Genomic DNA, 62237 nt, shown 5'->3' with positions numbered 1-62237 from the left:
CAAGTGGCTAGGCATTAACTATGCTAAATAAATTGGGCTTTTGGCTTGCTAAGTAAACACATGCAATTATATCAGTACTATTAACACTGTTAATTGATATAGGTTCTATACGCTATACTATTTCACAAAACAGAACCGCTGTTAGCCTGCAGAGCACATATTTGACAGGCCTTGTTGCATGTGCTGGCCACACATGCAGCAACATCTGGTCAGGCCTTGTTGTATGCGTTGGCCACGCATGCAGCAACGTCTAGTGGCTACTCTTTCACTGAATCTGCTGAGGATAAAACGGGGGTGACTCGGGGTGGGGGCGGGGAGAGGATCCGGAGCACACTTTATTAATAGCAGGGGACGCCCTGAAGGTGCTGTATCTGTCTCCTTTCTCTGCTCTGACCCAGCTGATAATTATCCTCTTGCTCGGCGGTGGTGTTATTGGCATAGTAGGGTGGGTAACAGAGTAGATAACAAAATCATGATTGTCAGGATTTTGATGGGCTTTGCTGCATGAATATGTTTGACTGAAAAAAAAAATCGAAAGTTAAGACTGATAGAAGCTTATTACAAATAGCTGTAAGATGTTTTACTCATTCATGCTTTTATATATTTATTTTAATTTGTATTTTGTGTGTATTAAAATGTGTGCAGATTGTAATAGATAAAGCGTTGAAACAAGCCTCTTCTCGTAAACAAACAAGGGGAGATGTAGGTCAGTGAAAACACACTGACCTTGGAAGTGGGATACAATCATAGTCGTTGGGAGAAAGCCACGGAATGAGAAGGGAACTTTAAATACAAGACATTGTTAATGGAATTTATGGCTGGTTTCAACAGAGGCCTGCAAAATTAGTCACTGGCTTTGTAGATAAGAAAGTTATTGAAGTTATTATGTTTGTAGTAATAGAGAATATCATAATAGAAAATTAGTAGAAAATAGTGAAATTTAGGGGGTTTTCTTAGATATATATATATAAGGTGTCATTAGTAATCTTATTAGCTTGTGTAGGGCATAGCTAGGTGGTTGCTACCCTTAGCTAAAAAATTGTGATACAAGGCATCATACTAGGTATAATCATTAACATTCCGTGCTTGGTCACCTGTCTATAAAAGTGATACAGAGAATAATACATCAGAACGCACACGCCATACGACGTCAGTTCCGACTGCCCATCTCACACGGTTGGGCTGTAGTGCCAGCCTGTCCAGCATGTCAAGCAGCAAAGCCGAACCAGGCCTTATACTACCCAGGCGTTAACCCCGGAGGTATGCTCCGAACCAGGTACGACAACTAGATATCACAGACTATGCGCTATTTGGCTGTTTCAAATACATTCATGTTGCGATCGACACTTGCTCCTGAGCTCTCTTCGTGTGTCCATTCACAACGTCCATAACACAAAATCCATCCTGCACCAGAGCTGGGCTTTTGCCTGCCTAGGGGTGCCTCGGGAGATAAAGACTGACAATGGGCCGAATTATCGATCACGGGTATTTTGCCACTTCCTGCAGACGTGGGGAGTTTGTCATACGTTTGGCATTCCTCTGAACAGCACCGGGCAAACAATTGTAGAACACGCACACAAAACCCTGAAAGCATAGCTAACGTGCTTAAGAGAGGGGGGAAAGAGCGGTGCGCCGGGGGTCTTGGTCAGTGAAGCGCTTGTGGTACTGAATCATATGTCCTTCGCTGACCCCCAATCCGTTTCCCCTATCCAAAACCATTTTTCCTCGCATCAGCCGCTGTTTGGGGGCAAGGCACTCCCAAAGGTCTGGTTCCGCCTTCCCAGGCTGGGAAGGTCCCGTTGATTTGCTAACATGGGGACGAGGGTGTGCTTGTATCTCCACAGGTGCGGGGACCCGATGGATCCCAGCCTGGTTGGTACAGCTATGGCTGGAGGATCAGCAGGGTAACCGAGCGGTGTGGCACTCTCCAGCTCATCCTAGTGGGATTAATCCTGATTGTGAGTCTTCCAGTGCCAGTGATAACGACTAATTTCTGGGAGCGGTTCACGAACTCAGCACGCGACGAAGGACTGACACAAATGAAGTTGGCATTAGATTATGCCCTTGCGAGGCCTGGCATCGGTTACAGCGACTTGGAGGGAGTCCTAGGTCTCCTAAGCTACTGCTGTTTGGACTTCAGCAAAAATGCTTCCTTGGCCTCGGAGAAGACAAGTGCGCATGCTGCCCAGTTAGTATTCAACGTCAGGGCTCTAAAAGACTGGGGGTAGTTTTCGGACCTCTTCAGTTTACCTAGATGGCTAAGAAATATTGTGTCCATAGGTCTGACGATCCTAGTAGTTGCTTTGATAAGGCTTTGTTTGTTTCTGTTATTGTTACCTTTCTTGCATGCTATGATTGAGGGGTTACTAGGCAACTATTCGTGATCAACTATGTTATAGCGGCATCCGCCTCAGGGTACCAGCCATTAGACTAGAATTATTTAGCATAGAGGAGGGGAATTGTGGGGAAACGTTAGAAGTGATGCACGTACGCTGGAGGGGCGGTCCGTGGTGACTCACACACTGGACGCGGATGAATCCATGAGTGCAGGGGTTAGGTGTGTCCATGTACGTGGTGGGCACGGATAAATCCATGAGTGTAGGGGTAGGTGTGTGGCGGGCACGGATGGGTCCATGGGAGCAGGGGGGCGGGTGCGTTCGCGTGTGTAGCGGGTGTACGGGTATTTAACCTGTGTTGCGCAGCATTAAATTGAAGTCTTGGCTTGACGGTATCCGTGTGATGCCCTGCTTTCCCCGGAGCGGGGCTTCGCTGCGTGCAGGGTAGGTAAGCCGGCAAGAGAAGACTGCAAGACACCTTCAGGTGCTGCCCTGTCTCTCAGCACTGCCTCATGACAGCTTGCAGCCAGCTCCATGGAGAGGGATGCAAGATTTGCTTCTTGCTTCCTCCACTCATTATGACATCACAAAATGTCTCGGAACAGCCCTGCTATGACATCATCCTGGTCTCTCAGCATCCTAAGATCCATCCCATCTGGTGCAACGGACTCTTCAGGACTGACCTTACCTAAGTAACCTCTGACTCCATCTCCATCCACTGCTGTGTTCTGGCTGGGCTCTGCCTTTTAGGCACACGCAACTCAGAGACCTTGCTGGAGAAGACAAAGGCTGAGAGTACCTCAAACCTATCTAGTCCTCCTCTTACTAAACCCAGCAGTGGCCACACATTCTCTTCCTTTCTTCTTGACCTTTTCCTCAAGTGGGAACAGCTGATTGTTGTGCCCCTGAACTCCCTTGCAAGTCTCAACTCTGCAGCTTTCCTAAAACCAACCCTATTTCTGAATCCCTTCTCTGTTTCAAGTCTCTGCAGCCATCTCCTGTATGCTTCCTTTTTGCCATGGAGCTTTCCCATGAGTTTCCTGCTTCCTCAAGCTTCTCTCCTGAATACCTCTTCTTCTTTTCCTGACTCTTGGTGCAGAAGGTCTTGGACTTGAAAAGCGCTGTCCTTGAAGACCAGAGTCAGCCTTAGTCGTCACGATCATTAGATACCAGGGTCTCACCTCCCCAGGAGAATGAGGAAGGACAATAGAAAAGTGCAGATGCCCGACCTCAGAGGAGGAGGCTTTGGCCTAGTGGTGTGGTTTGTAGTGGGGGAGCCCATGTGAGCAGCACAGAAGGGCAGCAGAGCTCAGTAGAGCTGGTCCAGAAAGCAAAGCACATCCTGCGCTACATCAAGAGAAGCGTGGCCAGCAGGTCGAGGAAGTATTGCATCCAGTTCTGGAGCCCCCAACATAAAGACAAGGACCAGTTGGAGAGGGTCCAGAGGAGGCCATGAAGATGATAAGAGGGCTGGAGCACCTCTCCTATGAGGAAACACTGGGAGAGCTGGGGCTGTTCAGCCTGGAGAAGAGGAGGCTCCCAGGAGACCACTCTAGTGGCCTTCCACTTCCTCAAGGGGGCCTACAGCAAAGACAGGGAGAGACTGCTCAGTAGGGCTTGTTGTGACAGGATGAGAAGTAACGGATTTAAAATAGAGGGAGGTAGATTTAGGTTAGACATTAGGCAAAGTTTTTTTTTTACACTAAGGGCGGTAGAACATTGGAACAGGTTGCTCAGAGAGGTGGTGGATGCCCCATCCCTGGAAACATTCAAGGCCAGGCTGGATGAGGCTCTGAGCAACCTGATCTAGTCGGGGATGTCCTATCTCCTTGAAAGGGAGTTGGACTAGATGACCCTTGAGGGTCCCTTCTACCCCTTCTCCTCAGGGCTGCTCTCAATCCATTCTCCGCCCAGCCTGTATTTGTGCCTGGGATTGCCACGACCCAGGTGCAGGACCTTTCACTTGGCCTGGTTGAACTTCATGAGGTTGGCACGGGCCCACCTCTCCAGCCTGTCAAGGTCCCTCTGGATGGCATCCCTCCCATCCAGTGTGTCAACAGTACCACACAGCTTGGTGTCATCGGCGAACTTGCTGAGGGTGCAATCCGCCCCACTGTCCATGTCGCCGATAAAGATGTTGAAGAGGGCCGGGCCCAACATGGACCCCTGAGGGACACCACTCGTCACCTGTCTCCACATGGACATTGAGCCATTGACCACCACTCTCTGTGTGTGGCTGACCAGCCAATTCCTTATCCACCGAGTGGTCCATCCATCAAACCCATAACTCTCCACTTTAGAGAGCAGGATGTCATGCGGGACAGTGTCAAAAGCATTGCACAAATCCAGGTAGATTATATCCATTGCTTGTCCCTTGTCCACCAAAGGTGTCACCCCGTCATAGAAGGCCACCAACTTGGTCAAGCACGATCTGCCTTTGGAGAAGCCGTGTTGGCTGTCACCAACCACCTCCTTGCTCTCCATGTGCCTTAGCATGGTTTCCAGGAGAATCTACTCCATGACCTTGCCAGGCACAGAGGTGAGGCTGACAGGCCTGGAGTTGCCCTGCATCTATCTCCTGTATGCTTCCTTTTTGCCATGGAGCTTTCCCAGGAATTTCCTGCTTCCTCCAGCTTCTCTCCTGAATATCTCTTCTGCTTTTCCTGACTGTTGGTGCAGAGGGTCTTGGACTTGAAAAGCGCTGTCCTTGAAGACCAGCTCTACTGAGCTCTGCTGCCCTTCTGTGCTGCTCACATGGGCTCCCCCACTAAAATCACAAGACTAGGCCAAAGTCTCCTCCTCTGAGGTCGGCCATCTGCACTTTTCTATTTTCCTTCCTCTTTCTCCTTGGGAGGTGAGACCCTGATCGTGACAACTAAGGCTAACTCTGGCTTTCACATCCATAGCCCTACCTTCCTTCTTTGTGAGTAACAGGTGCAAATGAGTTTCATCATTGTCGGCCCATCTGACACCCGATCTACAGACACCCGTTTCCCAAACTGTCTCAAGACACTCCAGAAACCTCCAGAATTTTTTGCATGCTGTTTTGCTCCCCTTTCAGGTACTCCCAGGGTCATTGGTCATTAAATTATCCATGAGGACTTGAACGGGTTCTTTGTCTCCCACAGAAGTGTCCTCCTCAGCCTGAGGACATTGGTGCATGTCTGCCCTGGAGGTGAAGCGGACAATAGCAAGGAAGAGAGGATTTTGAAAGTGGTTTTGGGTGTGGACATCCTGTGATACAGGAACATCGTGAAGCCTGTTGGATTAATCCATGATGGTATCATCAATGGGAAGGATAAACGATGGGGAAGAGAAGAACCAGGAGGGTTTGAGAGTGACGGAACACTTGCAGAGACCTCCGTGGGAGATGTTTTGTGTTCATGTGCTCTTGTATATCTACTGGATGGAGACGTTAAGGCCTTGAGTCTCTGCAGTGGTGGGATTCAGACACTGGCCAAAGGCACTGAATTGGTCTGAGATGGCCTGGCTGGTGCCCGTCACACCGCTGCTCTGAATGGGGCTGGGCTTCCTGCACAGGGCCGCTGCTGTCTGTGCCAGCTGCATGCAGCTGTGCTGCAGAGCCCTGGCGTCTCGCGTAGCACTACAAGCCCATGCTTGGCCATCAAACCCACATTCAACTGCCCTGATTGAGGTCAGGCAGAGGAAGGACGTATGTGGGACAAGTGCCATTCTACCCAAAGGACAGGTGGAAAATACAGCTGATGGTGAAGAGAAAGGCAAACTGAGCTCTCCCTGTGCTACTCCACGTGCTCAGCTGAACACCTCTGCCCTCTGTCTGAACATCATGACTTGGGAAAGGTTCGCTTGTCCTGCATGTGGGCTTCTGCTATCCTTTCACCTCCTCAAAGGGATTCCCCACCAGCCCCCAAGAGACACCTTCAGGTGCTGGCCTGTCTCTCAGCACTGCCTCATGACAGCTTGCAGCCAGCTCCACGGAGAGGGATGCAGGATTTGCTTCTTGCTTCCTCCACTCATTATGACATCACAAAATGTCTCGGAACAGCCCTGCTATGACATCATCCTGGTCTCTCAGCATCCTAAGATCCATCCCATCTGGTGCAACGGACTCTTCAGGACTGACCTTACCTAAGTAACCTCTGACTCCATCTCCATCCACTGCTGTGTTCTGGCTGGGCTCTGCCTTTTAGGCACACGCAACTCAGAGACCTTGCTGGAGAAGACAAAGGCTGAGAGTACCTCCAACCTATCTATTCCTCCTCTTGCTAAACCCAGCAGTGGCCACACATTCTTTTCATTTCTTCTTGACCTTTTCCTCAAGTAGGAACAGCTGATTGTTGTGCCCCTGAGCTTCTTTAGCCCCCAACATAAAAAGGACATGGACCAGTTGGAGAGGGTCCAGAGGAGGCCACAAAGATGATAAAAGGGCTGGAGCACCTCTCCTATGAGGACAGGCTGAGAGAGTTGTGGCTGTCCAGCCTGGAGAAGAGGAGGCTCCAGGGAGACCTGATAGCGGTCTTCCAGTACCTCAAGGGGGCCTACAAGAAGATGGGGAGAGGCTGTTCAGTAGGGCCTGTTGCCATAGGACAAGAGGTAATGGTTTTAAAATAGAGGGGGGTAGATTTAGATTGGAAATTAGGAAAAAAATTTTTACAATGCTAGTTATAGAACACTGGAACAGGTTGCCCAGAATGGTGGTAGAAGCCCCATCCCTGGAAACGTTCAAGGCCAGGCTGGATGAGGCTCTGAGCAACCTGACCTAGTCAGGGATGTCCCTGCTCCTTGTAGGGGGGTTGGACTAGATGACCTTTGAAGGTCCCTTCCAACCCTAACCATTCTATGATTCTATGATTCTTCCCTGAAAATTGTTGCACTAGTCTCCAATAGGCAGAGTAGAAGGAATAGCTTTGGTTCTGACCCTCTTGAAGGGACCTCTCGTGCTTATTTAAAAGAAATGAACAATGAATACTGTGGCCAGGATTAGAGAGGCCCTGCCTCCAGCCAGGTGGAGAAGAGGGACAACAGAGTTTATTGGACTGTGTGGATCCGATGGCCTGGCACATCAGACCCACAAGAGTACAAAGCTCTAGTGGATACTGGTGCACAATGTACCTTGATGCCATCAAGATATAATGGGGCAGAACCCATTTGTATTTCTGGAGTGACAGGAGGATCCCAAGAGCTGTCTGTATTGGAGGCTGAAGTGAGCCTGACAGGGAATGAGTGGCAAAAGCACCCCATAGTGACTGGCCCAGATGCTCCATGCATTCTTGGTATAGATTACCTCAGAAGGGGGTATTTCAAGGACCCAAAAGGTGGGCTTTTGGTGTAGGTGCTTTGGAGATGGAGGAAATTATACAGTTGTCCACCTTGCCTGGTCTGTCAGAGGATCCTTCTGTTGTGGGGTTGCTGAAGGTTGAAGAACAACAGGTGCCAATTGCTACCACAACTGTGCACCGGTGGCAGTATCGCACCAACCGAGACTCCCTGATCCCCATCCATAAGCTGATTCATTGGCTGGAGAGCCAGGGAGTGATCAGCAAGTCCCGCTCACCTTTTAACAGTCCCATACGGCCAGTGAGAAAATCAAGTGGAGAGTGGAGGTTAACAGTGGACTATCGTGGCCTGAATGAGGTAACACCACCACTGAGTGCTGCTGTGCCAGACATATTAGAACTTCAGTATGAGCTGGAATCCAAGGCAGCCAAGTGGTGCGCCACCATTGATATTGCCGACGCGTGTTTTTCAATCCCATTGGCAGCAGAATGCAGGCCACAGTTTGCTTTCACTTGGAGGGGGGTCCAGTACACTTGGAATCGACTGCCCCAGGGGTGGAAACACAGCCCCACTGTCTGCCATGGGCTGATCCTGACTGCACTGGAAAAGGGTGGAGCTCCAGAGCACCTGCAGTACATTGATGACATCATCGTATGGGGCAACACAGCAGCAGAAGTTTTTCAAAAAGGGGAGAAAATAATTAAAATCCTCCTGAAAGCTGGGTTTTCCATAAAATGATGTAAGGTGAAAGGACCTGCAAGAGAGATACAGTTTTTGGGGATAAAATGGCAAGATGGGCGTCGTCAGATTCCAATAGATATAGTCAACAAAATAACAGCTATGGCTGCACCGACTGACAAAAAGGAAACGCAAGCTTTCCTGGGCGTTGTGGGTTTCTGGAGGATGCATATTCCAAATTACAGTATGATTGTAAACCCTCTCTATGAAGTGACTCGAAAGAAGAATGATTTTAAATGGGGCCCTGAACAACAGCAGGCTTTTGAACAAATTAAACAAGAAATTGTTCACGTGGTGGCTCTTGGGCCAGTCTGGACAGGGCAAGAGGTAAGAAATGTGCTCTACACCACAGCTGGGGAGAATGGCCCTACCTGGAGTCTCTGGCAGAAAGTGCCAGGGGAAACCCGTGGTCGACCCCTTGGGTTTTGGAGCCGGGGATATAAAGGATCTGAGGCCTGCTATACTCCAACCGAAAAAGAAACCCTGTCAGCATACGAAGGAGTTTGAGCTGCTTCAGAAGTGATTGGTACTGAAGCACAGCTCCTCCTGGCACCCCAACTGCCAGAGCTGGGCTGGATGTTCAAAGGAAGGGTCCCCTCTGCGCATCATGCAACGGATGCGACATGGAGCAAGCGGGTTGCACTGCTTACACAGTGGAGCCGAATAGGAAACCCCAATCACCCAGGCATATTAGAAGTAATTACAGACTGGCCAGAAGGCAAAGATTTTGGAAAGCCACCAGAGGAAGAGGTAACGTGCTGAAGAGGCCCCACCATATAACAACCTCCCAGAAAATGAGCAGCAGTGTGCCCTATTTACTGATGGGTCCTGTCGTACTGTAGGAAAGCATCGGAAGTGGAAAGCTGCTGTGTGGAGTCCTACACGACGAGTGGCAGAAGCTGCTGAAGGCCAAGGTGAATCGAGTTTGCGGAGGTGAAGGCCATCCAGCTGGCTTTAAACATTGCTGAATGGGAAAAATGGCCTGTGCTCTATCTCTACACCGACTCATGGATGGTGGCAAACGCTCTGTGGGGATGGTTAAAGCAATGGAAGCAGAGCAACTGGCAGCGCAGGGGCAAACCTATCTGGGCTGCCACTTTGTGGCAAGATATTGCTGCCCGGTTAGAGCATCTGGTTGTAAAAATACGTCACGTAGATGCCCATGTACCCAAGAGTCGGGCCACTGAAGAACATCAAAACAACCAGCAAGTGGATCAAGCTGCTAAAATTGAAGTGGCTCAGGTGGATCTGGACAGGCAGCATGAGGGTGAACTATTTTTAGCTCAGTGGGCCCATGATACCTCAGGCCATCAGGGAAGAGATGCAACATACAAATGGGCTCGTGATTGAGGGGTGGATTTAACCATGGACACTATTGCACAGGTTATCCTTGAATGTGAAATATGTGCTGCAATCAAGCAAGCCAAGCGGTTAAAGCCTCTGTGGTATGGAGGACGATGGCTGAAGTATAAATATGGAGAGGCCTGGCAAATTGATTACATCACACTCCCACAAACTCGCCAAGGCAAGTGCTATGTACTTACAATGGCTGGAAACATATCCTGTACCCCATGCCACTGCCCGAAACACCATCCTGGGCCTTGAGAAACAAGTCTTATGGCGACATGGCACTCCAGAAAGAATTGAATCAGACAATGGTACCCACTTCCGAAACAACCTTCTAGACACCTGGGCCAAAGAGCATGGCATCGAGTGGGTATACCACATCCCCTATCACGCACCAGCCTCTGGAAAAATTGAAAGGTATAATGGGCTGCTGAAAACTACAATGAAAGCAATGGGTGGTGGAACCTTCAAAAATTGGGATAAACATTTAGCAAAAGCCACTTGGCTAGTCAACACTCGGGGGTCCACCAATCGAGCTGGCCCTGCCCAATCTGAACTTCTACATACTGTGGAAGGGGATAAAGTCCCTGTGGTGCATGTAAGGAATATACTGGGGAAGACAGTCTGGGTCACTTCTCCCTTGGGCAAAGGCAAACCCATGCATGGGATTGCTTTTGCTCAAGGACCTGGGTGTACTTGGTGGGTAATGCAGGAGGATGGGAAAGTCCGATGTGTACCTCAAGGAGATCTAATTTTAGGTGAAAAGAGCCAATAATTTGAAGTGCTTGATGTCAGTTACTATACAGTACTGTATGTCATTATCTAGCTATTAAATGTCCCTCCTTGCTTTTTCCTGCTCCATGCCCTGAGAGACTTATGTTGTGTCAAAAGTATTATAGTAAAATCATCTAGACCAACAAAGAATGAACTTTAATAAAACAGGAACAATTGCAGCAGTGATGCAACCAGAACTGGCTCTTGCTACTAGCACCTACCAACAGATCTTCAGCCTGCAGACTATGAACTTGCTAAATCACTTGTACCAGATAGACTACCTGAGGAAACACTGTGTTGTCTGTCCTACACTGAGAGACGGTTATGACAGATGGAGCCCTAAGTTATGGACTGGATAAACTCAACAGACCTTTTGAAGACTGGGCCATGGACCAAGAGAGTTACATCTGTGTGTCTGCATACAAGTAGATCAAAGGAAGAAAAAGTTGATGATGAATCGGAAAGTGTAGGATCTGGGCATGGTGTAGATGGTATGGAATAAGGGGTGGATAATGGTTCTGGCTAGGATAGAGTTAATATTTACCTGAGCTGGGTGGAGAACTGAAGCTGGTAGCCCCTATGGCTGGGATAGTTAACTAATTAACTAACAGCTGGGGTTAATTTACCCAAATTGGCCAAAGGGCTATTCCATCCCATCTGACATCTGCTCAGTATAAAAGTGAGGAGGGTGTTGAAGGGAGTCTCCCTGCTATTTGGAAGAGACTGGATGTGGAGATCTGTTGTGAGCTATTGTACTGTATTTGTGTTCCATCACTGTTTTGTTTTCTTCTGTCATTACTGCTAAATTTACTTTTTGTTCAGTCTCAACGCACGTGTTTGTTTTTTTTTTTCTTCTGGTTTTCTTTTGTTTACCAAATCTCGTCCTATTCTCTCGGAAAGTGGGGGGAGTGAGAGAGAGACTGCGTAGTCTGGTCCCTGTCGGGGCTGAACTACGACACCCTGGCAGAGTGGCAGTGAAAATGTATTGGCAGTGTGCAGCACAGCAGTGAGAAACCCACTGCCCCAGACAGCTGCTGCCATGTGGACACCAGCTCTGCTGCCCAGGAGGGTCCTGTAGTGCAGGGGTTTGCAGATGGCAACATAGTGGTCATAGGCCATGATGGTGAGAAGAAAATACTCTGCAGATATAAAACAGAAAAAAAAGAATAGCTGGGCTACACATCCTTGGAAAGAGATTTTCCTGCTGTCCCAGAGGGAATTGACTGTGGATTTGGGGACAGTGGTGGAGATGGAGCCCAGGTCAAGGAGGGAGAGGTTGAGGAGGAAGAAGTACATGGGGGTGTGGAGGCGGTGGTCGCAGGCTATGGCAGTGATGATGAGGCCGTTGGCCAGGAGGGCAGCCAGGGAGATGCCCAGGAAGAGCCAGAAGTGCAAGAGTTGCAGCTCCCGTGTGTCTGCGAATGCCAGGAGGAGGAACTCAGTGATGGAGCTGCTGTTGGACATTTCCTTCTTCTGGGCACTGGGGCCTGTCCAAGGAGGAAAAGGCAATGAAAGGTTAGGACAGACAAATCTGAGCAATACCTCTTCCATTTCTCACAAAACTCCCACTCCTCTAGCCTTTTCCCTTCCAGAAAACCATCATGCAGCTCCCTAGCTGAGCTCTGTTTTATTGGCGGGTGAGGGTGCAGATGATTAAAATGTAGATGGTCTCCACACTCCCCTCTCCAGGGAAGAGCTGTCAGCTCCTGGATGCCCTAAAGATGGGGTGTCCTTAACAGAGAGCCAGTTTCATCCACACCTTATGGACTGCATTGCCCAGAGACCCACAGGCCAGAAGAGGGCTTGGCCACCTTGCTCCCATGGACACATCTGCACGGCAAGGCCTGCAGAGTCACTGGCTGAGCTGCTGCTGAGTCCCCACCCCCAGAGAGCCCGAAAACAAGAGCAGCAGCAGCAGGGGCAGGTGGAAAAAGAAGGAGAAATGCCCCAGTGCTTCTGCCCAGGGAGGCAAGGCCAGGGAGGGACTGAGGGGCACTGGAGAGGCTCTCCTGTGCTGTAGCTCTGGCTGAAGATTCTAAAACTCACAGAGCCCATCCCACCCACCGTGTGCTCACCTCAAGGCACCTCCTGGCAGGAGGACACTGCCCTGGCCCATCTTTCTGTTGGCCAGCCCTAAGGAGCAGGTCAGAAAAACACTGAAGAGATGACTGATCTTTCTGTAGGCAAAGGAATGGATGAAGGAGCTTTATCAAGTTCCTCGCAGACCTGCTGATCTGTCAGTGTAATGCTATAGGAGCCTCCTTCTCTTGTCCAAACCCAACAGCTGCATTGCTGTTCCCTCACAGTCACAGCAGGAAACCGAGAGCACAGACCCTGGAAAGCACCTTTCCTTTCAGGTAGCCCCTGCCTGCTTGTGCTTCTTGACAAGCTGCCTCTGCCCATGTCCTGGGAGTGACCTGGAGCTGTGAGAAGCTCTGAGCCATGCAGCACCCTCTGGACAGCAGAAGGACCCTACCCTGATGGGGGTCTGTCCTCCCACCCACAGCTTCTTTACCCAGCGCCGTGGGGAGTTCACAAAAGGAGGCTGAGTGCTGAGCTTGGCAGAGGCAGGGTCCCTGCCCCAGCACACAGCCCCTGGGGCGCAGGGACCCTGCTCTGAAGGACAGCCCTGGGCACCCTTGGCTGCACACACACATTCACACCCTGCAGCCGTCCCTGGGAGAAGGCAGCCATCGTGCCCTCTCCTTCTGGCAGTGCAGCAGGGAATCCCTGCTCTGGAGCATCTCCTCCTCCTCCTCTACACTGCAGAGAGATCTCTGTGGGCCATGGCAGCTGGACGAGACCCCTCCAGGAACCTCCTGTTCGTTGCCCTGCAGCCAGAGACTTACCGTGCAGAGGGCTGTGAAGGTTTCTTCTCCAGTGAGCTCTCAGCCCAGGCTGCCTTTAACCTCTCTCTGCCCTGCCTGTCCCCACTCAGTGCCTGCAGCAGTGCCCTCAACCCTGCTGCGCTTTGCAGAGCAGCTGCTCCTGGGCAGAGCTGTCTCTCTGCCGTTCTGCCTCCTTGCCGTGAGCTCCTTGTGTCCCAGGGGCCTGGAGCAGCTCAGCAGCAGAGGCATTGTAATGACCTCTCTGGTGGGTTTGGGGACAAGTTCATGAACCTCGGACATGGTGGGGAATCATAGAATCATAGAATGGTTAGAGTTGGAAGGGACCTTCAAAGGTCATCTAGTCCAACCCCCCTGCAAGGAGCAGGGACATCCCCGATTAGATCAGGTTCCTCAGAGCGTCATCCAATCTGGCCTTGAACGTTTCCAGGGATGGGGCATCAACCACCTCTCTGGGCAACCTCTTCCAGTGTTCTATAACCCTCAGTGTAAAAATTTTTTTCCTAATGTCCAATCTAAATCTAACTCCCTCTATTTTAAAACCATTTCCTCTCATCCTACTGCAGCAGGCCCTACTAAACAGCCTCTCCCCATCTTTCTTGTAGGCCCCCTGGAGGTACTGGAAGACCGCTATAAGATCTCCCCAGAGCCTCCTCTTCTCCAGGCTAAACAGCCCCAACTCTCTCAGCCTGTCCTCGTAGGAAAGGTGCTCCACCCTTCTTATAATCTTTGTGGCCCTCCTCTGGACCTTCTCCAACTGGTCCATGTCCTTCTTGTGTTGGGGGCTCCAGAGCTGGACACAGTACTCCAGGTGGGATCTCACCAGGGTGGAGTAGAGGGGAAGAATCACCTCCCTCGACCTGCTGGCCATGCTTCTCTTGATGCAGCCCAGGATGCGGTTGGCCTTCTGGGCTGCAAGGGCGCGTTGCCTGCTCATGTTGAGCTTCTTGTCCACCAGCACTCCCAAGTCCTTCTCCTCAGGGCTGCTCTCAATCCATTCCCCGCCCAGCCTGGATTTGTGCCTGGGATTGCCACGACCCAGGTGCAGGACCTTGCACTTGGCCTGGTTGAACTTCATGAGGTTGGCACGGACCCACCTCTCCAGCCTGTCAAGTTCTCTCTGGATGGCATCCCTCCCTTCCAGCATGTCGACGGCACCACACAACTTGGTGTCATTGGTGAACTTGCTGAGGGTGCACTCTATCCCACTGTCCATGTCGCCGACAAAGATGTTGAACAGGGCCAGGCCCAACATGGACCCCTGAGGGACACCACTCTTCACCGGTCTCCATTTGGACGTTGAGCCGTTAACCACCACTCTCTGAGTGCGGCCATCCAGCCAACTCCTTATGCACCGAGTGGTCCGTCCATCAAACCCATGTCTCTCTAGTTTAGAGAGAAGGACAGTGTGGGACAGTGTCAAAAGCTTTGCACAAGTCCAGGTAGATGATGTCTGTTGCTCATCCCTTGTCCACCGATGCTGTCACCCTGTCATAGAAGGCCACCAAATTGGTCAGGCACAATCTGCCCTTGGTGAAGCCATGTTGGCTGTCACCAACCACCTCCTTGCTCTCCATGTGCCTTAGCATGGTTTCCAGGAGAATCTGCTCCATGACCTTGCCAGGCACAGCGATGAGGCTGACCAGCCTGTAGTTGCCCGGGTCTTCCTTGTTCCCCTTTTCAAAAATGAGGTTATGTTACCCCTCTTTCAGTCATTGGGGACCTCACCAGACTGCCATGACTTTTCAAATACAAAGGCCAGTTTCCCTTTATATCATATAATTATTGGCATCCTATCTTCTTGATATTTTTTGATCCACATACCTCATGTACAAATGGAGCCAGACTGCACTGTAGAGAGACACAATAAAGAAGCCAGTACAAAATTATTTCTTCAAACACCCATCTCTATACAACTTCTCTGGAGCAAGGTACAGCTGCAGCATGCAGGAGGGGTTCAGGAGCCAAGAGCCCAAATGCCCTGTGGGGACCTACGGCTTTTCCATTGCTCTCCAGTTTCCCTTTCCACTTGCACCTTGTTCAGAATCAGATCCCTCCCAAGTACCCAGGTGCTGCTTTAAGCTTCAAGGAGTCAGAAGCCTCGCCTCGTCTGTCAGCAACAGGATTATTTCTTCAGCCAGCTCCTTCACTGCATTTGTATCTATCTATCTCTGACAAACATCTCTAGTGAGGTTATCCCTTGTGGGTGGTGAACCTCACTGGAAACACCTTGGACAGATGAGAAGGGTGGGTTCTTATTTATTAAATTTTATCATCCTCTCGTTCCCTTTGTTTGCAATGAAGGAAACCCTGCTGTGCCTGTGTGCAGCCAGGTCTCTAGGAATGCAGGTGGGAGTTGGTGCAGAGGAGCTCTCACCTCCAGCTGCAGACCTGGGTGGAGAAGTCTGATGTCAGGAAAAGTGATGCAAGTCCCAGAGCATCAGATGAGAGAAATGGGGCTGGAGTGGTGAGGAATCAGATTGTCCGTGCAGTGCCTGACCTCCAGGAGGAGCTGGTCTTACCCATCCTGAGAACATTAGGACACCTCCCGCATCCAAATCAACTGGAGAATGCTGCAATCACTCCTGACCACTGAAAAAGTAATAACATTGAAAGAAAAATGAGAAACTTAAAAAAAAATACTTTTGTATTAAATGTTCATTGAAAGCTTCCCCTTTACCTACACTCTGGAGACCTCTCCAATTATCTCTCCAAGAGTTGAAGATTGTAGGAAATAACTGGAAGAGACATGGCCTTTTGCATTTTAACGAGCCCCATGGTGTATTTGATGCTGAAACCATGAACCTCAGACACTGAGAGGAGCCTGGACAAACCCCTGAAGAAGCCAATGTCAGAAGCAACCCCTGCAGTCTCAGGGAGTATTAATGGGTCCCACTGAGGATCGTTACCAACAAAGCCTCCCTGGGGGCTGGTTAGAGGAGAAAATGGGAGGCAGAGATGAGAGGCAGGCAAAGGCCATGTAAAGGTGGCTCTGAGGCTGAGTGAACGTCCATGTGTTGCATGAAGACAAAGGGCCATGGCCTGACCCCCAGCCCCTGGGAAGGGAGATCCTGTGGGTCACACATTGCTCAGGGCTTTTCCTGGGGCAGTGTGATGTGGGAATGTGTGGTGCCATGTGCAGGATTATGGTGCGATGCTTATGGGTCTCTCCTTGGTGGAGTGAGGAGGCCTTCATGTCCTGGTCCCATCAGGGTATGGTGTCTCCTGGTAGGCCTTGGTGGTCCACATAACAGCCATAGTGGGGATAAAGACCTTGTCTCTGTTGGGGGCTCTAAGCCTTGCCACAGCCCTTGACCATCTCCACCACAGGGTGTTCTACAGAGTTTCACACCTACAGCTCTTTCCCTGCACGCTGTCAAAATCTTCCTTGCTTCCCCACCTCGCTCTCACCTGAGGATCTTACTGCACTTACTGGTATCTTTCCATCCTCTCTAGCTGTTCCTTGAAACAGAAAGCGATGGGATGGTCCAGGATCTCTGTTGGTGACCTGTACAGCACAGAACTACCCTTGGAGAGACATTATTTCCTTGTCATGCTTTTACTACTGTGAAGCAAAGCTCCAGCATCTCTGAAACCACCCTTCAAGCACTCTCAGGCTACTCCTAGACTGCCCTGAGCCTCTCCACTGCTGAGCCAAAGATGCCCAGGTCCCTCAGCCTCTATACACAGAATGTGGGGTTGAGGCTCTGAACCCCTTCTTGGCAGACCACCTCTGGGCACTCTCCAGCTCCTCCCAACTCCTCCACATGTGGAACTGCAGACAGGGACACACCTGTGTATGGAGCCACACCAGTGCTGAGGTGAAGGGGAAGGTAACTCAAGTTGTCTGATTTGACACATTCTTCCTAATGCAGCCCCAGCTGGCCTTGTTCATGGGGAGCATGCACCACTGGCTTGTATGGCATCCCTCAGTGCCTTCTCCTCAGAGTCACTTCTCAGCATGTCAGCTTACAGTTGGCCCAATAAATGGGGTTATTCTCCCCTCCGATGCAGGACTGGCTACTTCTTCTGGTAAACTTCAAGAGGTATCTCTTCGCCAATTCCCCAAGGTACTCAAGGTTCCCCAAGCTCCATTTGGTCGGCTGTTAATGTCTGTGTGCTGATGGCTCACCCTGACTGAGGTGTGTCTGACACAATAACAGCAGGAGGAGTTTCGGGATACTATAGAAAATAAAAGGATACACTAGTTTAATTTCTGGCCTAGGTAAGAATTATTGTGACAACCGTCTCTGCAACAGCAAATGAGGATACAAAGCAAGCAAATCAAGCACCAGTGGAAATAGACTTGATGAAGATTGGTGTGCCAGGCTGTGTTAGTGGAAAAAGGTTTACCCATATAGAGAGACAGACAATATGACTCCCTCCAGGAGCTGGTCTTCCACCCTTCATATAACCAGGAGCTGGCCTAAGTTCTTCTGCCTTCTCCTGCAGACCCCTCAGCTCTCAGCTGACCACGATGCAAAAATCATAGAATCATAGAATGGTTAGAGTTGGAAGGGACTTTCAAAGGTCATCTAGTCCAACCCCCCTGCAAGGAGCAGGGACATTCCAACTAGATCTGGTTTCTCAGAGCCTGATCCAACCTGGCCTTGAACGTTTCCAGGGATGGGGCCTCCACCACCTTTCCGGGCAACCTGTTCCAGTGTTCTATAACTCACATCGTAAAAAAATTTCTCCTAATTTCCAATCTAAATCTACCCCCCTCTATTTTAAAACCATTACCCCTCATCCTATTGCAACAGGCCCTACTAAACAGCCTCTCCCCATCTTCCTTGTAGGCCCCCTTGAGGTACTGGAAGACCGCTATCAGGTCTCCCCGGAGCCTCCTCTTCTCCAGGCTGAACAGCTCCAACTCTCTCAGCCTGTCCTCATAAGAGAGGTGCTCCAGCCCTTTTATCATCTTTGTAGCCCTCCTCTGGACCTTCTCCAACTGGTCCATGTCCTCCTTGTGCTGGGGGCTCCAGAACTGGACACAGTACTCCAGGTGGGATCTCACCAGGGTGGAGTAGAGGGGGAGAATCACCTCCCTCGACCTGCTGGCCACGCTCCTCTTGATGCAGCCCAGGATGCGGTTGGCCTTCTGGGCCACAAGGACGAATTGCCTGCTCATGTTGAGCTTCTCATCCACCAGCACTCCCAAGTCCTTCTCCTCAGGGCTGGTCTTGATTGATTCTCCGCCCAGCCTGGATTTGTGCCTGGGATTGCCACGACCCAGGTGCAGGACCTTGCACTTGGCCTGGTTGAACTTCATGAGGTTGGCACGGACCCACCTCTCCAGCCTGTCAAGGTCCCTCTGGATGGCATCCCTCCCTTCCAGCGTGTTGACGGCACCACACAACTTGGTGTCATCGGCGAATTTGCTGAGGGTACACTCTATCCCACTGGCCATGTCACCGACAAAGATGTTGAAGAGGGCCGGGCCCAACACGGACACCTGAGGGATGCCACTCGTGACCGGTCTCCACATGGACATTGACCACTACTCTCTGAGTGCAGCCATCCAGCCAATTCGTTATCCACTGAGTGGTTCATCTAGGTTAGAGAGAAAGATGTCATGCAGGACAGTGTCAAATGCCTTGAACAAGTCCAGGTAGATGATGTCTGTTGTTCGCCACTTGTCCACCAATGCTGTCTCTGCATCATAGAAAGCCACCAAATCTGTCAGGCACGATCTGACCCTGGTGAAGCCATATTGGCTGTCACCAAACACCTCCTTGCTCTCCATGTGCCTTAGCATGGTTTCCAGGAGAATCTGCTCCATGACCTTGCCAGGAACAGAGGTGAGGCTGACCAGCCTGTAGTTACCCTGCATCCATCTCCTGTAGGATTCCTTTTTTTCCATGGAGCTTTCCCATGAGTTTCGGGCTTCTATTTTTGTTCCTCATTCTAACCGGGAGGTGACAACCAATGTTTTAACGATCATGACAACTAAGGCTGACTCTGGCTTTCACATCCCTCACCAGATCTTCCCTCTTGGTGAGTAACAGATGCAAATGAGTTTCACCATTGTTGGCCCATCTGACACCCCATCTACAGAGACCTGTTTCCCAAAGTGTCCCAAGACCCTCCAGCAACCTCCACAATATTTGGCATGCTGATTTGCTCCCCTTCCAGGTACTCTCAGGGTCACTCGGAGTGAAAATCTCATGAGGACTTGAATGGCTTCTTTGTCTCCCATAACAGTGTGCTTCTCAGCCTGAGGACATTGGTGCATGTTTGGCCTGGAGGTGAAGCCCATCCCAGCAAAGAAAGAGAGGATTTTGAAAGCGGTTTTGGGTGAGGACATCCTGTGATACAGGAACATCGTGAAACCTGTTGGATGAATCCATGATGGTATCATCAATGGGAAGGTTAACCGATGGGGAGAGAAGAACCAGGAGGGTTTGAGAGTGACGGAACACTTGCAGAGACCTCCGTGGGAGATGTTTTGTGTTCATGTGCTGTCATCCGTCTAGTGGATGGAGAAGGGACAGACCTTGTGTCTCTGCAGCGGTGGGATTCAGTCACTGGGCAAAGGCACTGAATTGGTCTGAGATGGCCTGGCTGGTGCCCGTCACACCGCTGCTCTGAATGGGGCTGGGCTTCCTGCACAGGGCCGCTGCTGTCTGTGCCAGCTGCATGCAGCTGTGCTGCAGAGCCCTGGCGTCTCGCGTAGCACTACAAGCCCATGCTTGGCCATCAAACCCACATTCAACTGCCCTGATTGAGGTCAGGCAGAGGAAGGACGTATGTGGGACAAGTGCCATTCTACCCAAAGGACAGGTGGAAAATACAGCTGATGGTGAAGAGAAAGGCAAACTGAGCTCTCCCTCTTCTATTCCACGTGCTCAGCTGAACACCTCTGCCCTCTGGCCTGAACATCATGACTAGGGAAAAGTTCGCTTGTCCTGCATGTGGGCTTCTGCTGTCCTTTCACCTCCTCAAAGGGATTCCCCACCAGCCTCCAAGAGACACCTTCAGGTGCTGGCCTGTCTCTCAGCACTGCCTCATGCCAGCTTGCAGCCAGCTCCATGGAGAGGGATGCAAGATTTGCTTCTTGCTTCCTCCACTCATTATGACATCACAAAATGTCTCGGAACAGCCTTGCTATGACATCATCCTGGTCTCTCAGCATCCTAAGATCCATCCCATCTGGTGCAACGGACTCTTAAGGACTGACCTTACCTAAGTAACCTCTGACTCCATCTCCATCCACTGCTGTGTTTTGGCTGGGCTCTGCCTTTTAGGCACACGCAACTCAGAGACCTTGCTGGAGAAGACAAAGGCCGAGAGTACCTCCAACCTATCTAATCCTCCTCTTGCTAAACCCAGCAGTGGCCACACATTCTCTTCCTTTCTTCTTGACCTTTTCCTCAAGTAGGAACAGCTGATTGTTGTGCCCCTGAACTCCCTTGCAAGTCTCTGCAGCTTTCCTAAAACCAACCCTATTTCTCAATTCCGTCTTTCTTTCAAGTCTCTGCATCCATCTCCTGTATGCTTCCTTTTTGCCATGGAGCTTTCCCAGGAATTTCCTGCTTCCTCCAGCTTCTCTGCTGAATATCTCTTCTTCTTTTCCTGACTGTTGGTGCAGACAGTCTTGGACTTTATTTATCATGATCTCTGTTTATTGAGGGCTTTGTCTACATATTTATAGGGCTATTAAGGTTGCACACGAGGGTAGGCTTAAACTCATTGGTTATAAGGCTTGTAGCACGCTCCGCTACTATGTGACTGATTGGCTATATGCAAATATGCATGAGCATCTACGTCTTGTTCTTCTCCCCTACTTGCAATTACATCTTATTCAGCATTCTCTCTCTTCATTGCAGTGTGGCTGTTTGTCACGTACTCGACTACGTGACCTTCAGATCTCCGTTACTGTAGCTAAAGGCTGGGTTGTGCATGCAGGCCTCAGCCAGAATAGCATGCTCTTGCTCAGTAAGAATACTCTCTACAATTCCCTCTTTTTCTTTTTGCACAACCCAGGCTTTGGCCATTACACGTTCCAAGTTCCTCTTTATACACGACATGGCACAACTTAATACAATCAGACCTATCAATATGACCAAAAGAATTCTTCCTCCTTCAAATATCAATGATTGTAACTAGCCTATGATTCCCCATTCAGAAAACAATTTACTAAGCCATCCGAGGCCATCACTGACCTGCAATTTTTGCACTTGATCCTTCATGGTTTGGATGGCTTTATGAATTGATTCAGAATGGTCTGATAAATTCATGCAGCACATCCCATCCAAATCTTCACATCCATGACCATGTGCTAACAATAAGAAGTCTATAGCAGCCCGATTTTGCATTGTAGCATGTCTTATACTATCCACATCGCTAAGCGAGCCACCTAGTGCTATTGAGGTTAAATTGCTCTGTTTGGCTAACCAACATCCCAGTTTCCGCAGACTGGTTAGTGCACTTGCCACACCTACTCCTGGAACCAGGAAACTGGTGGCTATAATTTCTCCCGGAGACCAGAATTCTGCGTTAGAGTCACATTGTGTATCAAAGGCGTGTGTGCTTCGTCTAGCTCTGCTATGGTTTCTCCTATGTTGCCAAATTTGTGTATCGTTAGGGAGGAGTATCGTTAGGTGGCCTAAACTACATGGTCCGCCCTGTAATCGAGAAGTATTGCTGGAAAGAGACAAGTTGATACTTGTGTAGTTGCACCAATCACTTGCGTTGCGATATACTGGCAAGGTTGCATTGACAATTTGCCCCTTTTTCATGGTATTACTGCTGTAATTGAACATTACGCAGTAATCCATTTTTATAGAACCAAGAAGTTCCAATTCTTGTGGCTCTACTACTAACCCAGGTAAATGAGGTATAATTCTATCCCAGTTGTCAGTCTTGTTCTTGCCTGAGCACACCTCTTTTAGGCTCAGAGGGCAGGGCCATGCCTGGTCATCCAGTGGTGCTCCTACCAAACACGTGGAAATGGGTTGCCGGGACTAGCCAAAGATAAGCACAAGGTTGATGTGTTAGTAAGGTTAGCAAGCGTGATCCATATGTTAGTTTTAGGCAAAGCTGGAGGCCATAAGGCCCCAGCAATACCCCATAATGTGAGTACAAATAAAAACAGTTTCACCATTCTGAGAAGAGGTGATGCCGCTCAGTCGTTCCTTTGAATCATGAGTCGTCTAGTCCATCTGCTGGGCACCCAAATAGGTCTGCAGTCTCTTCCTCCTGTCAGACGTAGATAGTTCAATACATACAGCGCTTTTGCAAGTCTCTCAGGCCTTCTAGTAATTTTCTACTACAGCATTCTTCTACTATTACAGACATAACAACTCCAGTAACTTTCTTATCTGCAAGGCCAGTAACTAGCTTTTTTTTGCAGGCCTTTGTTGAAACAAGCCATAAATTCTGCTAACAGTGTCTTGTATCTTAAAGTTTCCCTTCTCATTCCATGGCTTTCTTCCTGCGAGCACGATTGTATCCCTCTCCCAAGGTCAGTTTGCTTTCACTGACACCATACTGGCTCGAGAAATACCACGTCTCCCCCTTTTTCTTTCATGAGAAGAGGCTTGTTTCAACGCTTTATCTATTAAAGTTTGCACGCATTTTAACACACAGAATACAGATCAAAATACATATATAAGAAGAATGAATAAGCATCCTACAGCTATTTGTAATAAACTTACATCAATCCACCAAAAAGATTTCTGAATATATCAAAATCATTACTTTGTTACAGTTTCTGTACTCCTTTTTGCAAGTTTTGAATGCTTTTGTGAATAGATTCCGAATGATCAGACAGGTTCATGCAGCAAAGCCCATCAAAATCCTGACAACCATGATTTTGTGCTAATAATAAAAAATCTATTGCTTATCTATACTGTTACCAACCCAACTATGCCAAAGACACCACCGAGCAGGAGGGTGATTATCAGCCGGGTCAGAGCAGAGAAAGGAAGGAGGCGCAGCACCTTCAGGGCATCCCCTGTTGCAAATAAAGTGTGCTCTGGGTCCGTTCTCTCTCCTCTGCTCTGAGCCACCTCTGTTGATACCCTCAGCAGATTCTGTAAAAGAGTACTGACTAGACGTTGCTGCACGCGTGGCCAGTGCATACAACAAGGCCTGTCAAATATGTGCTCTGCAGGCTAACAGCGGTTCTGTTTTGTAAAGTAGCATAGTATATAGAATCTACATCAGTTAACAGCGTTAATAGTGCTGATGCAGTTGTATGCGTTTGCTTAGCAAGCCAAAAGCCCAATTTATTTAGCGTAGCTAACGCCTGGGCACTTGCCACATCAAGTGCAAAGACTGAAGCAGCAATAATTTCACCTGGTTTCCAAAACTCTATATTATCTTGGCAATCAGATTCAAAGCTGTGTGTACTTCGTTTAGGTCTTTCATGCTGTCTGGATTTTGATATGTGCTCGCATGATTACACTATGCTGTGTCGTTGCAATGTATAGGTCTTAAAGCATTTACAATCATTACCGCTGTAGTAACATTAGCTCCTGAATAGTTAAAGAAAATAGGCAGAAGTCCATCTTTAGGGGTCCCAAAAGTTCCATCTTTTGTAGTTTTAGCACTCAGCACTCGCGGCTGCTGTTGTTTTGCTCAGAGTTGCCGTCCCACTGGTATTTGGCAGATTGCCCAAGCAAGTTCTGAAAGGCTTATTTGCAGATGATACAGACAGACAAAGTGTCCTGTCCCGTGGCATTAGCCATAGTTACCCATACATTTATTCTCTTCGTTACTGATAACCATGGGGCTGTCACACAGCTTGTTAACAGTCCGATGAACGCAAGGCAGCTTGGAGCGCTGGCCGTACCCATCGTGCAGAGATCCACTTGTTCACTGCTCCTGTAGAGACACAAGCATATCCTTTCCCCCACGTCATAAGAGGGAATGGTCCTTCCCAATTACCTGTTTCCAGATTTTTATTTTCACCTCTTTTTTTTTAATTTTTTTTTTTTTTTAAACTGGTCATACTGTTACATGACATAAATGTTGAAAATTAAATATCAGTATGAGGTGATTCTTGCTAACTGTAGAACTGTAGTCACATAGGTTAACTTTTATACGAAATCTATTTGTCCTTAGAGGGAGTGGGACCCTAGAGATATTATAATACGCATTTGTTAGAAGCTAGCCTAGCATATCTTTAATATAATGGTAAGTCCCAAACACCCCCAAACACCACCTGCAGAAATAGGCCCTGAGCCATCACTTTGGAGCCAGGAAAATCAAGGAGCATCGCGACCTGTTCTCAAGACCATATATGGAGATTTCAAGGAGGAGTTTGACCAGCGAATTTGAGGAGGGGGCGTTTTGACGACCACCAAGACCACCAAAACACCCTCGACTCAAAAGACTGGGCATGCGCGAGTGGGTAGGGAAATGATGTAATGGTTTCTCAGAAAATTTATGTTTATGCATATTATTTCTTGGAATTTAATGAATATGTATAATTAATGTGTATTTAACCCGTGCTGTTGATCAAATGGGTGCGCACGCTAGGTGGAGCGATCCCCCGTGTGCCCAGCGCTGCAATAAAGAAGTGCCTGCTTCTTAACTTCTCATTGCTGTTAAGGAGTTTTATTCCGGATTTCGGTAACAGTTTTGGCGACCCAGATGGGACCTTGCGAGTGAGACTGAACGAGATCGAGTGTTGATCGAACTCCAGCCGGCACCGAGGTATTCTCGGGGAGACCCATCGCTCTCGACTCACAAAGCTCCTCGCAACGTTACCTGGAGAAAAGGGTAAGGCACTTCTTCTTTGAAATCTGTCTGCTCTGGATAGCCTGCCCATAAGGCGCGGCGAAAGCTTCGCAGGGTTGGGGCTTAGAGGGTACCCGTTTGGTTTGGAAGCCTAGGCGTCTGCCCGTAAGTCATAAGCGAAAGCTATTGCTGGGTTGGACATTTGTGTATTTGGGACAATTGTCATTTGCATTTGTTTGGTTTTTGTATTTGGGACAATTGTCATTTGCATTTATCTGGTATTTGGCATTTAATCTAAATTGTTTAAGAGTAAGAGTATGGGGAGTATTGGTAAGATTTGTACATAGCTTGGAAAGGGGCCCCAGGGTGTTTTAGAAGTGATTTACAAGCTGGTAATTGTTGCTTCAGTGCGTTTTTGTTTTGTTTTTTTTAAGGCTGTATGCATGTGTTGCAGTGTACGGGACTTGAATGATATACAGTATTGCATTTGGGGTTTTAAACTTTTCTTGGTGACGGGATTGACTTTGTTTGTAGAACAGTGTTATTGTCTTTTTGGTACCAAAAACTCCTTTGTAAAATATGGGAAAACACATATCTTCTATGTCTACCTCAATGGTAGGGGAAATATTAATGAAGTCTCCACTGGGATGTGTTCTTAAACATTGGGAGGATATAAGGGGAGACCCAGTAACTAGAAAAAAAAATTGATACAATATTTTACAGTTGATGTTATCTTGTAGAAGGGAAGGAAAGTGAGATGTGGTCCCCGATGTTAATTTGTTCTTTACTTTGGGAAATCATCCCAAGTGGCAGAAAGATTGCAGATACGTCCCCAAGGATCCGATGGTTTTGGCATAAAAAAAAAAAAAACAAAAAAAAAAAAAAAAAGGAAAAAGGTTGACAAGATCCTGGCTTGTAGTATAGAAAGTGATGTTTAAAATGTGGAACTGAAGAGGAAAACATAGAATTCATGTGTTAAATTTCTGTGTTAAATTTCTGTATTATCTTTATGTGTGGTCTGGAAGTGTTGATGCAGGTTTAACAAATGAAACAGTAGAAAAAGGGGCCAGAACACCGAACCCCTGGTGGGAGCTGTAGAGTGGGACAGTTGAATTATGAGGGTTTCAGTCCTATTGCAGGGAGAACTGGAAGCTGACAAGACCAGATAGAACAAGGAGCGGCTCAAGCCTTGCCCCCCCTACCACTTTGACAAGCAGTAGGGGAACAAACCGGGGATGAGGTCGGGGTGTGGTAGAGGAATGGATAAAATAACTGCAATAGGAGAGAGATTGGGAATATCAGTGTGCAAAGTGTGAAGCATGGTGGCACTGGAAAAATGCGTGTCCTTATTCTGAAAAAGAAACAAAAAACTGGCAGCACAGCAGATGCCTTTGTCAGAGGTGCAAAGAGGACTGGGGGAGAATTCCCCAGCAGAACCCCTGGTTACAATCCAGCTGGGGACCCAAACCATGGATTTTCTATTTTGATACTGGAGCTATTCATTTTAAGTACTGGTAGAAGAAAATTGAGTAAAAAGCATGTAGACAAAATTGGTGCCACAGGGAAAGCTGAAAATAAATTTTTCATTCAATCCTTAACTTTAAGGTGGGTAAAAATGGGGAACTGGCCAATTTTTATATATACCAGAGTGTCCTGTTGCCTTATTGGGGAGAGATTTATTGAGCAAATTGAAAGCACAAATTAATTTTTAAAACTGTGACATTCAATTAAATATACCCTAATCAAAAGCCAGAGAGGCAAGAATTTTTATATTGCAGACAACTTCAGAGCCATATGAAATCCCTCAAGAAGTGGACAATGCAGTAACCCTTTGGTGTGGGCTGGCGAAGTTCCCAGACATTCAAAAGCAGCAGAACCGGTAAAGATTTTTCTAAAGGAGAGCACCAAACTGGTAAGACAAAAACAGTACCCTTTAAAATTAGAAGCTAGAAGAGGCCTTGAGAAAATGATTGAAAATTTTTTTAAAAAATATCGACTATTAGTCGAATGTGAATCAGAATTCAATACTCCCATTTTACCCGTGAAAAAGCCAGAAAGTGAGGAATATAGGTTAGTACAAGATTTTAATAGCAATAAATTTAATAGTTCAAGATATTCACCCCTCAGTGGCAAACCTGTATCCTTGTTGACAGCTTTAAAAGAAAATCACAAGTGGTTCACTGTATTGAACTTATAGGATGCCTTTTTCTGTATTCTTCTTGACAAAAATAGTCAGGCATATTTTGCCTTTGAACTGCAAAATCCCACAACTGGGCAGAAGACTCAGCTCACCTGGGCAGTGCTACCTCAAGGATTTAAAAATAGCCCAATGATCTTTGGAAATCAATTGGCTAAGGAATTAGAAACATGCAAAATAATTTATCCTGAAAGACTGGTGTTGCAATATGTAGATGATATTTTAATAGCCACAGAAACCAGAGAAGAATATTTCAACTTGACTACTAACCTGCTAAATTTCTTGGGCCAAAGTGATAACAGATTTTCCAAGAAGAAAGCACAGATTGGAAAAGAGACTGTCATGTATTTGCGATTTGAAATCACACAGGGACAAAGACAACTTGGAAATGAGAGAAAAGAGGCAATTTGCCAAATGCCGGAGCCAAAAGGAGCTAAGGAGCTGCGAACATTTCTGGGAATGGCTGGCTGGTGTCACCTGTGGATTAAAGGAATTGAAGGAGGGACCCCTTGTGTGAGAACCTGAAGCTCGAAAGGCATTCCAGAATGTAAAGGTAGCTCTGATGTTCACTCCTGCTCTAGGGTTGCCTGATTTAACCAAACTCTTTGAACCGTTTGTTCATGAAAGACAACATTTGGCCCTCAGAAGAATCCTTTCTCAGAAAAATGGAGAATGAAGAAGACCGGTTGGTTATTTCTCCAAACAATTGGACAATGTTAGCTAAGTATGACCAGGTTGTCTATGGGCTGTAGCAGCAACTGTCCTCCTGACTTAAGAAGCTTGTAAGCTGACAACGGGACACCCAAGAACAGCTTATGTACTGCATATGGTACTTTCTGTTCTGGAACAGAAAGGAGGACACTGGTTATCCCCAAGCAGGATGCTCAAACATCAAATTGTCCTGTTGGAACAAGATGATGTCAAATCAAAAACAACTACAACAATAAATCCTGCCATCTTTTTAAGTTCAATAGAAGAAGAAGTTCTAAGTCATGACTGTCTACAGACCATCAAACAAGTTTATTCCAGCAGAAGTAACAGAAGAGTGAACATACCTGACCCAGAATTCGAGATATGTACTGATGGAAGCAGCCTCGTGAGAAATGGAAGAAGATTGGCTGGATATGCAATAACAATAACAAACTCTGTTATTGATGCAAAGCCGCTCTCAGTGAACACCTCAGCACAAAAGGCTGAATTGATAACTAGCCCTCATAAAAGCCCTAACATGGACATAACATAAAAAGTGAATATATGGACTGATTTAAAGTATGCTTTTGGAGTAGTACATGCCCATGGAGCCACATGGAAAGAAAGAGGAATGCTGACAGCACAAGGAACATCCATGAAACACCAAGAAGAAATTCTGCAATTGCTCCAAGTGGTGCAGAAACCCAAAGAAGTTGCAATAATGCACTGCAAAGCCCACCAATTTGGGAATTTCCCAGTGAATATTGGAAATAAATTAGTCAATAAAAAGGCAAAGAAGAGAGCAGAAAAAGGCATCATGACAATAATACTAGTTAAAGAAGTGAAATTTGAACAACAAACCCCAAATTACAGTAAGGTTGATTTGGAATTAGCTAAATCAATTCAAATAAATATGAAAAATGATCATTAGTCCTAAAAATCAAGTTGTGGTCTCACCACAATCAAAGCTAAAAGCATAGAAAAATTCATTGGGAAACAGAGGCAATGATCAGTGATTTAAGAAGACAGGTGATTAGTGTTAGGATGATAAAGCTAATAAAATCAGTAACAAAAAGTGTGAAACTTGTTTAAAGAATAACCCGAGAAATATTAAATAACCACCCCCAGGAACCATATATATGGGAAACTTGCCTGAAAATTATTGGCAGATTGATTTTTCAGAATTGCCACAACAAAATGGATATAGATATCTATTGGTATTAGTAAATATGGCCAAAAGATTTTCTTTTCCTGTCGCACCAATAGGCAAGAGAAGTGGCTAAAAATATGTTAAAAGAAATAATATCATGGTTTGGAATTCCCAAAAGAATATAATCAAATAGAGGTCCTCATTTTGTGTCTGAAATTATTCAAATATTGAGGAAAATTCTGGGAATCAAATTGAATTTACACACTCCTTGAAGGCCACAATCTAATAGACAAGTAAAATTTGTCAGAAAATATCTTTAAAATGGCCTCATGCTCTTCCTTAAGCACTTCCGAGAATCAAGATTCAATCCAGATCTAGGACTAAAATTAGTCCATATGTTAATGTATGGAAAATCTTATCAGACTCTAACCCTTGTTCAAAATGTGACTGCTACTGGGGATAATGAAATGGAATTGTATTTGATATCCCTTGGAAGAACTCTGATATGGATATGGAACTGCCACAGAGCCTCTTTCTTTAGATTCCCCAGTTCATCATTTTAACCAGGAGATTACGTGTACCTGAAAATTTGGGAATCAGAAACTCTTCAATAAAAATGGAAAGAACCATATCAGGTGCTTCTAGCAATATATACAGCCCCTAAATTTGAAGATATTGATTCTTGGATTCATTATTTGAGAGTCAAGAAGCACAGCCTCCAAAACAGAAACAATGGATTTCTAAAGAAATATGTCATTTAAAGTTAACAGTCTCTCATTTTTAATGAATTAGACAAAATCATATCAAAATAATGAAATCTATCAAAGGAATTTTAGTAGTAATGCTAATAATACTTTTTGTTTTACTGATTATGGAGATTAGTTATAAGTAAATGAGACTTATTGAAAAAAATTAAATAAGTCTCAAAGGGGGGAAATGTTACATGACATAAATGTTGAAAATTAAATATCAGTATGAGGTGATTCTTGCTAACTGTAGAACTGTAGTCACATAGGTTAACTTTTATACGAAATCTATTTGTCCTTAGAGGGAGTGGGACCCTAGAGATATTATAATACGCATTTGTTAGAAGCTAGCCTAGCATATCTTTAATACAATGGTAAGTCCCAAACACCCCAAACACCACCTGCAGAAATAGGCCCTGAGCCATCACTTTGGAGCCAGGAAAATCAAGGAGCATCGCGACCTGTTCTCAAGACCATATATGGAGATTTCAAGGAGGAGTTTGACCAGTGAATTTGAGGAGGGGGTGTTTTGACGACCACCAAAAGACCCTCGACTCAAAAGACTGGGCATGCGCGAGTGGGTAGGGAAATGATGTAATGGTTTCTCAGAAAATTTATGTTTATGCATATTATTTCTTGGAATTTAATGAATATGTATAATTAATGTGTATTTAACCCGTGCTGTTGATCAAATGGGTGCGCACGCTAGGTGGAGCGATCCCCCGTGTGCCCAGCGCTGCAATAAAGAAGTGCCTGCTTCTTAACTTCTCATTGCTGTTAAGGAGTTTTATTCCGGATTTCGGTAACAATACAATAAAATAAACAAATTAATTTGTTTTAACATTGTCCATTCAGTGCATTGTATCACATTGACCACATAGGCAGAATCTGAGACAATATTGATGGATTCATCTTTTCACTTATACAAGGCTCGTACCACCACTGCAAGTTCTACAATTTGTGTTGAACCTTCTACCAATTGTACGTCATGATGCCACTTATCATTTTTCTTCCACACAATTACAGATTTGTGTGTTTTTCCTGATCCATCTGTAAATATTGTTAAGGCATTTTTTATGGGAGTGCAGCTTAAATGAGTTGCTGGATACAACATTAATTCTCTTAAAAATTTCAGCTTTTGGTTGCTTACGCCAATGAATGGAGACTTGTAGCAAAACTGTTTGTAATGCAGTTTGTGCTTCTGGAGTCAGTCTCCTTTAAGTATTTGGAGTAGTGGAGAAAGCAATTTTGTAGAGAGGCCTAATACTGGGCGTACCCAGCTGATAGCTCCCAGAAATTTCTGCAAATCGTTTAAGGTAAACACTGTTTGAAGGATTTTTAACTTTTGTGGCATAATTTTTTTTTACATAATTTGTCAGCCGAGATACTGCTAGGGACATACCTTTTGAATCTTTTCTTGAGCTATAACCAATTTAAATCCGGATAATGCACTGGTGATATCATTAAGAACTCTGTCCACCAGAGAATCATCAGGTGCTGCAATTAAGATATCATCCCTATAACGATAAACGAGGCTATTCTTATACAAGCGCCTTACTAGTGCTATGGCCTGTGCGACGTACCATTGGCAGATGGGTGGACTGTTTTTCATACCCTGTGGAAGTACCGTCCAGTGATACCGCTGATTAGGTTCTCCCATATTGATTGAAGGCATAGAAAATGTGAATTGTGGAGCATCCGATTTTTCTGTATTACAAACACAGGTGTATTCTAGGAACAGTCTGTTGGCTTTGTACGTCCAAGTTGTAATCGCTCGTCAACACACTCATTCAAATGGTGCCGCTTTTTTCTTGCTAAAACCACTGGCCAACTCAGACGGGAGTATCCGTAAACTATGGCAGTTTTTGGGTAAGCTGCCCCCGCCCCCGCCAGGGGCGCCTGGCGGCGGCCGCGGCAAAAGATCCTTAAAGCCACTGTTACAGGCAAAACAGACTCAACCTGGGGAAAATTATTCATTTATTACTAAAACCAAAGCAGGATAATGAGAAAGGGAACAAGACAACCTCCTCCCCGTCCCCTCCCTCTTCCCGGGCTTAACACCATCTCCACCTCCTTCCCCGGCCCCCTGAGCGGGACTGGGCAGGGGGGGAAGAAGGAATAGGGGCCACGGTCAATCACACCTTACCTTATGCTGCAGTTTACTAAGAGGAAACCTACAACAACAACAAAGTAGAAGAACATTAATACAGACAAAATGAACAGTGTACAATTTCTCACCACTCGATGTCCAAATGAACGATACTTGGTCTGGGTTTTTTTTGTTTTTTTTTTTTTTTTTGGCCCAGCTTCCTGCACCTGCTCGTTAACGAGACTTGGAAAGCCAGACAGTGTCCTTGGTCTCATTCACAACAACTCTTATCATCAGAGCATTTTATCAACATTCTTCACGCACAAAATCCAAAGCTTCTGAGAGGAAAATTAACTCCATCCCTGCTAAAACCAAGACAGTATTCACCCCTTATTTCACACCATTTCCTTCATGCTTATACGCACACACACACAAAAGCACCACCTCTATAACAAGGAAGCTCCAAAGACTGAAGGCTCCTTTTCTGGATCTCTGGGACCTGGATCAAACGGATTTTCTGACTCGCTGTTAGTCTTTGTTTCCATGGACGAAGGAGCAGACGGGGTAACGGGTGCTGTTGAATCTCCCTTCTGTGTGTGATTCTTCAAGGCTTCAAACATTACACGCCACACCGGTAATAACTTTTGAACAGCAGGGTCACCCCGTGTTACACAGTCCCACAGTCCAATACCTATGGTGTTCCGGGAGCCCACTGTATAGATATTACAGAGGTTTGCGTTTGATACGTGAGCGGACACCCAAGTCAACAAGCTCTTCAGGTCAGTGTTATTAATAGCACAGTTCTGCTCCTCTAACACTTTTGTTAGACTCGTTAAAACTGATTTATGTTCCTTTGAAGCAGTGCTTCTTGTCGTTCTGGTCTGGAGGACCGCGGCTCTATCACCCGCCGCTTTCTCCTTGATCTCGGGGACCGTGGCTCTTTTCAGCACCAGGAAAGCGCTAGGACCCTGCTCCGCGTCCCGCGACTCCTCGGGCGCCACCTCGAAACTGGCTCCAGCCTCACTATTGCCCCTCCGTGAATTTACAAGCGGTGGAGCCGATGGGGCAGAAGGAGAGACGGAGGGCACCCCCGCGTCCTCACATCCGGGGGGTCGCCCCCTCAGCCCAGGCCCCCCCAGCAAGCAAGGCGCAACACACGGGGGAGCACACCCAAACTCCATCGCCCCTTATCACTGTCAGAGGCTCTCGGCCGAACCGGGCAGGCCACCGGAGTGCCACCCCCTAGTCTCATCCACGCCGTCTCGACCCTGTTCGTCCCCCTCCCCTTCCGAGGGCCACCCTTCTTTGATTGCAGTTAAAGCCGCAACCCACACTTCGTGTGCCTCTCGAGCCTTAGCCAGCAGTCTTTTCACCGAACCTAACGTCTCCAGCTGTGCCGCCACACCCTTTGTTCTGACCCCCCCTTCTTCCAACGACTCTTTCCCCGCCACCTGTAACCGCACCACTTCCATCACCTCTCCCGGCTTGTTCATCAAGCCCCTTTTCTGCATCCATAGGATGAACTCCGTCAATGGTGCCCTGTGCACCAGACAATTAAGATCTTTACCCAACGCCTTTAATACCTTCACTGTATCACAGATGGATGCCATCCTAACAGCAGGCAGGCACGACCGCCGCGCGGCCCCAGCTCAAAACTGTCCGAACGTGTCACACATTGGGGTCACCGCTTGCCGGCTCTCTTGCCAGCTAACCTACCCCGCACGCAGTGGAGCCCCACCCCGGGGAAAGCAGGGCATCACACGGATACCGTCAAGCCAAGCCTTCAATTTAATGCTGTGCAACACAGGGCTAAATACCCGTACACCCGCTACGCACGCGAACGCACCCGCCCCCTGCGCCCATGAATCTATCCGTGCCGGCCACGCACCTGCCCCCTGCGCCCATGGACTTATCCGTGCCCACCATGTATGTGGATGCACCTGCCCCCTGCGCCCATGGACCTATCTGCGCCTAGCGCGCGAATCACCGCGGACTGCCCCTCCTGCATACATGCAGCCCTGCTAACGTTACCCCACAGGGGGAGATAATATAAGAAAAAAAGACTTGAGGTTTGAGATAAGGACAGGGAGAAAATCCTTAAAGTTACTGTTTCAGGCAAAACAGACTCGACTTGGGGAAAACTATTCATTTGTTAATAAAACCAAAGCAGGATAATGTGACAGAGAACAAGATAACCTCCCCCCACCCCTCCCTCTTCCCAGGCTTAACATTATCTCTACCACCTTCCCCTCCCCGAGTGGCACAGGGGGGAAAAGGGAATGGGGGTTGCGGTCAGTCCATCAGACGTTGTTTTACACCACGGCTTCAGTGTTGGGGAAAGAACTCCTCACATTCCTCCCCTGCTCTAGCGTGGGGTCCCTCCCACGGGCTGCAGTCCTTCGTGAAACTGCTCTGGCGTGGGTCATCTCTTCCATGGAGTGCAGTATCTCCAGAACAGCTGCCCCAGAGGGGCCTCCATGGGCCACAGCCTCCTTCAGGCATCCACCTGCCCTGGGCTGGGGTCCTCCATGGGCTGCAGGGGGACAACCTGCTCCACCATGGCCATCACCATGGGCTGCAAGGGAATTCTGCCCAGGAGCTGCATTACTGCTCATCTTCCTTCTTTACTGACCTTGGCGTCTACAGCTGTTCCGCTCACAAGAAAAAAACTTCACAGCAGGAAGGCAGACGCCTCTCAGGATCTCTTCACATCTCATCTCCTCTCCTCTTCTTTCAGCTGGGCCGGGCCGAGTTGGGCCCAGTCGGCAGCCCGGCGGGAGGCCAGAGGGTGAGGCCTGCAAGGCCCACGAGGCTCATGCCTCCGCCTCTCTGCCCCTGCTTCAGCTTCTTCACATCCTCTCTCCTTTTTTTTTTTTTTTTTTTCTTTCCCTGTCTTAAATACATTATTGCAGAGGCGTTATCACAGAACATTCTGCTGCCTTGGCCACTCAGCTCTAGGCCCGGCCGAGTCCACTGAACAAAGGGGAAACAACTTCTAGCAGTTTCCTACAGAAGCTACCACCATAGTCCCCCCTTAATAAATAAAATGAGAACACCAGGGGTGCCTGAAGCGCCCACATGGGACTAGGAAATGTGACCCAGGGCTGATGGGAGCATTTCTGGAGCAGGAGATGGTGGACAGGCAGGGTAGGCCAAAGCATCTCAGTTGAGACAACTCATTTCTCTCCCTTGAGGAGAAGGGAAAATATGAATAATGGCACCCGAGCTGTCCAGTGTTGGAGGAGAATGAGAAATGAGTGGGTCTCGATGCTGCAGAGCCTGCCTGAAGACATTTCTATAGCCCAGATCTGCTGCGATTAGCGCAGGCTGTTCAAAAAAGAGCTTTTCACTGACTTTGTCTCTTTGCTTCCCTCTGTGAATCGAGGGAGCTCATGGCTTCAGAGTGTGACATGCTGTGAGCAAATATGGACAAACAGCGTCCAGCGCAGGGAGTGCTTTGGGGGCTCCTGGGCTCTGTGCTTGGCACAAAATGTATTTTCCTTTGGTCTAAGGCCATCCACGGTGGAAAGTGAACTTCAGAGGAGGTAAGGTGGGCTTAATATACAGCAGAGGAGTGCATTTTTTTAAAAATTGAACTGGACATTCACTTAATTTTGTTTGGTTTTTTTTTTTTATAATTAAGAAACATCATTCTGTATCCAGGGGCACGTCATTCCCCAAGTAAAACAAGTGGAAACTGGTGTCAATGGGCGAAATCAGGCAGCTACAGGCTGGAGTGGAGAAAGCTCTGATCTGAACAGAGGTGCTGTCAGTCCCAGGTGGCTGAGGAGAGACATGTGAGGTTGTACATGGGGATGAAGACTGCCCATAGAGTGTCTGACATACAGGGTCTTGACTTCCCTACATATTCAGATTCAATCAGGACTCCAGATCAGTATCAATAGGAGTTTGCTGATGGCACGTAATGCATAAGCAGAAAAAATGGCGTGGTGCATAAAGAATAAATTGTTTCTTACTGACATTGATCACTGAGAACTTTGTACTTTGACTACACTCCTGTAGCCTCTCAAATTAGCCACATAAGAGCGGAGGAATTGAATTAAGTCCAGAGACTTGGCTTGTTAGGGCATTTTGCATGTTAATGAGCCCTCTGCTGCCAAGTTCCTGAACTGCAGGTACCGAAAGTGGATTCAAGTGGCCTCTGGAGCAGTCAAAGTCAGCAGCAAACCTCCAAGTCTCTGGGGATGTCAGTGGGCTCCACTGAGGGCCATCACTGAAGAGCCCATGAAGGAATGAGGAGATAAGGTTGCTGTCCCTGCGAGCTGGTGAAGTAGGAAGTCAGAGGCACTGCTTACAGGTTGAAAATCCAGTGTTAAGGCAATTGTGAAAGCCCTGATGTGTTTCATTGAGCAGGATGATCAACTACTGACCCCATACCCTGGGCAGTGGGATCCTTTCTCTCACGGGATGCTGAAGGCCATTCCTGGGAGCACTGAGAAGTGAGGGTGTGTGATGCTGAGTGCAGGAGAGCAGTAGGACACCTCCCAGCCTCTATGGAGAGTGGGGAATGGGAAAAAAGCCTTGTGGCTGTAAGGAACTCATGTTTTCTCAGGGGTCTCACTGGAAGAGACAGCAGCCAGAGTAGAAAGGGAAATTATTTCAGTTCTGTTGCGGGCTTCCAGTCTCAACAAAGAGACCATCTCCACCCCTGCTTCCCCACCTCACTCTGACCCCATGCTGTCCCAAGTTTGACTGAACTCACAATGGCTGTGAGTTCCCCATCACCCGTGCAGCTTCTTCCAAAGCCCCGCTAATGCTCCTCAGATACTGAAGGTGCCAACCCCTGACTCCCTTGACTCCTCTTTTTAGCTCCATGTCCCAGCCCTGAACTGCTCATCCACCTCTTTCTTCTGCCTCAACATCAAAACTGAACATATTTCGTCTGAGGATGACACACTCCCACCCCTCGCCATCTTCTTCCTCTCTTTTACACGCACACTGCCACACACACCCCACTGCATCCCTGCACTCCCATGTGTCTCACAATCTTTCCTCTTCCCCCGCAGTGATGGGAGCTCAGTCCAGGAGGTCTGTGCTTCTTCCATGCTCATGGATGTTTCCTGAGGTCCATCCAAGCATGGAGAGTGAAGGAAGAAAACAGAGGTGTCTCAGGGCTGAAGGCCACCCATGGCATGAAGAGACAGAGGACAGTGTCTCCGTGTGTCCCTTGTGCCTGTCTCCCAGACATCCTTCTTGTCCACTGCCAACAAGTTGTTCTGTGCCAGCCCCTCTCCCAGGAAAAGACTCCTGGCCCAGGGACTCCTCAGGCTGCTGCAGCTCCCCAGCAATAGAGAAAGCTGCCCCGACCTGGTGCATTCAGAAATAGGTTTCTCTTGGTCATTGACCCCCTCCTGGAAGCACAGAGTTGCTCCTTTGCTCTTCCCCAGGAATGTCCCTGCCCCCAGAGAGCCGTTCTCCAGGGCAATGTGTCCATGCTGACCTGACGTGCTGCCCCTGACCCCTCCCTGTACTCTCCACATGGCCCTGAGCTGCTGGCCCTGCTCTGCAGAGTGAGGTGGTGACAACACCATGAGGTGGTGACAACGCCATGTGGTGAGTGTGGTGACAACGCCATGTCGTGACAGTCCCAGGCAGACCCCTGTTGATCACTGTCTCCAGGGTAACCAGACACCCACATGCTAAGGCTCAGCCCATTCTCGAACACGTTGCCCTACGCCCTCCTCCCCTCATCCCATGGAGAACCCCGGCACAGCACCATGGTGCTGTGGGGAGAACTCCTTCAGCTTGACCTCACCTTTGGAAGAAGAGCCCAACCTCCAGACACAGATATTGTAGGAACTTTCTTTTATTATCGTGATGCAACATGGGAGGCTAGCTCTACCATTGTGTCAGACACATGTGAACAGACCTCTGGGTCAGACAGGCTGGGTCCATGCCTCTGGTGAAGTGGAGTGCGTGTAGGCATGGACAAACATGCTTAGCATAGATAAAATACCCAAAGCACAGAAGAACGCCAAGGTGAATTTGCAATGACTTCTGTAGAGACATGGGCAGCTTAATGCTTCTGAGGAAGGGCTGATTGAATCAGCTTCTTCACTGTGTCTTTCAGCTCCTGGTTCCTCATGCTGTAGATGAGGGGGTTCACTGCTGGAGGCACCACCGAGTACAGAAATGACACCACCAGATCCAACAATGAGGAGGAGATGGAGGGGGGCTCTAGGTAGGCAAATGTGCCAGTGCTGATAAACAAGGAGACCACAGCCAGGTGAGGGAGGCACGTGGAAAAGGCTTTGTGCCGTCCCTGCTCAGAGGGGATCATCAGCACAGCCCTGAAGATCTGCACATAGGACACAACAATGAACACAAAACAGCCAAGACCAAAACAGGCACTGAGCACAACAAGCCCATCTTCCCTGAGGTAGGAGTCTGAGCAGGAGAGCTTGAGGATCTGGGGCACTTCACAGAAGAACTGGTCCACAGCATTGCCCTGGCAGAGTGGCAGTGAAAATGTATTGGCAGTGTGCAGCAGAGCATAGAGAAACCCACTGCCCCAGGCAGCTGCTGCCATGTGGACACAAGCTCTGCTGCCCAGGAGCGTCCCGTAATGCAGGGGTCTGCAGATGGCAATGTAGCGGTCATAGGCCACGACAGTGAGAAGCCAGTACTCTGCTGACATCAAAAAGGAAAAGAAAAAGACCTGAGCCGCACATCCTGAGTAGGAGATGGTCCTGCTGTTCCAGAGGGAATTGGCCATGGATTTGGGGACAGTGGTGGAGATGGAGCCCAGGTCAAGGAGGGAGAGGTTGAGGAGGAAGAAGTACATGGGGGTGTGGAGGCGGTGGTCGCAGGCTGTGGCAGTGATGATGAGGCCGTTGGCCAGGAGGGCAGCCAGGTAGATGCCCAGGAAGAGCCAGAAGTGCAAGAGCTGCAGCTCCCGTGTGTCTGCGAATGCCAGGAGGAGGAACTCCGTGATGGAGCTGCTGTTGGACATCTGCTGCTTCTGGACATGGGAACACCTGAAAGGACAAAAAGTCATTGAAAAGCTTGAGAGACTTTTCTGAGCCAAACCAAAAAAGTTTCATACAGACTCTTCCCTTCCTAAACATCTTGTCCTTTTTTTTTTTCTTCTTCCATTTCTGAAGACCTTCCTTCTCCTCCATGGCTGTAGCTCTGGTTTGGTGCTGGCTGAATGTGCCCTGAGGAGCTGGGCCTCTGCCCGCTGGCTGCCCAGGTGTCAGATGTGCTCTGCAGCAGTGAGTTCATGGGAACGGTAGAAGAAGGGGCCAGCTCTGGTGCTCAACATTGTGAAAGGAAACCACCCCTAACGCAGAAGGGCTTGTCAGCATCTGCATTTCCTGTTCCAAGGAAAGAAGATGGTAGAAGGCAGACTGAATATGTAGGTTTTTGGGGGTTTGATTTTTTTTTTAAATATTTGCCATATTAATAGGAAATTATTTTGAGATACCAGTAACACCCAACATCTCTGCTGCACTCAGAGAGAACAGAATGAGTCTTGTATGAGAAGAGAATTGCTGTGGCTTAGTGCAGAGTGAGGGGAGCTGGTCTGTCCCTCAGTCCCAGGGGCTCTGGGCTTGCAGCATTCTGAGATTAAATGCAATCGCACTACTATGTTTCCAAAAAAGCCAGCAAGCACTGCTGAAAGTACAGGGATGCACTGCAGACCACTAAATGCCTCACCCTTACTCGAAATCTCAGTACCCCGCTTCTAGCCCACAGCACTCAGGGCTCATTTCACCAAAACAACAGCAGGGTTTTGGCCTCAGCATCTCTGTGCTGAACCATGGGGTGTTCTGGTAACACAAAGATGTTATGGTAGATGTTTTCATCCTGAAAGGAAACTCACAGCTTGGAAGGATACTAGAAGAAGTTACACTAAGTGTTTCATGATGGTATCTCACTGAGGGAAAAGCAGCTGATGCCCCAGCCCCACAGCCTGCAGTGCCCACAGCCCCACAGGTGAAAGCTGGGACAGTTGTTCCCATGGACACAGCTGCAGGAAAGGACCCACAAGATCAGGGGGTGACTCTGCAGCTGGAACTCCCCTCCCCAGACAGCCTGACAGCAAGAACAAGATCCCAGCAGCAACACCACAGAGAGGTGGAGGCACAAGGGCAAATACAGCGAGGGTGGGGCTGAGAGAGGACAGGGCAGAGGCAGGTGGGCACTGGAGCTAGCATCCCCCTCCCCTAGCTGTGCGTGCCCCCTCCCTGACACCACCATTGCGGGGCAGCTGCTCTCAGCCCCTGTGCTCTGCAGAGGGCCGTGGGCACGTGGCTGGAGAGCTGCAGCACGGCTCTGCTGGAGCTCTGGCTGCAGAGGAGGGGGTTCATGGCTGGGACCCCACAGCCCTGAGGGCAGAGGCTTGGGTGGGTGGGAGAGGAGGCCAGGGGGTTTGCTCAGAGGAAGGGGTCTGCCCTGGAGGGGATGATAGAGAGATTTCTGAATTCTCCCTCCCCACCAAAACTCTGGTTTCAGTTTCCTCTCATTCCCTCATCATATCCCTGATGCCTGGAGATTTTCCTCCTGGGAGGTGTTTCCCTGTGCCATCTCTTTTCCCTGTCAGCACTCACAGACCCCATCCCAACCTCTGTGCACTCACCCTGGCCCTACACACACCTGCCTGTTTGCAGGGCGCTGGCTGGGTGCCTGTTCCTGTTTGGAGGTTCCAAAGGCCAGGGCAGGACAACCCTGCTGGGTGCAGCAAGGGTGATGCTGGTGCTGTCCCTGGGCAGAGGAGTGGCTGAAGGCACTTGAGGAGGCTCTTAGCAGACCAACTGACCACTCACAGTTACAGCTCAGAGGTCTCAAGGACTCGTCCAAGCTTGACAGCTCCTTTTCTATTTCTTTCCCTCCCTTCTCCTCACCTGCTATCTGTCCCCTACCCTCAGAGCAGGAAAAAAAAAATCACACTCAGGAAATCTCTTTATCTCTACAGCAAACCCTGCCTTGACCTTCCTCTTGAAACATCCCCTTGGAAGTTTCCCAGTGGTGATGTGGAGGTGTGAGCAGCACTGACCGACACAGCACCCTCTCGACAGCAGAAGGGCCCTGCTCGGCCAGAAGTTGTTCCTCCCACCCACAGCTTCTTTCCCCAGCGCCGTGGGGAGCTCACAAAGGGAGGCTGAGTGCTGAGCCTGGCAGAGGCAGAGTCCCTGCCCCAGCACACAGCCCCTGGGGCGCAGGGACCCTGCTCTGAAGGACAGCCCTGGGCACCCCTGGCTGCACACACACATTCACACCCTGCAGCCGTCCCTGGGAGAAGGCAGCCATCATGCTCTGTCCCTCTGACAGAGCGGCAGGGAATTCCTGCTGTGTAGCACGTCCTCCTCTCTGCTCTGGAGAAAATGAGAGACTCCTCCTTGAAGATCATATATGCTTTGGGATAGCTTTTGGGTGTCCCTCCAGCTGCATTGCCCTGCATCCAGAGACCTACCATATCCAGGGCTGTGAAGATTTCTCCATCACCAAGGTCTCGGCATCCTCCCACCCCAGGCTGCCTTTCACCTCTCTGTGCCTCGCTCCTCTTCCCTCAGCTCCTGCAGGCAGAGCCCTCAGCCCTGCTGCGCTTGGCAGAGGAGCTGCTCCTGGGCAGAGCTGTCTCTCTGCAGCGCTGCCCTGTTACCAGCAGCTCCCTCCATCCCAGGAGCCCGGCCCAGCTCAGCAGCAGAGGCCCAGCCCAAGGCAGCACTTCCTCTGTCCCCTCTGGGCTCCCTCCAGCTGTCCCTGGGGCTGCAGGGGAACCTGCTGGGAAACAGCCTGAAGCCATCACTGATGGTTCCTCTCTCAGCTGCGGAAAGAGACTGATTTTCAGCAGTGTAATTCCTTTTTTACTGAGAGAGTCTCTGTAAATATAAACTCTTCTTGGCACATTGTTAGGCAGGACACCCAGATAGAGATGGGCAGGGATCACATTTGCCTTTGCTGAGGGAAGGGATTCAACTGAGTTTGTGAATGCATCTTCTCCTCAGTTTGTGTTCCTGGGGCTGGAAGGAGACTCAGCTCCCTCCCATGCCCGCAACAAATGCCCAGGAAGTGGGATTCCTCTTGCCTCTCTTCAAGTGGTCATTAAATAGGCGCCTGCATGTCACCTCCTTAGGTCCCTTCCAGATGGTGGGGACCGCAGGGGATGAGGCACTGAAGAGGACTCTGACCCACACACAGCACGCCATGCAGACCTCACCCATAGACGACATTCCTCTGTTGTGATCAAGCTACTGTAGGAATGCCTCTCAAAAGAAAAACTCTTTTCACCATCTCTACAGTCAGACAGAAATGATGTTCTCATGAGAACACCTTCCCGCATTGTTGGATACAGGCAAGGCCACGCAGGAGGCGTAAGGGCCGGCGCTGAGGGGGAGCTGCCCGCAGGCTCCGCTGTGACAATGAGCTGCTGAAGTTGTCCTGCAGCCAAAGGCTCTGCTCTGCACAGCACAGGCGTGAAGGCCAAGCTGCACATGCAGCGCAGCACAGCTCCATGTACAACGGTCTGCTGGTCAGGGTCACTGCTCAGGTTTCCCTCTGAGAAGTCTGCACTCCACCCTGGTGCCACGGCTGAGCCGCTACGGCCCAGATGTGCACAGCCAGGAGGAGATGGGTCACAGGCAGGAGGAGCTGGAGCCCCAGGGCTTGTCACACAACTGTGGTGGTTTAGGATTAAATGAGATGTGGTGGGACAGCTTCCTCACATGGGGTTTTGCAATGCAGGAATAGAGGCTCTGCTGGAGAGACAGTCAGGGAGGATGAGCATGGAGGATGCCCTCTGTGTTGAAGGCTATGGTTTGTTGGTTCTCTTGCTATAGAGGTGAACAACCAGTGGTGGATGAGGATCAGCTCAAGGGTTACTTGAGCAAACTGAACCACCATGACAGAAATGGAGATGGGTGTTTTGATCAGATCCCTGAACACAAGTGTTGGGATGCCATTACATTTGAGACTCCATTTTTTGGTCCAGAGGACTATGACGCCTCTTGAGGTGTCCTGAAATATCTGCTGACCCATGTGGTGCTTTAGTCTGTGAAGAGAATCAAAACAACACCTCTGACTGCAGTAATATCTTCTTCAGTACTGACATACAGAGCAGACAGAGGGGTCTCAGACCTTCCAGACACTCTGCTGAAAAGTTAGGTCTTCAGAGCTCCAAAGCTAATGGTGGTGTACCAGTGTCCATCCCATGAATATTTGCCCTTCTTTGTGCTTTTCACCAGTTTGAGACATGTCCCTTGACATTTCTGGGTAGCAAAATAAACTCCTCTCACACAAAGTTCAAATAAGGATGAAAGAGAGCAGAAAGGAATGAGGGGCAATATTGTCTGAGAGGTGTTACCATGAAATGATAACGCACACTGCAGTGAGAGGAAAAGCACTGTTCTAAAAACTCCATACCAGAGGCTAAACTCTGTTATGTTACAGCTCCCCAGTCAAGTAAGAAGGCATGACAGGAATAAAAGTAAAGAAATTACATTTATCATCATCAAGAAGGGGAAGAAATTGTAGAGCATGGTACTGTTACTCTTTGAAGTGAAAACAGAAATACGTCCATAACGTGGCTGTTAAGCCCCCATCCAGCTGCTCGCTCACTCGTCTCTCCTGAGGGATGAGGAGAGAATCAGAAAGGGCAAAGTGAGAGAAACTCCTGGGTCAAGACGATGAAAGTTGAACAAATAAAGTAAAAGCTGTGCCCAGAAACAAAATAAACCGAGGGATTCATTCATGACTTCCCATTGGCAGACAGGTGCTCAGGAAAGCAGGATTCCAGCACAAAACTCAAAATATCTGCCTCTTCCTTCTTCCTCCAGCTTGTATTGCTGAGCATGACATCATGTGGTACAGAATATCCCCGTGGTCAGTTGGGGTCAGCTGTGCTGGCTGTGTCCCCTCTCAACTACTTGCCCACCTCCAGGTAGGGAAGTGTGAGGAACAGAAAAATTCTTGGCACTGTGCAAGCACTGCTCGGCAACAGTTAAATCAATGATGCATTACCAACACTGTTTTGGTCACAGATCCCCAGATTGCAACTACGCGGACTGCTATGAAGACAATTAACTCCATCTCAGCCAGGCAGGGTAGGCTAGAGGTCTTGGAAGCCGTGAGGATGGTAACAGTGAAGAACTTGTGAGGGAGAAAATGAGCCAGTAAATTAAAGGTGAGGCCAAGGATGTCAAGATATCTGTGGAGTAACAGCTTACTCAAAGCAGGATCACACCAGGTTGCTCTTGGCTTTATGCAGACGGGTATGAGAAACTTCCAGGGATGGATGAAGCGCACACTCTCCGGGAAATGGCTTCCCATGTCTCACTGTCCACGTGTTGCAACAGTGTCTCCCTATATTGAGCCTGACCATCTCTTCTTTTCACTCCTTGCCTCCTGTGCTCCTGCCTTTCACCAAAGTGTCTTCTGATAAACCTCACCGTAGGTAGTACAAGTCTGTGACATCCTCCCCTCAAAGCCCTCCATCCTCCTCACACCACAGGAGTGAGAGCTCCTCTTGGGAGGTGTATTTTTCATTTTGTGGTTTTGTCTTTTGTTTAGTATACATTGCACACTGAACAGTGTACAATGTGAAATATCTCTCTCGTAAGAACATCAATACAGCTTCATGCTGTAAAGACTCAATGACATGAAAGGGAGGGAAATGTTCATAGCACTCTGCAGACACACACACAGTGTGGTTCCCTCCAGGAGCTGGTTTTAGACCCTCTGTCTATTCAGCAGCTAGCCCTGGGATCCCCTCATCCCCCCTGTTCCCCCATGCCCACACAAGCACACACACACAAATGGCTCTCTCCAGCCCAGAATTTCTGAACCATTGAGGCTGGAAGGCAGTCAGCTTCCACCCTCTCTGTGCTGCCTCTTCATGCTTTGTTTTAGTCAGGAGCTCCTTTCTCATCCATGCCAGCCCCCTGACAACTATGCATGACTTCCTGTCTCTTGGGGTGGGCTGTTCTGCAGCTGGGAGAGACCCTTGACCATCCAACAGCTCTCTGCACCCTTTTTCTCTACAGTGCCATATCCCATGGGATTCATCAAGGCAGGTCCCTCAGTAGGCCAGAGCCTGATGTCCTGAAGCCCTGCTCTTGGCCTTGTCCCTTTCTTTCAGGAACCTCTACCTTCTTACCCCTGGCTTCTACATTTCTGACCACCTCTTCCTTGTTTGTAAGTATGACGTCCCACAGGGCAACTCACCTCACTGGCTGCTCTGTCACCTTTGTCAGGAAGACGCTGTCAATGTGCTCCAAAAACCTCCTTGCTATGTTGCCCCTTCAGCAAATACTGGGATAGTTCAGGTCTGCCATGAGGACCAGGGCCTGCAAACACGAGGCTTCTTTTTACAATGAGAGTGGTGAAACACTGGACCAGGTTGCCCAGAGAGGTGGTAGATGCCTCATCTGTGGAAACATTCAAGACCAACTTGGACAGGGCACTGAGCAACCTGATCTGGTTGAAGATGTCCCCGTTCCTTACAGGACGGATGAACTACATGACCCTTAAAGGTCCCTTACAACCCAAAATAGGCTATGATTTTAGGATTCTATGATACTTGTAGTTTTCTGCAGAAGGCCTCATCTACTTCCTCTTCCTGATCACGGCGTCACCACCAGACATCCACCAACCACAATGCTGCCCATGTTGTTCTGCCCTCTCATGTTGACCACTCAGCTCTCAGCTGACTCATTGTCCCCAGGCAGAACTCCAGGCCCTCCTGCTGCTCTCTCCCATAAAGGGCAACTTCCCCTCCGAGCACACATCTGTGGCCTTGTGACTTGTAGATCCCCCCGGCCCCACAGTTTCTCCCAGAGGTGTTATTTGTAGTGCCCTGCAACTCCTGCTGCTGTTACCTTGTGAGAGACCCCACCATCATGGTGAGCCATCTGCACACAAACATGAACAGCTGGCTCAGTGCAGAGGAACCTTGAGAAAACCTGGGATTGGACCAACAGAAACCTCTGGAAGTTTTACAAGGAGTAGTGTCCAGTTCTGCAAAGGGGAGAGATTAACCAAATTCATAAGGACAGGCTGAGACCTGACACGGACCCTGAGGAGAAGGGTCTGGACACTATGAGGGACACCACAGGAGCCAGTGGTGCACGCTCACCATGAACAAGGCCAGCTGCATATGACGCTGTATTAAGGAGGAGCATGGGCTACCCAGACAACCTGAGTTAACATCCTTCTCATCTCAGAAGTTGTGTAGCCCCACACACACAGGTGTGTCCCAGTGTGGGGATCTCCATTTTAAAGTGGGAAGGAATTGGAGAGTGTCCAGAGAAGGTCTGCTGCCATGGTGTTTGGGACCTGGTGCATGTGACCTTTGTGAGACAGCTGAAAGACAAGGGCTTCTTTGGCCCAAAGTTCTGGATGCTCCAGAGAATACAGGAGTAGCCTGAGAGTTCTTGAAGGGTGGTTTCAGAGATGGTGGTGCTGTTCTTTGTAGTGCAATACAGTATAAGAAAGAAATAATGCCCTAATGTTCATCTTGGAAGGTCCAGAGTGGTCATAAGGAGAAAGAAATGTCACTCAAGAGCAGTGTTGTTGTGCAGCAGGTCACCCTGGATCAGCCCAAGGCTCTGTGTTTCACGGGAGGGCCAGGGAGGACAGAGAGATATCAGTAAAGGAAGGAAGATGCTCAGGTGAGAGCGAGGTGCAGTAGCAGGGTGGATGTGCACAGGCTGTGGGGAAGGAGGCAGAGGTGAGGCAATGCTGTAGGGCAGCCCGTGGTGGAGATGGCAGGGGGACGTGGAAAGGCTTAAAGTCCCCTAAAATGATGAGGTCTTTTTCCCATTGTCAATGGCTGTTGTGTCTGCCACTGATGGCTATGAGACACCCTATCCGCAGAGCATTAGGGCGTCCTTGCCTCCTTGTCCATATCCAGCAGCCTGGGAGGTGTCGTACCATAGTCCTGCCCTTGGCACCACAGCTTCCCAGATCACAGTGCCCCAGGAAGAGCCCTGAGCCACTTGTGAGGGACAGCATCTCCCTTCCTAGGGGCTGGGATTTAGGGCTGGACACTTTGGCTTAATGTGACACACCCAGGTTCACTCAGCATCAGAGCCACCTCGACATTGCCTTTGCCTGTCACCTCTGCCTCCAGGTTCCTGCTCTCACCAGCCCCAGGGAGCCTTTGTCAGTAATGTCCCTCAGTGGGACCCATTAAAGCTCGAAGAAACTTTGGAGTTTGCATCTGACTTGGCTTCTGGAGTGGTTTCCTCAACTTCATTGCAGTGTCTGAGGTTCATGGACTCCTCCCAAAACCCACCAGAGAGGTTATTAAAATGCCTTGGGCTGGTCCTCTGCTGCTGAGCTGTCCTGTCCCTGGGGCTCCTTAGGTGGCTCCCACATCTCTCCAGTCTCACCTCCCTGTGCCTGTTTGGCACTGACCCGATGTCACTGGAGAGTCTTGTTTGTGGGAACCTTGATTCACTGCTTCACTTGTGAGAAATTTCACCTTTGAGGGAGTTTCACCTTCTGAGTCACCATTCACTCCCAGCCCAAGGCACATGGTGAGTCCCCATCCTGTCCTGACCTCTCTAAACTAATTTGCAGAGAGACTGAACATGCCATCAGTGCAGTCATACATGATGCAGCCTGAGGAGACAATAGGGAGCCCATACACCATCTCCACTGTCATTGGACTCCAAGAAAAGAGCTTTTAAAACCACAATTTTTGGTCCAGTTGAACCCAATTTACTGTGAGCATAACTCAAAACACCAGGAGAAAACAAAGCCCAAAGGTTCTTTAAAAGATCAATTCCTTGGAAATTTTTTTTGGCAGCAACTTTGGCAGAAGTACCCAGCCTTCAGTCACTGCAGACGGTACATATAATTTATTGAGAAGCTGCTATTGGACAGGTCACATCTGACACACTTTAGTACAAGACTCAGACGCAAGAGGATCAAGCCTCAAAAGAAGTAAAAGAACATAGAAAATCACACAGAAGTAGAATTATCACAGAGGAAAAAGATAAGGTAAACTCTAAGAAACATGCAGAGAAGGGGAGGTAGGTTGTTGTTAGTGAAACTACGTCAATTGCATGAGTTTCCATAGGGCATCCTTGAGCTCCTGGTTCCTCATGCTATAGATGAGGGGGTTCACTGCTGGAGGCACCACTGAGTACAGAAATGACACCACGAGGTCCAGGATTGGGGAGGAGATGGAGGGGGGCTTCAGGTAGGCAACCATGGCAGTGCTGCTAAACAGGGAGACCACAGCCAGGTGAGGGAGGCACGTGGAAAAGGCTTTGTGCCGTCCCTGCTCAGAGGGGATCCTCAGCACAGCCCTCAAGATCTGCACATAGGACAGCACAATGAAAACAAAACAGACAAATGAGAAGCACAGACTAACTACAATAAGCCCATCTTCCCTGAGGTAGGAGTCTGAGCAGGAGAGCTTGAGGATCTGGGGGATTTCACAGAAGAACTGGTCCACAGCATTGCTCTGGCAGAGTGGCAGTGAAAATGTATTGGCAGTGTGCAGCAGAGCATGGAGAAACCCACTGCCCCAGGCAGCTGCTGCCATGTGGACACAAGCTCTGCTGCCCAGGAGGGTCCCGTAGTGCAGGGGTCTGCAGATGGCAATGTAGCGGTCATAGGCCATGACTGTGAGAAGATAGTACTCAGCAGATATAAAAAAGAAAAAGAAAAAGAGCTGGGCCATACACCCTGGGTGTGAGATATCTCTGATATTCCAGAGGGAATTGGCCATGGATTTGGGAACAGTGGTGGAGATGGAGCCCATGTCAAGCACAGAGAGGTTGAGGAGGAAGAAGTACATGGGGGTGTGGAGGCGGTGGTCGCAGGCTATGGCAGTGATGATGAGGCCGTTTCCCAGGAGGGCAGCCAGGGAGATGCCCAGGAAAAGCCAGAAGTGCAAGAGCTGCAGTTCCCGTGTGTCTGCGAATGCCAGGAGGAGGAACTCAGTGATGGAGCTGCTGTTGGACATTTCCTTCCTCTGAACATGGGGGCCTGTCCAAGGCAGAAAAGGCGGTGAAGCGTTATGAAAGACAACTCTGAGGAAAACCTCTTCAGTTTCTCATAGAACCATTACCCTCCCCAAAGACTCTGTCCTTCCAGAAAGACCTTCATGCAGCTCCCTGGCTGAGCTCTGGGTTCTGCTGGCTGAGGGTGCAATGGGGAGCAGAGGACTCTGCTGTGGGCTCCTGAGGAGTCCGTGCTGCTGTGCACCAACAGGCAGGTAGGAACCAGGAGTGATCTCTGTTTAAATCTCCTCATGAAATCAGTGACATTTCAGCACTGTCCCTCCCAACTCACCCGGCTGCAGAGCAGAGCTGTGGGGGTTGGATTATGTTTCTTTTACTTTTTGAAGCAGACAGCCTTGACATTTCTGACACACTACAAGTGCTACATTGGGAGAGCTGGGATGCAAACAGGCAGACCCTTAGTGCAGAGTGAGTCCATCAGACTTTCTCCCAGGTGCCCTGGGCTTGCACCTCTTTATTGTGGAGGATGATCATACCCAGCTGTTCCCTTGAAAAGAAGATCGGATACTGCTGAGAGCAGAGGAATCCAGTTTAAAACTCCCCTCCCCAGTAAAACTCTCCTCAGTAAAGATCTGTGAGCTTTCTGATCCCTTGAAGATGGGGTGTCTGGCAAAAAGAGCCAGCTTCATCCCCACCCTCTGGACTGCATTGCCCAGAGACCCAGAGGCCAGAAGAGCACTTGGACACCTTGCTCCCATGGACACATCTGCACCGCGAGACCTGCAGGGTCAGTGGCTGAGCTGCTGCTGAACCCCCATCCCCAGAGAGCCCAAAACCAAGAGCAGCAGCAGCAGGGGCAGGTGGAGAAAGAAGGAGAAATGCCCCAGTGCTTCTGCCCAGGGTGGCAAGGCCATGGAGGGACAGAGGGGCACTGGGGAGAGTCTCCTGTGCTGGAGCTCTGGCTGAAGATTCTAGAACTCACAGAGCCCATCCCACCCACCGTGTGCTCACCCCTGTCATCAGGACAGCTCCTGGCAGCAGGACCCTGCCCAGGCCCATCTTTCTGTTGGCCAGCCCTAAGGAGCGGATCAGAAAAACACTGAAGAGATGACTGAGCTTTCTGTAGGCAAAGGAATGGATGAAGGAGCTTTATCAAGTTTCTCGCAGACCTCCTGATCTGTCAGTGTAACGCTATAGGAGCCTCCTTCTCTTGTCCAAACCCAACAGCTGCATTGCTGTTCCCTCACAGTCACAGCAGGAAACCGAGAGCACAGACCCTGGAAAGCACCTTTCCTTGGAGGTAGCCCCTGCCTGTTGTGCTTCTTGGAAAGCTGCCTCTGCCCATGTCCTGGGAGTGACCTGGAGCTGTGAGAAGCTCTGAGCCATGCAGCACCTTCTTGTCAGCAGAAGGACCCTACCCTGATGGGGGTCTGTCCTTCCACCCACAGCTTCTCCCTCAGTGCCCCTGGGGAGCTCCCTGGGAAGGCTGATTCCAGCAAACATCGGACACCCTGCCCCAGCACACAGCCCCTGGGGCGCAGGGACCCTGCTCTGAAGGACAGCCCTGGGCACCCCTGGCTGCACACACACATTCACACCCTGCAGCCGTCCCTGGGAGAAGGCAGCCGTTGTGCCCTGTCCCTCTGGCAGTGCAGCAGGGAATCCCTGCTCTGGAGCATCTCCTCCTCCTCCTCTACGCTGGAGAGAGATCTCTGGGGGCTGTGGCAGCTGGACGAGACCCCTCCAGGAACCTCCTGTTCGTTGCCCTGCAGCCAGAGACTTACCGTGCAGAGGGCTGTGAAGGTTTGTCCTCCAGTGAGCTCTCAGCTCAGGCCGCCTTCAACCTCTCACCGCCCTGCCTGTCCCCACTCAGTGCCTGCAGCAGTGCCCTCAGCCCTGCTGCGCTTGGCAGAGCAGCTGCTCCTGGGCAGAGCTGTCTGTCTGCCATTCTGCCTCCTTGCCGTGAGCTCCCTGCGTCCCAGGAGCCTGGAGCAGCTGAGCAGCAGAGGACCAGCCCAAGGCATTTAAATGACCTCTCTGGTGGGTTTGGGGCCAAGTCCATGAACCTCGGACATGCTGGGGAATTATAGAATCATACAACGGTTAGAGTTGGAAGGGACCTTCAAAGGTCATCTAGTCCAACCCCCATGCAAGGAGAAGGGACATCCCCAACTAGATCAGGTTGCTCAGAGCCTCATCCAACCTGGCCTTGAACATTTCCAGGGATGGGGCATCCACCACCTTTCTGGGCAACCTGTTCCAGTGTTCTATAACCCTCAGTGTAAAAATTTTTTTCCTAATATCCAATCTAAATCTAACTCCCTCTATTTTGAAACCATTGCCTCTCATCCAATCAAAACAGGCCCTACTGAACAGCCTTTCCCCATCTTTCTTGTAGGCCCCCTGGAGGTACTGGAAGACCACTATAAGATCTCCCCGGAGCCTCCTCTTCTCCAGGCTAAACAGCCCCAACTCTCTCAGCCTGTCCTCATAGGAAAGGTGCTCCAGCCCTCTTATAATCTTTGTGGCCCTCCTCTGGACCTTCTCCAACTGGTCCATGTCCTTCTTGTGTTGGGGGCTCCAGAACTGGACACAGTACTCCAGGTGGGGCTCACCAGGGCAGAGTAGAGGGGGAGAATCACCTCCCTCGATCTGCTAGCCACGCTTCTCTTGATGCAGCCCAGGATGCGGTTGGCCTTCTGGGCCGCAAGGGTGCATTGCCGGCTCATGTTGAGCTTCTCGTCCACCAGCACTCCCAAGTCCTTCTCCTCAGGGCTGCTCTCAACCCATTCCCCGCCCAGCCTGGATTTGTGCCTGGGATTGCCACGACCCAGGTGCAGGACCTTGCACTTGGCCTGGTTGAACTTCATGAGGTTGGCACCGGCCCACCTCTCCAGCCTGTCAAGGTCTCTCTGGATGGCATCCCTCCCTTCCAGCGAGTCGACGGCACCACACAACTTGGTGTCATTGGTGAACTTGCTGAGGGTGCACTCTATCCCACTGTCCATGTCGCCAACAAAGATGTTGAACAGGGCCGGGCCCAACACGGACCCCTGAGGGATGCCACTCGTGACCGGTCTCCACATGGACATTGAGCCGTTGACCACCACTCTCTGAGTGCGGCCATCCAGGCAACTCCTTATCCACCGAGTGGTCCGTCCATCAAACCCATGTCTCTCTAGTTCAGCGAGAAGGATGTTGTGCAGGACGGTGTCAAAAGCTTTGCACAAGCCCAGATAGATGATGTCCGTTGCTCATCCCTTCTCCACTGATGCTGTCACCCTGTCATAGAAGGCCACCAAATTGGTCAGGCACGATCTGCCCTTGGTGAAGCCATGTTGGCTGTCACCAACCACCTCCTTGCTCTCCATGTGCCTTAGCATGGTTTCCAGGAGAATCTGCTCCATGACCTTGACAGGCACAGCGATGAGGCTGACCAGCCAGGGTTGCCTGTTCCCCTTTTTAAAAATGAGGTTATGTTACCCCTCTTTCTGTCATTGGCGACCTCACCAGACCACCATGACTTTTCAAATACAAAGGCCAGTTTCCCTTTATATCATATAATTCTTGGCATCCTATCTTCTTGATATTTTTCTGATCCACGTACCTCATGTACAAATGGAGCCAGACTGCACTGTAGAGAGACACAATAAAGAAACCAGTACAAAATTATTTCTTCAGACACACATCCCTATTTAACTTCTCTGGAGCAAGGTGCAGTTGCAGCATGCAGGACTGGGTCAGGAGCCAAGAGCCCAAATGCCCTGTGGGGACCTCTGGCTTTTCCATTGCTCTCCAGTTACCCCCTGCCCTTGCACCTTGTTCAGAATCAGATCCCTCTCAAATACCCAGGTGCTGCTTTGAGCTTCAAGGAGTCAGAAGCCTCGCCTCGTCTGTCAGCAACAGGATTATCTCTTCAGCCAGCTCCTTCACTGCGTTTGTATCTATCTATCTCTGACAAACATCTCTAGTGAGGTTATCCCTTGTGAGTGGTGAACCTCACTGGAAGCACCTTGGACAGATGAGAAGCGTGGGTTCTTGTTTATTAAATTTTACCATCCTCTCCTTCTGTTGGTTTGCAATGAAGGAAACCCTGCTGTGCCTGTGTGCAGCCAGGTCTCTCAGGAAAGCAGGTGGGAGTTTGTGCAGAGGAGCTGTCACCTCCAGCTGCATTCTTGGGTGGAGAAGTCTGATGTCAGGAAAAGTGATGCAAGTCCCAGGAGGTCGATGAGAGGAATGGTGGGGCTGGAGTGGTGAGGAATCAGATTGTCCGTGCAGTGCCTGACCTCCAGGAGGAGCTGGTCCTACCCATCCTGATACCATTAGCAAATGTCCCGCATCCATATCAACTGGAGAGTGCAGCAATCACTCCTTCTGACAACCGAAAAATTAATAAAATTGAAAAAAAAATAATAAACTTAAAAAAAAAACCTTTCTATTGAATATTCATTGAAAGCTTCCCCTTTACCTACACTCTGGAGACCTCTCCAATTATCTCTCCGAGACTTGAAGATTGTAGGAAATAACTGGAAGAGACATGGCCTTTTGCATTTTAATGAGCCCCAGGGTGTACCTGCTGCGGAGACCATGAAGCTCAGACACTGAGAGGAGCCTGGACAAACCCCTGAAGAAGCCAATGTCAGAAGCAACCCCTGCAGTTTCAGGGAGTATTAATGGGTCCCACTGAGGATTGTTACCAACAAAGCCTCCCTGGGGGCTGGTTAGAGGAGAAAATGGGAGGCAGAGAAGAGAGGCAGGCAAAGGCCATGTAAAGGTGGCTCTGAGGCTGAGTGAACCTCCATGTGTTGCATGAAGACAAAGGGCCATGGCCTGACCCCCAGCCCCTGGGAAGGGAGATCCTGTGGGTCACACATTGCTTAGGGCTTGTCCTGGGGCAGTGTGATGTGGGAATGTGTGGTGCCAAGTGCAGGACTGTGGTACGATGCTTATGAATCTCTCCTTGGTGGAGTGAGGAGGACTTCATGTCTTGGTTCCATCAAGTTATGGTGTCTCCTCACAGGCCTGGGTTGTCCCAGTAACAGCGATAGTGTGGAGGAAGACCTTTTCTCTGTTGTGGGCTTCTCGCCCTTCCACAGCTCTTAATCATCTCCAGCACAGGGTGTCCTGGAGGGTCTCACACCTACAGCTCTTGCCTTGCATGCTGTCAGTCTTCCTGCACGCTCCCAGTCTTCCTTGCTTACCCACCTTGCTCTCTCACTTCAGGATCCCACTACCCTTACTTGTATCTTTCCATCTGCTCTAGCTGTTGCTTAAAACACGAAATGATGGGATGGTCTAGGAGCTCTGTTGGTGACCTGTTGTAGCACAGAATTACCCTTGGAGAGACATTTCTTTGTTTTATTCCCCTCATCTCAACGTCTCCCTTCATCTCAACGTCTTCCATTATTTCCTTGTCATGCTTTTATTACTGTGAAGCAAAGCTCCACCATCTCTGAAACCACCCTTCAAGCACTCTCAGGATACTCCTAGTCTGCCCTGAGCCTCTTTGCTGCTGAGCTGAAGATGCCCAGGTCCTTCTTCCTCTATACTCAGAACATATGGTTGAGGCTCTGAAGCCTGTCTTGGCAGACCTCTTCTGGGAACCCTCCAGCTCCTCCCAACTCCTCCACATGTGGAACTGCAGACAGGGACACACCTGTGTATGGAGCCACACCAGTGCTGAGGTGAAGGGGAAGGTAACTCAAGTTGTCTGATTTGACACATTCTTCCTAATGCAGCCCCAGCTGGCCTTGTTCATGGGGAGCATGCACCACTGGCTTGTATGGCATCCCTCACAGTGCCTTCTCCTCAGAGTCACTTCTCAGCATGTCAGCTTACAGTGGGCCTAATAAATGGGGTTATTCTCCCCTCCGATGCAGGACTGGCTACTTCTTCTGGTAAACTTCAAGAGGTATCTCTTGGCCAATTCCCCAAGTTACTCAAGGTTCCCCAGGCTCCATTTGGTCGGCTGTTAATGTCTGTGTGCTCATGGCTCACCCTCACTCAGGTGTGTCTGACACAATAACAGCAGGAGGAGTTTCAGGATACTATAGAAAATAAAAGACGTACTAGTTTAATTTCTGGCCCAGCTATGAATTATTGTGACAACCGTCTCTGCAACAGCAAATGAGGATACAAAGCAAGCAAATCAAGCACCAGTGGAAATAGACTTGATGAAGGTTGGTGTGCCAGGCTGTGTTAGTGGAAAAAGTTATTCCTATATAGACAGACAGACAATATGACTCCCTCAAGGAGCTGGTCTTCAACCCTTCTGGCCAATGTTCTTCTGCCTTCTCCTGCAGACCCCTCAGCTCTCAGCTGACTCAGATACAAAAATGAGGCATGTAGGTGGTGAAAGCAAAGATGAATAATTGGGAGAAACAAACATCCAAGTATCCAGGAATGAAGTTAGAAAAGCTAATACCCAAATGGAATTGAGTCTGGCCAGGGATGTCAAAGACAACAAGAATGGCCTCAATAAGTACATAGGTGACAAAAGGAAGAATATGGAAAATACGGGCCCATTGCTCAACGATCAAGGGACTGGCTTACACAAGACATTGATACCGTGGACGTACTGAACACTTTCTTCACCTCTGTCTCCACTAGCAAGGCTTTGACGAATCTCAGGTCCTAGAGACCAGTGGGAAAGGTTGGAACAAGGAAAATGCACCCTTCGTAAAAGAGTATCAGGTCAGGGAACAGTGACTTTTTAATGTCATTCTGAGGTCACCCTTGATAATCTTTGATCGATGATGGTGACTGGGAGAAGTGCCTGGAGACAAAAGTAAAGCAAATGTCAGACCCATCTTCAAGAGTGGCACAAAGGGAGAACCAGGGAATTGCAGGTCTGTCAGCCTCACCTTGATCCCTAGGAGGCTGATGGAACAGCTAAATCTGGAAAACAATTACCAGGCACTTTGAAGACAATAAAATGATCAGGAGTTTTCTGCATGGCTTCACCAAGGGGAAATCATGCTTAACAAACTGATAAACTTGTATGATGAAGTGATTGGCCTGGTAGATGAGAGCAGAGCAGCACTCAGAGAGTGGTGGTCAATGGCTCTCTGTCCAGGTGGAGACTGGTGACGAGTGGAGTTCCTCTGGGGTCCATATTGGGGCACATCCTGTTTAAGATCTTTGTCAGTGGCATGGACAGTGGGATAGAGTGCACCCTCAGCAAGTTTGCTGATGACGCCAAGCTGTGTGGTGCCATCGACACGCTGGAGGGTAGGGATGCCATCCAGAGGGACCGTGACAGGCTGGAGAGGTGGGCCTGTGCCAACCTCATTAAGTTCAACCAGGCCTGCATCAAGAGAAGCGTGGCCAGCAGGTCGAGGGAGGTGATTCTCCCCCTCTACTCTGCCCTGGTGAGACCCCACCTGGAGTACTGTGTCCAGTTCTGGAGCCCCCAACACAAGAAGGACATGGACCAGTTGGAGAAGGTCCAGAGGAGGCCACAAAGATGATAAAAGGGCTGGAGCACCTCTCTTATGAGGACAGGCTGAGAGAGTTGGGGCTGTTCAGCCTGGAGAAGAGGAGGCTCCAGGGAGACCTGATAGCGGTCTTCCAGTACCTCAAGGGGGCCTACAAGAAAGATGGGGAGAGGCTGTTTAGTAGGGCCTGTTGCAGTAGGACAAGAGGTAATAGTTTTAAAATAGAGGTGGGTAGATTTAGATTAGAAATTAGGAAAAAATTTTTTACGATGCAAGTTATAGAACACTGGAATAGGTTGCCCAGAAAGGTGGTGGAGGCCCCATCCCTGGAAACGTTCAAGGCCAGGCTGGATGAGCAACCTGATCTAGTTGGGGATGTCCCTGCTCCTTGCAGGGGGATTGGACTAGATGACCTTTGAAGGTCCCTTCCAACCCTAACCATTCTACGATTCTATGATTTCCAAAGACACTACAGGTATCCAGGTCGGCCTCTAGATCCATCCAGCGGTAATTCATTGCGGGTAATAGGAACTTTTCTCTAAGCTGGGCCTGCTGAGTCCCCACTGCATCTTGTGCAATTGTAGAGTCTGTCTTTGTGGATGCCTTGGTTTAGGAATTTACCTTGAGATGACTCCACCGTGGGCAATCCATCACTATGTGAGGTACCAGTCACTCCCCACCCAATGCACATGCTGCTTCAGGAGATCCACTGGGCTCTCCAGGAAGCTCCAGATTCCCCTCTTGAAGGGGTTCTCTGCCATATGGAAAGCCCCAGGTATGTACCTCAGTGAGCATTCACTCTCCCCACTGTGATTAGACACTGACGAGCGAGTTCTAAACCCAACCATTGATAGCAAGGTCACTGTAATGTTTTTGCTCCTGAACCCATGGAGCAACAGACCTGTTTGGAGTCCAGTTTCTTGGACCTGTTCATGACAGCATCTTTAGAAGAAGAGGAAAACCTTCAGGCACTGCACTGCGGAGATTTCGTTTTATTACAGAGGTGCTAGGACACCTATCCCACCTATCTCCCAGCTCTATCGACTATTAGGTAGAATTTTATACAGGCTCAAAACTGAAAAAAAAGCAACGTCATACCTCGGTATAAGTGAGGGGAAAAAATTGTGAAAAGACATAAGAACAATCTACAACATAATGATACCAATACAGTGAATAAAAAGATCCGGTTTTGTCTAGGGCAAATCAACTGTGAAAAAAGACAGGAGGTGTTTGACTGCGGAAAAATGACTAGAGAAATCCATTTCCATGCTCCATCCTTGATAACAGTAATGATAATGATAACCGAAATGATAAAAATAACAATAATGACAATGATAACAATAAAGATAATGATAAGAACACAGATCATGATAAGGGTAATGATAACAATAAGAATGATAAACAAAGCACCAGAGTCATCTGTGGTTAGTGATGAGAAGTGTATCACTATTCAGAAACATCCATGAAATCACTTTATTAATGGCATCCTTGAGCTCCTGGTTCCTCATGCTGTAAATGACGGGGTTCAGTGCTGGAGGCACCACGGAGTACAGAAATGACACCACCAGGTTCAGAGAAGGGGAGGAGATGGAGGGTTGCTTCAGGTAGGTAAACATGGCAGTGCTGGTAAACAAGGAGACCACAGCCAGGTGAGGGAGGCACGTGGAAAAGGCTTTGTGCCGTCCCTGCTCAGAAAGGATCCTCAGCACAGCCCTGAAGATCTGCACATAGGACACAACAATGAACACAAAACAGACAAATGCGAAACAGACACTGAGCACAAGAAGCCCAATTTCCCTGAGGTAGGAGTCTGAGCAGGAGAGCTTGAGGATCTGGGGGACTTCACAGAAGAACTGGTCCACAGCATTGCCCTGGCAGAGTGGCAGTGAAAATGTATTGGCCGTGTGCAGCAGAGCATTGAGAAACCCACTGCCCCAGGCAGCTGCTGCCATGTGGACACAAGCTCTGCTGCCCAGGAGGGTCGCGTAGTGCAGGGGTCTGCAGATGGCAATGTAGCGGTCATAGGCCATGACAGTGAGAAGCCAGTACTCTGCTGACATCAAAAAGAAGAAGAAAAAGACCTGTGCAGCACATCCTGCATAGGAGATGACCCTGGTGTCCAGAGGGAATTGGCCATGGCTTTGGGAACAGTGGTGGAGATGCAGCCCATGTCAAGGACAGAGAGGTTGAGGAGGAAGAAGTACATGGGGGTGTGGAGGCGGTGGTCGCAGGCTATGGCAGTGATGATGAGGCCGTTGCCCAGGAGGGCAGCCAGGTAGATGCCCAGGAAGAGCCAGAAGTGCAAGAGCTGCAGCTCCCGTGTGTCTGCGAATGCCAGGAGCAGGAACTCAGTGATGGAGGTGCTGTTGGACATCTCTTATATTTTTGATGAGCCACTATCTGAAAAGGTAAAGACAGTGCGAGAATAGGGCAGACTTCTCTGAGAAAAATTTTGTAGGTCCTTAGACAAGGTAACTGTCCCATACTGCAGGATGAGGAGAGATGTTCTGCTGTCAGGGCTGGTGTCAGCTGACCTGTGCTGGCACCTCTTTGAACTGGAGGAGGCTCACACACAGACATTTCCCCAAAAAGTATCCGGACACTGCTGAGAGCGTAGGAGTCCAGTTTCCAAGTGCAGACCTGCAAACTCCTCACCTCATCTCATCGCACCCAAGCAGGATCTCATCTCTCCTCGCACAGCCAGGGACACAGAGGGCTCATTGTAGCTGCCCACATAGAAATGCCCAGTAGCATTTCCATGACCTCAGCATAGAGGTGTCTTCTCCATGGGGCAGCTATGTTTCACAGAAAGCCCATGGTAGAGCTGTGCCCTTGGGGAAAGCAGCCTCCATCCAGCAGGACCCTCCAGGGAAACAGCTGAATGTTTCAGTGGTGGGATGTGCTGACGGGAGGGTCAGATCATTGCCAGCCCCACAAGCTACATCTCCCAGACCCCAAAATATAAGAACGAATTTGGATGCTTTTCCTCCATTGATATATCTGCATGAGAGGACCCCCAGCATCAGTGTCTGAGCTGCCAATTAACCCTCAACCAGGACACAGTGAATCCAAGGGGAAGAAGAAGGGAGCGCGGAGAAGAGAGGAGCATGCCAAAGAACTCCTGTCAATAGAGGAAGACAAGGAGACATGGTCGGACACTTGAGCATTTCTCCTCTGTGGTGGTTGGGCTGGTGGGAAGGCAACTCATACCCAAGTCTCCATGATGTTAAAGGGTGGGCTGCTCTGCTGAGGGGGAGAGGAGACCGGGAGGGTTCTCTGGGAAAGGCATCTGCCCTGCAGGGAAATGCCTACATCCCCTCTCGCAGTGCATTTCTGTGAGCAGCTCCCTACACTCCCTGCCCCTCCCTGTGCATCCTGGAGCTGTCCCTGCCAGAGGCTGTTCCCCTCTCCCCGTGTCTCTGTCAGTGGTCACAGACCCCATCTCACCCGCTGAGTGCTCAGCTCTACCCTGCAGAAACCTCCTGGCAACAGGGCACTGCCCAGCAACGTCTCTGTGGATGCAGGGGCTAAGAAGCTGCTCAGAAAAGTCCTCATGAGAATTTGTGTCTCAGTGCCTTCTCCAGAGCAGAGAAATGAATTTCCACCTCCCACTGCCAACCAAACAGAACAAGAGCAAACACAAAGCACAGGCTCATTTCACTTTCAGATAAATGCTGCCTTTATGTCCTTCTTGAACAGGACCCTCTGTAAATGGGGCTATCTGGGGCTGTGAGCAGCCCTGACCCATGCAGCACCCTCAAACTGGAGAAGCACCTTACTATGACAGAGGTCACTCCTTGCCCCCTCAGCTTCTCCCCACAGAATCACAGGGAGCTCCCGGGGCCAGCTGAGTGCTGAGCCTGGCAGAGGCAGAGTCCCTGCCCCAGCACACAGCCCCTGGGGCACAGGGACCCTGCTCTGAAGGACAGCCCTGGGCACCCCTGGCTGCACACACACATTCACACCCTGCAGCCGTCCCTGGGAGAAGGCAGCCGTCATGCTCTGTCCCCCTCACAGTGCAGCAGGGAATCCCTGCTCTGGAGCATCTTCTCCTCCTCCTCTCCAGCAGAGAAGGTCTGAGAGTGGTACTTACAGAGCCCGCAGGCTGGGGGAGGTGCCAGCTTTACAAAATCCCTCAGAAACTGAAGCTTCAATGACCTGCAGCCAGACACTTAATATGTCAAGGGCTGTGAAGTTTTCTCCTCCCGTGGGCTCTTAGTGTTCCCTCACCCCAGGCTGCCTTTAACCTTTCTGCCTCGCTCCTCTCCCCTCGGTGCCTGCAGGCAGAGCCCTCAGCCCTGCTGCGCTTGGCAGAGGAGCTGCTCCTGGGCAGAGCTGTCTCTCTGCGGTTCTGCCTGTTTGCTGTGAGCTCCCTTTGTCCCAGGAGCCCGGCCCAGCTCAGCAGCAGAGGACCAGCCCAAGGTGGCACTTCCTCTGCCCTCCTGGTCTCCCTGGAGATGTCCCTGGGGCTCCAAGGTCTGACAGCACCTGGGAGGCAGCCGTGTCTCTCCTGGGGAGTGTAGGCTGATGCAGAGTGAAGTAATCACTGTCCCTCTCTGAACATTGTCAAGACTGATTTTGGAAGTGAGATTTGTCCTTCCATGGTGTTGTCATCTAGGAGAGATGTCAGAGGAGAGATGTCCCTGTCCCATTGCCAGGCAGGACACCGCGGCAGGGACAGGCAGGGGTCATTTCTACCCACGCAGGGCAGGGATTTGAGTCTGTACAGGTGTCTCCTCTCTGGTGAGAAGCCCAGAGCCTGGAGTGGGGTTCACCTCTGCCCCATACAACCCACAGACCCACAGGAGTCAGGAATTCTCTCGCCTCAGCTCAGTGTGCACAAAATAGGGGCTACAGGCCAGCCACTTCCCTGAGCTCCCACCATCATCCATGGGGATGGACGGTGGCAGTGAGCAGCTCACACACAAACACCCGCTAGGCACTGGAGGTGCCGGGGGTGGTCCAAGACTGATGGACTCACTCTGCACTAAGGGTCTGCCTGTTTGCAGACCAGCTCTCAATGTAGCACTTGTAGCGGAACAGAAAATTCAAGGCTGTCTGCCTTCAAAAAGTAAAACAAACACAACCAACCCCCACAGCTCTGCTCTGCAGCCGGGTGAGTTGGGAGGGACAGTGCTGAAATGTCATTGATTTCAATAGCGGATTTAAACAGAGATCACTGCTGGTTCCTACCTGCCTGTTGGTGCACAGCAGCACTGACTCCTCAGGAGCCAACAGCAGAGTCCTCTGCTCCCCATTGCACCCTCAGCCAGGAGAACACAGAGCTCAGCCAGGGAGCTGCACGAAGGTCTTTCTGGAAGGACAGAGGCTGGGCGAATGATGGTTCCTTGAAAAATGGAGTCAGTTTTGCTTAGTGAACTCAGTCCTGACCTTTCACTGTCTTCTCCTGCTTTGACAGACTCCCATGCCCAGAGGAAGCTAATGTCCAACAGCAGCTCCATCACTGAGTTCCTCCTCCTGGCATTCGCAGACACACGGGAGCTGCAGCTCTTGCACTTCTGGCTCTTCCTGGGCATCTACCTGGCTGCCCTCCTGGGTAACGGCCTCATCATCACTGCCATAGCCTGCGACCACCGCCTCCACACCCCCAGGTACTTCTTCCTCCTCAACCTCTCTGTGCTTGACATGGGCTCCATCTCCACCACTGTTCCCAAAGCCATGGCCAATTCCCTCTGGGACATCAGGGCCATATCCTACTTGGGATGCACTGCACAGGCCTTTTTATTTATCTTCTTGATCTCAGCTGAGTATTTTCTCCTCACCATCATGGCCTATGACCGCTACATTGCCATCTGCAAACCCCTGCACTTCTGGACCCTCCTGGGCAGCAGAGCTTGTGTCCACATGGCAGCAGCTGCCTGGGGCAGTGGGTTTCTCTATGCTCTGCTGCACACTGCCAATACATTTTCACTGCCACTCTGCCAGGGCAATGCTGTGGACCAGTTCTTCTGTGAAATCCCCCAGATCCTCAAGCTCTCCTGCT

At 49.4% G+C, this 62237-nt stretch overlaps 3 pseudogenes; all 3 read right to left on the bottom strand.

The window, feature by feature from the left end:
- Positions 1–35206: 35206 nt before the first annotated feature.
- On the bottom strand, positions 35207–38833 carry LOC147599886 (olfactory receptor 14C36-like; annotated as a pseudogene).
- Positions 38834–47869: 9036 nt separating this feature from the next.
- LOC147599885 (olfactory receptor 14A16-like) lies at positions 47870–48799 on the bottom strand (annotated as a pseudogene).
- An 8849-nt stretch (positions 48800–57648) lies between these two features.
- On the bottom strand, positions 57649–58607 carry LOC147599884 (olfactory receptor 14J1-like; annotated as a pseudogene).
- Positions 58608–62237: the final 3630 nt, after the last annotated feature.

This window comes from Chlamydotis macqueenii, chromosome 8 (genome assembly GCF_036417535.1).
Source record: "Chlamydotis macqueenii isolate bChlMac1 chromosome 8, bChlMac1.mat, whole genome shotgun sequence".
Classification (NCBI taxonomy): Eukaryota; Metazoa; Chordata; class Aves; order Otidiformes; family Otididae; genus Chlamydotis; species Chlamydotis macqueenii.
The sequence above is the reverse complement of the archived record's forward strand: the minus strand, read 5'-3'. Positions and strand labels throughout refer to the sequence as shown.